The sequence below is a fragment of the Eretmochelys imbricata genome, chromosome 14, assembly GCF_965152235.1.
Source record: "Eretmochelys imbricata isolate rEreImb1 chromosome 14, rEreImb1.hap1, whole genome shotgun sequence".
Lineage (NCBI taxonomy): Eukaryota > Metazoa > Chordata > Testudines > Cheloniidae > Eretmochelys > Eretmochelys imbricata.
The window spans coordinates 55,160,083-55,227,757 of NC_135585.1; the positions used below are offsets into that span (position 1 = coordinate 55,160,083).

Genomic DNA, 67,675 nt, shown 5'->3' on the forward strand with positions numbered 1-67,675 from the left:
GTGGTCTCGAGATCCTGAGTCCTGCCACCCGTGCAGGGGACGGGACTGGGGACCTCTCGAGGTGCCTTCCAGGCCTACGATTCTCCGATTCTATCGTACAGGACAGGTCTTGACCATTCATGGTCCTCCCAGCCTCTAATCTCCACCCAACGATCCTAGACACCCAGTCCTGGCCATTCCTGGTGCTGGGCCGGTCTAAACTCCTCTCAATCCAAGCTGTAGGCAGATGACTCTTGGCTCATTGTCTCCTGGTGCTCCCAACCCACTCCTTGCTTTCTAAGGAAGCTAAATTTAGTCCTTGGCAAATACCCATCTTCTTGCCTTACCCAACCCAGTGAGTCACATCCTCTGAGAAATCCGGGCTGGTATTTTAAGAGGGCCCGGGCCACGGGTTGGGTGTGCTAGGGAAGGAGTGGGGCCAAGTGGTTAATGCACGGGAGTTCGGACTCAGGGGTTCTCTCCCCGGCTTGGAAGGGGAGTGGGGGCTGATGGGTCAGAGCCAGGACTCCTGGGTTCTCTCCCCAGCTCCAAGAGGGCAGTGGGGTCTAGTGGGTTAGAGCGGGGGGGCTGGGAGCCAGGACTCCTGGGTTCTATTGTACCTACCCAGCGGAAGGCCCTGGGTTATTTTGGGTCTTGAGGCTACATATTTCCTTCTGCTTTTGCTTTAGTGGCTGACGTGTCAAGAGAAGTTGTGTCCCCCAAACGCACCTGCCCCCATCACATCCGCCCCATCCCCCACCCCCAAACCACCCCCTTTTGTTCCCCCAGTAGAGGGTGTGGGAAGGGGGAGTTGGGGAAGGCAGAGCTGGGCTAGCAGGGGGCTGCTGATCGGGAGTGAGGGGCCCCAGGCACTGGGGAAGCCCGGAGTCGCTATGTGGCATCTCCCGGGGAACCCCCTCCCCGATCCCGGCCACCCCCACAGGCCTCTCCGGGCTCCCCCCGGCCTGAGCATCCAGAGATTTGTCTCATCTGCACCTCGGGAATCTCCAGCCAGGCCCTGCTAAACTGGGCGGGGGAAGGAGTTTGGGGGGGTTGAAATCAAGTGGGTGGGGCGCAGGGGGAGGGGATTGGGGGGAGCCGAGGGAGGGGAGCTGGGCGGGGGGGTCCATGTTTTTGGCCCTGGCCTCCCAGTGTCCTGCGGGAGGGGGGGTCTCTCATAGATGGCTCCCCCCCAAAAGAGGGGGAGGCAGGGAGGTGGGGAGGTGCCCCGGTGGGCGCGGGGCTTGTATGGGGTTAGGGCAGTGGCGGGAGGTGGGGGCATAGCTGTGGGGGGTGGGGCAGGCGTGCGAGGCTGGGGGGGCACACTGGCGGGGGGGGTCTTGATCTGCTCCCGCTGTGGTGGGGGCGGGGCGCTCTTGGACTCTGAGTTCGTCTCTGTCTATCCCGGGACACCACATCGCTGGGGGGTGGGCGGGTGAATCTTGACTGCGGCTCCGATTCCCACCCCCACCTTGGGGCACAAGGACTTGGGACGTCCCGCCGCCCACCCCGTCAGCCGGTGGGGCGGCCCCCACCCCCACCCATCCAGCTGGGTGTGCGCCCCCCCCGGGTGCCTGAAGCCAGGGGAAACCCCTCCAATAACAACCGTGTATCCCAGAGAGACCCTACAATAACAAACCGCCTCCCTAGACACCTCGCCACAACGAGCCAGCCTGAGCGGCCCCCGAGAGACCCTACAATAACAATCACATGACGGAAACAACAGCGGGAAGAAACTCAGCCTTGGGCAGGCCGGGCCAGGATTTCCCCAGTTCCGGCCACGTGGGTGTCTGTCTGTCTGTCCCAGCTCTCTGGTGCCCCTCGCTCCCGACTCGCAGCCCCCTGCTAGCCCAGCCCTGCCCCCCCACCCTGCCGGTGCCCCTCACTCCCGACCCGCAGCCCCCTGCCCGCTCAGCCCTGCCCCCCCAGCCCTGCCGGTGCCCCTCACTCCCAACCCGCAGCCCCCTGCCCGCTCAGCCCTGCCCCCCCACACCCTGCCGGTGCCCCTCACTCCCGACCCGCAGCCCCCTGCCCACCCAGCCCTGCCGGTGCCCCTCACTCCCGACCCGCAGCCCCCTGCCCGCCCAGCCCTGCCCCCCCCAGCCCTGCCGGTGCCCCTCACTCCCGACTCGCAGCCCCCTGCCCGCCCAGCCCTGCCCCCCCAAGCCCTGCCGGTGCCCCTCACTCCCGACCCGCAGCCCCCTGCCCACCCAGCCCTGCCGGTGCCCCTCACTCCCGACCCGCAGCCCCCTGCCCGCCCAGCCCTGCCCCCCCCAGCCCTGCCGGTGCCCCTCACTCCCAACCCGCAGCCCCCTGCCCGCTCAGCCCTGCCCCCCCACACCCTGCCGGTGCCCCTCACTCCCAACCCGCAGCCCCCTGCCCGCTCAGCCCTGCCCCCCCACACCCTGCCGGTGCCCCTCACTCCCGACCCGCAGCCCCCTGCCCACCCAGCCCTGCCGGTGCCCCTCACTCCCGACCCGCAGCCCCCTGCCCGCCCAGTCCTGCCCCCCCCAGCCCTGCCGGTGCCCCTCACTCCCGACCCGCAGCCCCCTGCCCGCCCAGCCCTGCCGCCCCCAGCCCTGCCGGTGCCCCTCACTCCCGACTCGCAGCCCCCTGCCCGCCCAGCCCTGCCCCCCCAAGCCCTGCCGGTGCCCCTCACTCCCGACCCGCAGCCCCCTGCCCACCCAGCCCTGCCGGTGCCTCTCACTCCCGACCCGCAGCCCCCTGCCCGCCCAGCCCTGCCCCCCCCAGCCCTGCCGGTGCCCCTCACTCCCGACCCGCAGCCCCCTGCCCGCCCAGCCCTGCCCCCCCCAGCCCTGCCGGTGCCCCTCACTCCCGACTCGCAGCCCCCTGCCCGCCCAGCCCTGCCCCCCCAAGCCCTGCCGGTGCCCCTCACTCCCGACCCGCAGCACCCTGCCCACCCAGCCCTGCCCCCCCCCAGCCCTGCCGGTGCCCCTCACTCCTGACCCGCAGCCCCTGCCAGCCCAGCCCTGCCCCCCCAGCTCTGCCGGTGCCCCTCACTCCTGACCCGCAGCCCCTGCCAGCCCAGCCCGGGGCTCCCCCACACCCACGCTTCCACCTCGGCACCAAAACTGAAACCCACAGTTTGGTAACATCGGCTTCTCCACACATATTTGCGGAAATCTCCAAGCTGAGCAATACAATGAGTAGTACAACCCCAGGGCAGGGATCTGAGTAGGGGAGGGGCCCAGGGCTGGGTGGGCAGGGGGCTGCGGGTCGGGAGTGAGGGGCACCGGCAGGGTGGGGGGGCCAGGGCCGGGCTGGCAGGGGGCTGCGGGTCGGGAGTGAGGGGCACCGGCAGGGCCGGGCTGGCAGGGGGCTGCGGGTCGGGAGTGAGGGGCACCGGCAGGGTGGGGGGGCAGGGCTGGCAGGGGGCTGCAGGTCGGGAGTGAGGGGCACCGGCAGGGCTGGGCTGGCAGGGGGCTGCGGGTCGGGAGTGAGGGGCACCGGCAGGGTGTGGGGGCAGGGCTGACAGGGGGCTTCGGGTCGGGAGTGAGGGGCACCGGCAGGGCTGGGCTGGCAGGGGGCTGCGGGTCGGGAGTGAGGGGCACCGGCAGAGCTGGGGGGGGGCAGGACTGGGCTGGCAGGGGGCTGCGGGTCGGGAGTGAGGGGCACCGGCAGGGTCGGGGGGGCAGGGCTGGGCGGGCAGGGGGCTGCGGGTCGGGAGTGAGGGGCACCGGCAGGGTGGGGGGGCAGGGCTGGGCTGGCAGGGGGCTGCGGGTCGGGAGTGAGGGGCACCGGCAGGGTGGGGGGGCAGGGCCGGGCTGGCAGGGGGCTGCGGGTCGGGAGTGAGGGGCACTGGCAGGGCTGGGCGGGCAGGGGGCTGCGGGTCGGGAGTGAGGGGCACCGGCAGGCTGGGGGGCAGGGCTGGGCTGGCAGGGGGCTGCAGGTCGGGAGTGAGGGGCACCGGCAGGGCTGGGGGGGCAGGGCTGGGCTGGCAGGGGGCTGCGGGTCGGGAGTGAGGGGCACCGGCAGGGTGTGGGGGCAGGGCTGACAGGGGGCTGCGGGTCGGGAGTGAGGGGCACCGGCAGGGCCGGGCTGGCAGGGGGCTGCGGGTCAGGAGTGAGGGGCACCGGCAGGGTTGGGGGGCAGGGCTGGGCTGGCAGGGGGCTGCGGGTCGGGAGTGAGGGGCACCGGCAGGGTGGAGGGGCAGGGCTGGGCTGGCAGGGGGCTGCGGGTCGGGAGTGAGGGGCACTGGCAGGGCTGGGCGGGCAGGGGGCTGCGGGTCAGGAGTGAGGGGCACCGGCAGGCTGGGGGGGCAGGGCTGGGCTGGCAGAGGGCTGCAGGTCGGGAGTGAGGGGCACCGGCAGGGTGGGGGGGCAGGGCTGGGCTGGCAGGGGGCTGCGGGTCGGGAGTGAGGGGCACCGGCAGGGCTGGGGGGGCAGGGCTGGCAGGGGGCTGCGGGTCGGGAGTGAGGGGCACCGGCAGGGTGGGGGGGGCAGGGCCGGGCTGGCAGGGGGCTGCGGGTCGGGAGTGAGGGGCACCGGCAGGGTGGGGGGGCAGGGCTGGGCGGGCAGGGGGCTGCGGGTCGGGAGTGAGGGGCACCGGCAGGGTGGAGGGGCAGGGCTGGGCTAGCGGGGGGCTGCGGGTCGGGAGTGAGGGGCACCGGCAGGGTGGGGGGGCAGGGCTGGGCTGGCAGGGGGCTGCGGGTCGGGAGTGAGGGGCACCGGCAGGGTGGGGGGGCAGGGCTGGCAGGGGGCTGCGGGTCGGGAGTGAGGGGCACCGGCAGGGTGGGGGGGCAGGGCTCTGCCAGCCGGTGCATTTCTCTCTTGGCAGAGGCCCCCCACCCCGGGCACTCCCGGCTTTCGGCCCCTGGAGGTTCCTCTCGGGGCTTCCCCCAGCTCATGGAAACTGCTCAGCAACTTATTCCCCCCCCGCCCCCCCGGGGCGCTCGCGGCACTGAAAGTGGGTCAGTTCCGCTTTCCTCCCGCTGCGCCACGGCGCTGGCTGCTCCCCCCGCCCGAGACCTGGGCACAGGGACCGCCCCCCCCAGCACCAGCCCCGCCTCCTGCCAGAGAACCCAGGAGTCCTGGCTCCCAGCCCCCCCCCCGCTCTAACCCACCAGCCCCCACTCCCCTCCCAGAGCCAGGGAGAGAACCCAGGAGTCCGGGCTCCCAGCCCCCCCCCGCTCTAACCCACCAGCCCCCGCTCCCCTCCCAGAGCCAGGGAGAGAACCCAGGAGTCCGGGCTCCCAGCCCCCCTGCTCTAACCCACCAGCCCCCACTCCCCTCCCAGAGCCAGGGAGAGAACCCAGGAGTCCGGGCTCCCAGCCCCCCCCCGCTCTAACCCACCAGCCCCCGCTCCCCTCCCAGAGCCAGGGAGAGAACCCAGGAGTCCTGGCTCCCAGCCCTCACTCCCCTCCCAGAGCCGGGAGAGAACCCAGGAGTCCTGGCTCCCGGCCCCCCTGCTCTAACCCACCAGCCCCCGCTCCCCTCCCAGAACCGGGAAAGAACCCAGGAGTCCTGGCTCCCAGCCCCCGCTGCTCTAACCCACCAGCCCCCACTCCCCTCCCAGAGCCAGGAAGAGAACCCAGGAGTCCTGGCCCCCAGCCCCCACCCGCTCTAACCCACCAGCCCCCGCTCCCCTCCCAGAGCTGGGGAGAGAACCCAGGAGTCCGGGCTCCCAGCCCCCCCTGCTCTAACCCACCAGCCCCCACTCCCCTCCCAGAGCCAGGGAGAGAACCCAGGAGTCCGGGCTCCCAGCCCCCCTGCTCTAACCCACCAGCCCCCACTCCTCTCCCAGAGCCAGGGAGAGAACCCAGGAGTCCTGGCTCCCAGCCCCCACCCTGCTCTAACCTGGCCTTGAAAGTGGGTCAGGGCCTGTGGGTTGCTGCTGGGAAGCCCAGAGGATGTGACCCCCAGCCTGGGTTCAGCCTTCGTCACTTTGGCCTCCTCACCCCCACCCATGTCCGGTGCGCTCTGGGCGGGGATTGGGGGCTGAATTCCCGGAGGGACCCAGCTCCCTGCCTGCGTCATGGCTCCTTGCACGCCGTGGGGCTGGAAACCTGGGGCTTCCCCCCGCACGCACGCCGCCCTGGGGCCGGGTGGGGGCCGGCGCCCCCTAGAGGGGACAGGCCCCTGCCCCATTCCCCGCCCCCCTGCCCCAGCCAGTCCCAGCTCCAGAGCAGGACCGGGGCCGGTGCCCCAAAGAAAAGTGGAATCACGTCTCCGGGCTGAGTCCGTCCCATTCCCCGCGGCGCCCTGCCCCCCCCCGGGCGGCGCTAGCCCCAGGGCGGGGGGTGCTAGCCACACGCCCCAGAATAGCAGCCACGGGTGGAAGCGAGGGCAGCATTTCTGTTCCACCCGCCCGGCTGCTGCGCTCAGGGAGTTTTCCTACCGGGGTGTGTGTGAAATAGAACCCAGGAGTCCTGACACACGTATACCCCCGCTGTAACCACTAGGCCTTGTTCCCCTCCCAGACCCGGGGGAACCCAGGAGTCCTGGCTCCCAGCTCTAACTACGAGGCCCCAGTCCCCTCCCAGAGCCGGGGAGAGAACCCAGGAGTCCTGGCTCCCAGCCCCCTGTTCAGACCCACCAGCCCCCACTCCCCTCCCAGAGCTGGGGAGAGAACCCAGGAGTCCTGGCTCCCAGCCCCCCGCCCCCTTTCACCCACTCCCAGGCTCGGTGTACCGCGTCACCCATTGTCACCGTGCTGTGGGGTTGTGTTGCTGGGTGGCGTGGTTGTGTTTTGCCGAGTCGCATTGTGGTCTCGGACCGCGGCGTGATCCCGCGCCGGAGACGGCAGGGTGTGCGGCGTGGGGTTGTGTTGGGCGGCTGTTGATTGTGGCTGTGAAGCGCGGTTGTGACAGTCTGTTGTGTCTTGTTGTGTTGGGCTGGGTTGCTAGTCGGCGTTGCCCTGTGGCGCTGTTTTGTCGTTGTGTTGCATTGTGTCGACGTACGGCGTGCGTGGGATCGATGTGTGACACCGTGTCGTGGTGTGTGGTGGGTGGCTGGGTTGGGTGGTTGCTCTTCGTTGTGTAAAGCACAGTTGTGTTGCACTCTTGTCTGTCCCGTCTCAGGGCAATGTCGCGTTGTGTGTTTTGCGTTGCGGGTGGCTGTGTGGGTTACTGCGAGGATTGATACACACTGCCCTCTTCCACTCGTTGTCATTGTGTTGCATTGTGTTGATATATGGTGTGCGTGGTATCGATGTGTGACACTGTGTCTTCTTGTGCGGTGGATGATTGTGTTGGGCGGCTGTCACTTGTTGGGAAGCAGGGGTGTGTTGCACCGTGTTTGTGCGTTTGTCGTGTTGCACCGGGCGGGGCTGTGCTGGGAGGCCGGCGCTGGTGGCTGGGAAGCAGGGGTGTGTTGCACCGTGTTTGTGCGTTTGTCGTGTTGCACCGGGCGGGGCTGTGTTGGGAGGCCGGCGCTGGTGGCTGGGAAGCAGGGGTGTGTTGCACCGTGTTTGTGCGTTTGTCGTGTTGCACCGGGCGGGGCTGTGCTGGGAGGCCGGCGCTGGTGGCTGGGAAGCAGGGGTGTGTTGCACCGTGTTTGTGCGTTTGTCGTGTTGCACCGGGCGGGGCTGTGCTGGGAGGCCGGCGCTGGTGGCTGGGAAGCAGGGGTGTGTTGCACCGTGTTTGTGCGTTTGTCGTGTTGCACCGGGCGGGGCTGTGCTGGGAGGCCGGCGCTGGTGGCTGGGAAGCAGGGGTGTGTTGCACCGTGTTTGTGCGTTTGTCGTGTTGCACCGGGCGGGGCTGTGCTGGGAGGCCGGCGCTGGTGGCTGGGAAGCAGGGGTGTGTTGCACCGTGTTTGTGTGTTTGTCGTGTTGCACCGGGCGGGGCTGTGCTGGGAGGCCGGCGCTGGTGGCTGGGAAGCAGGGGTGTGTTGCACCGTGTTTGTGCGTTTGTCGTGTTGCACCGGGCGGGGCTGTGCTGGGAGGCCGGCGCTGGTGGCTGGGAAGCAGGGGTGTGTTGCACCGTGTTTGTGCGTTTGTCGTGTTGCACCGGGCGGGGCTGTGCTGGGAGGCCGGCGCTGGTGGCTGGGAAGCAGGGGTGTGTTGCACCGTGGTTTGTCCCCGTCTCGGCGTTGCCGCCTTGCGAGGGCTGACAGGCATTGCCCTGCCCCACCAGCTGCGACCCTCTTGCGTTGACGTGGGGCCTTTTCTGCCGGGCGGCGTTGTGGGTCGGGCTGGTGCGTTCGTGCGGCATTGCGGGTCGTTGCAGCTCAGAGCCGGTCACGGTGCGGCGCACGGAATTCTGGGCCGGTGGTTCGCACGGGGGGTTCGCACGGGGGGTTCGCACGGGGTCCTTGCAATGCATTCTGGGGCATTTTGTCACAATGGGGTCACATGCTGGGATCGGCAGGTGGGGACGACCCAGCCGCAAAGCAGGAGAACCCCCCAAGGAGGGAACTCTTAAAACCCAGGACTCCTGGGTTCTCTCCCCAGCTCTGGGAGGGGAGTGGGGCCTCGTGGTTAGAGCAGGGGGGCCTGGGAGCCAGGACTCCTGGGTTCTCCCCGGCTCTGGGAGGGGAACAAGGCCTAGTGGTTACAGCGTGTGTCAGGACTCCTGGGTTCTATTTCACGCACACGCCGGTAGGAAAACTCCCTGAGCGCAGCAGCCGGGCGGGTGGAACAGAAACGCTGCCCTCGCTTCCACCCGCGGCCGCTGTTCCGGGGCGTGTGGCTAGCACCCCCCGCCCTGGGGCTAGCGTCGCCCGGGGGGGGCAGGGCGCCGGGGGGAATGGGGCGGACTCCGTCGGGAAACGTTCCTTCGGGATCCCGGCCCCAGGGCGGGGAGCGGCCAGGGCGGGGGGCAGAGAACGGGGCCTGTCCCCTCTCGGGGGCGCCGGCTCCCACCGGTCCCAGGGCGGGGACTGGCTGGCTCGGGGGGCAGGGAATGGGGCAGGGGCCTGTCCCCTCTCGGGGGGGCTGAGCTGTGGGGCCCGGCTGGCTCAGAGACCAGGCCCGTGTGTCAGCCGCTCCCTGCTGGCTTGTGGCCGGTTTATCTCCCCGGTGGTTTTTATTTTTCTCTCTAACCTGCCGGCTCCGAAACTGATGAACCGAGGCGTCTCTACCACTTCCTCTGCCATGCACGCGCCCCGAAATCCCCCAGCGCCTCGGGGCGCCCCGGCCCGGCTGCCTCCCGGCTCCCCCCCCGGACATGGTACCTAGAAGCAATCTCCACCTCACCTCCTCTTCACACCCCACGGCCGGGCGGGTGGGCAGGGGGGCCCCGGGGGCAGGGCTGCGGTTATGCACCTCCTGCTCCCGGATTCACTCAGGTTTCTGGGTAAGCGGGGAGGGGGAATTCACAATCCTAAAAGCTTCTCCGAATGGCCCTGTCGCCCTCCCCCCAAAATGAGCCGCTGTTTAGAGGTGAACGGCTGGCGGGGGTGGGTTATACGGGGACCCCTCGGCCGGCCCTGAGATGCAGCTGGCTCTGGGGTGGGGCACGTGGGCTGGTTATACAAGGACCCCTTGCTCAGTACTGAGATGCAGATGGCTCTGGGGTGGGCTGCGGGGGCTTGGTTATACGGGGACCCCTCGGCTGGCCCTGAGATGCAGCCGGCTCTGGGGTGGGGCACGGGGGCTGGTTTGCTGTGCAATATAAACAGCTGGGGACAGAAAGCGAAGTGGGAATCTTGGCTCCGGTATTTTAGGAAGGTAAAGATTTGGTCCAGCCCTGACTGCCCGGGGAGAGCCCCTTGGTGCCCCCGACCCCCGTCCTCCTCAGCACAGGCCCCTAGCACCCCGCTCGGTGCAGATCCCCCCAGCAGGGGGCAGCGCAGGGCTGAGCCCCACACCGGAGCAGGAAGCAGAGGCAGAGCGAGATTCAGCCCACTTGGCTGCTCGATTCCTCCATTCTCCCACACCCCGGGACCGGGGGGGGGCTCAGAAACTGGGTCAGGGCCGGGGCGGGGGAGACTTTGCCCCAGCGCCTGGTGACTCAAAGGGAGCCGAGTTCAGGTGAAAACCCCTTTCGCTGCAGTGACATAACTCACGGCTTTCTGTTTCCAGGCAGGTGAACCCAGGCATCCGGGCCTGCTCTAACCATGAAGCCGCATTCCCCTGCCAGAGCTGGGGAGGGATCCCAGGAGCCCTGGCTCCCAGCCCCCCTGCTCTAACCAAGAGGCCCCGTGTGGGGCTGTGGGTCAGGAGTGAGGGGCACCCGCAGAGCTCAGGGGGACCCCAGGGCTGGGCTAGCAGGGGGCTGCGGGTCAGCAGTGAGGGGCACCGGCAGGGCTGTGGGGCAGGGCTGGGCTGGGCTAGCAGGGGCTGCGGGTCAGGAGTGAGGGGCACCGGCAGAGCTGGGGGGCAAGGCTGGGCTGGGCTGGCAGGGGCTGCGGGTCGGGAGTGAGGGGCACCGGCAGAGATGGCGGTGGGGAGCCCAGGACTGGGCTAGCAGGGGCTGCGGGTCAGGAGTGAGGGGCACCGGCAGAGCTGGGGGGCAAGGCTGGGCTGGGCTGGCAGGGGCTGCGGGTCGGGAGTGAGGGGCACCGGCAGAGATGGCGGTGGGGAGCCCAGGACTGGGCTAGCAGGGGGCTGCAGGTCGGGATTGAGGGGCACCGGCAGGGCTGTGGGGGCAGGGCTGGGCCGGCAGGGGCTGCGGGTCGGGAGTGAGGGGCACCGGCAGGGCTGGGGGTGCAGGGCTGGGCTAGCAGGGGGCTGCAGGTCGGGAGTGAGGGGCACCGGCAGGGCTGGGGGGCAGGGCTGGGCTGAGCTAGCAGGGGGCTGCGGGTTGGGAGTGAGGGGCACCGGCAGAGTGGGGGGAGCCCAGGTCTGGGCTAGCAGGGGCTGCGGGTCGGGAGTGAGGGGCACCGGCAGGGCTGGGGGGCAGGGCTGGGCTGAGCTAGCAGGGGGCTGCGGGTCGGGAGTGAGGGGCACCGGCAGAGTGGGGGGAGCCCAGGTCTGGGCTAGCAGGGGGCTGCGGGTCGGGAGTGAGGGGCACCGGCAGGGCTGAGGGGGCAGGGCCGGGCTAGCAGGGGCTGCGGGTCGGGAGTGAGGGGCACCGGCAGAGCTTGGGGGGCTCAGGGCTGGGCTGGCAGGGGCTGCGGGTCGGGAGTGAGGGGCACCGGCAGGGCTGTGGGGGCAGGGCTGGGCCGGCAGGGGCTGCGGGTCGGGAGTGAGGGGCACCGGCAGGGCTGGGGGTGCAGGGCTGGGCTAGCAGGGGGCTGCAGGTCGGGAGTGAGGGGCACCGGCAGGGCTGGGGGGCAGGGCTGGGCTGAGCTAGCAGGGGGCTGCGGGTTGGGAGTGAGGGGCACCGGCAGAGTGGGGGGAGCCCAGGTCTGGGCTAGCAGGGGCTGCGGGTCGGGAGTGAGGGGCACCGGCAGGGCTGGGGGGCAGGGCTGGGCTGAGCTAGCAGGGGGCTGCGGGTCGGGAGTGAGGGGCACCGGCAGAGTGGGGGGAGCCCAGGTCTGGGCTAGCAGGGGGCTGCGGGTCGGGAGTGAGGGGCACCGGCAGGGCTGAGGGGGCAGGGCCGGGCTAGCAGGGGCTGCGGGTCGGGAGTGAGGGGCACCGGCAGAGCTTGGGGGGCTCAGGGCTGGGCTGGCAGGGGCTGCGGGTCGGGAGTGAGGGGCACCGGCAGGGCTGGGGGGCAGGGCTGGGCTGGGCTGGCAGGGGCTGCGGGTCGGGAGTGAGGGGCACCGGCAGGGCTGGGGGGGCTCAGGGCTGGGCTGGCAGGGCTGCAGGTCGGGAGTGAGGGGCACCGGCAGGGCTGGGCTGGCAGGGGCTGCAGGTCGGGAGTGAGGGGCACCGGCAGGGCTGGGGGGCAGGGCTGGGCTGGGCTGGCTGGGGCTGCAGGTCGGGAGTGAGGGGCACCGGCAGGGCTGGGCTGGCAGGGGCTGCAGGTCGGGAGTGAGGGGCACCGGCAGGGCTGGGGGGGCTCAGGGCTGGGCTGGCAGGGCTGCAGGTCGGGAGTGAGGGGCACCGGCAGGGCTGGGGGGCAGGGCTGGGCTGGGCTGGCAGGGGCTGCAGGTCGGGAGTGAGGGGCACCGGCAGGGCTGGGGGGCAGGGCTGGGCTGGCAGGGGCTGCAGGTCGGGAGTGAGGGGCACCGGCAGGGCTGGGGGGGCTCAGGGCTGGGCTGGCAGGGCTGCAGGTCGGGAGTGAGGGGCACCGGCAGGGCTGGGGGGCAGGGCTGGGCTGGGCTGGCTGGGGCTGCAGGTCGGGAGTGAGGGGCACCGGCAGGGCTGGGCTGGCAGGGGCTGCAGGTCGGGAGTGAGGGGCACCGGCAGGGCTGGGGGGGCTCAGGGCTGGGCTGGCAGGGCTGCAGGTCGGGAGTGAGGGGCACCGGCAGGGCTGGGGGGCAGGGCTGGGCTGGGCTGGCAGGGGCTGCAGGTCGGGAGTGAGGGGCACCGGCAGGGCTGGGGGGCAGGGCTGGGCTGGCAGGGGCTGCAGGTCGGGAGTGAGGGGCACCGGCAGGGCTGGGGGGGCTCAGGGCTGGGCTGGCAGGGCTGCAGGTCGGGAGTGAGGGGCACCGGCAGGGCTGGGGGGGCTCAGGGCTGGGCTGGCAGGGGCTGCGGGTCGGGAGTGAGGGGCACCGGCAGGGCTGGGGGGCAGGGCTGGGCTGGGCTGGCAGGGGCTGCGGGTCGGGAGTGAGGGGCACCGGCAGGGCTGGGGGGGCTCAGGGCTGGGCTGGCAGGGCTGCAGGTCGGGAGTGAGGGGCACCGGCAGGGCTGGGCTGGCAGGGGCTGCAGGTCGGGAGTGAGGGGCACCGGCAGGGCTGGGGGGCAGGGCTGGGCTGGGCTGGCTGGGGCTGCAGGTCGGGAGTGAGGGGCACCGGCAGGGCTGGGCTGGCAGGGGCTGCAGGTCGGGAGTGAGGGGCACCGGCAGGGCTGGGGGGGCTCAGGGCTGGGCTGGCAGGGCTGCAGGTCGGGAGTGAGGGGCACCGGCAGGGCTGGGGGGCAGGGCTGGGCTGGGCTGGCAGGGGCTGCAGGTCGGGAGTGAGGGGCACCGGCAGGGCTGGGGGGCAGGGCTGGGCTGGCAGGGGCTGCAGGTCGGGAGTGAGGGGCACCGGCAGGGCTGGGGGGGCTCAGGGCTGGGCTGGCAGGGCTGCAGGTCGGGAGTGAGGGGCACCGGCAGGGCTGGGGGGCAGGGCTGGGCTGGGCTGGCTGGGGCTGCAGGTCGGGAGTGAGGGGGCACCGGCAGGGCTGGGCTGGCAGGGGCTGCAGGTCGGGAGTGAGGGGCACCGGCAGGGCTGGGGGGGCTCAGGGCTGGGCTGGCAGGGCTGCAGGTCGGGAGTGAGGGGCACCGGCAGGGCTGGGGGGCAGGGCTGGGCTGGGCTGGCAGGGGCTGCAGGTCGGGAGTGAGGGGCACCGGCAGGGCTGGGGGGCAGGGCTGGGCTGGCAGGGGCTGCAGGTCGGGAGTGAGGGGCACCGGCAGGGCTGGGGGGGCTCAGGGCTGGGCTGGCAGGGCTGCAGGTCGGGAGTGAGGGGCACCGGCAGGGCTGGGGGGCAGGGCTGGGCTGGGCTGGCAGGGGCTGCAGGTCGGGAGTGAGGGGCACCGGCAGGGCTGGGCTGGCAGGGGCTGCAGGTCGGGAGTGAGGGGCACCGGCAGGGCTGGGGGGCAGGGCTGGGCTGGCAGGGGCTGCAGGTCGGGAGTGAGGGGCACCGGCAGGGCTGGGGGGCAGGGCTGGGCTGGGCTGGCTGGGGCTGCAGGTCGGGAGTGAGGGGCACCGGCAGAGTTATACGCTGGCGCCATCTGCTGGCTCATGGCCCCATTGTCCCGAATCGCGCGACTGCTCCCTGGCGCCCCCTGGTGGCTCTGAGCAGAAAGGATCCCCACAAACCATCCATCTGACCCATGGCCCCCCACCGTCCCCAGCAGCTGGGCAGGGGCCGGATGTGCCCAAGAGCTGCCGGGGTCTGGAGTCCAGCATCCCCCCAGCGCCTGACCCTGGACTCAGAGCTGGACGCCAGGCCAGACAGGCGGGTCCGTGGGTGGCTGGGTCTTGGCTGTACAGCTCCGAGCGCAGGGACAGGGGCTCCAAGCCCGTCTCCGTCAGCCCCATCATGCTGGCTCTGCATCTCGTTGCTTGGCCCCGGGCAAGGTCACCTGCATTCACTCCCCCCACCCCGTCCTGCCCCCCTACCCCAGGTCACCAGCCCAATGCCCCCCTTGTCCCGGCTTGCTCCTCCCCCGCCTCTGCTAGCCCAGCCCTGGGCTCCCCCCATCCCTACTGGTGCCCCTCACTCCCAACCCGCAGCCCCCTGCCAGCCCAGCCCTCGGCTCCCCTACACACCGTTCTCCATCTGTCCGGCCGGGGCAGGTGAGGCTCTGGGTGGGTTTCCCTGGCCCAGGGGTGGCTGGTCTGCACCAGAGACGAGTCTCACATTGGGTCCAGAGACCGCAATGTATTTCTGTAGCAACGCCAGCTAATTAACACGCCCCGCAATGGGGTCTAATTAGCGCCAGCACTAATCACATTTTATTCATGAAAGACAATAATTAATCCTATAAAACAGGGATTGAATTCTCATTTTTCAATGGGATTTCCAATGTATAGTGGGGCTCAGCATGGGGGTTTCCCCTGGCAGTCAGGGCTGGCCCCATTGCCCCAGAGCAGCGCTAAGGGGCTGTGCTGTAGGGGGCAGGGTGGGGGCAGCAGGGGCCCCTCCCCTTGTTATGCTTATAAGAAGTACATGGGATTTTTTCAGGGGAAAAGGCAAAACCCTGCGTTTATTGAATATACAACAGTTAGCATATGCATTCAATCACACACCACACACACGCTGTCCCGCCAGTCGATGTTATAGTTACCAGTCCAGCGTCTGGATCAATCGAGTGGCCAGCTCGGTTGATCATGGGTAGGGAGGAGCCGGGTTCCGTCGGTCGAGACACGATGCTCTGGGGAAGGCTTGGCAGGATGAACCCAACGTTTCATGGCCAGGCCCCCCTGTTTATATAGTGATTTTTTTTTAATGGGACCAATGAGTTTTGCACCGTGATGTTGTAACCAATTGTCATTTGACGAGTGCTTGTTTTCTTAAATTGTCCTTCTCATCCTTTATCTTGTTCTTTCATCAAGTCTCTCGGGGAGTTACCCCAGGCTGGTTTTGATCCCAGCTCTCTTGTCCCCATTGGTAGGTGCCTGTCTCGTCTTTAGAGTCGTTAATTTGCTCTTCTTTGATGTTTCAATAGGGGCGAGTTACAGCCTCCTGGAGCCCTTGCGTCTGTCTCCGGTTCCTACCTAGAGCATCTGGTTCAGCGATGGCCTTCCCACGGATCTCTTAACCCACATTCCTCATTCACACACGACACAGAATTGATTTACACAGAGCAATTCTGAACAGGAACATCAAGTTGCAATGCAGAAGAAAAACAATCCCGGCATTCTTTTACTTATTTTAAAATGCTAAGCCAGGGGTCGGCAACCTTTCAGAAGTGGTTATTCACTCTCATTTAAGGTTTCGCATGCCAGTAGTACATTTTAGTGGTTTTAGAAGGTCTCTTTCTATAAGTCTATAATATATAACTAAACTAGTGTTGTATGTAAAGTAAATAAGATTAAAATGTTTAAGAAGCTTCATTTAAAATTAAATTACAATGCAGAGCCCCCCGGACCGGTGGCCAGGACCCGGGCAGCGTGAGTGCCACGGAAAATCCGCGTGCCATAGGTTGCCTACCCCCGTGCTAAACCTACAACAAAGTGGTGACCCTCAAATGTCTGTAACTGCCTTGAAATCAGCTCAGATACAGAATTATACAAAACACAAACATAAATTCCTGCTACTGCATATCCCCCTTTTGACCCTTCAAGAACAATTCTTGAGTGGGTGATATTTTATACAACTCTTTCAGAGCCATAGACTGAGAGGCCATTGGAGGTTGTGGCTGTAATTTAAGAAACATTCTTTTTGTCCAACAGCATGTACACCTCGTTCCGAGCCGGCAGACACAGGACACTATTAACACAACTAGTAACGGGCGACCCATAATAGGCAATGTGCCCTGAGAGGCCTGTAAAAACGTCGTACCAGGGACAGGCCGTCAGACCTTTTTCAGACCTAGCAGTTTTTAGCGTGTCTCCATGGGCATGTAATATTGGAACGACCCGCATCCCTATATCCCTCTGTGTCCGTTGTAGAGACTAGTCACCTTGGTTTGGGACAACAGGCGATCAGTTAGATCATGCCAATCGAGACCCAGAGCAATTAACCGGGGTGGCGGTTATCGTGCTCCGTGCTTCTTCCATCTTTGGGAAGCAGTACATGTGATCGCTAGTATACGATACACGGGCATTCCGGCTGCAGGCGTCCGCTGGGGCTTGGCTGATACGTGCATCCTCCCAAAATACTGGTTTCCGGCTTGTAACACGTACGCATTGTTCATTGTACAAAACGCGATACATTTTTTAGTTTATTTTACACACATGATTCCAAGAAGGTATTTTTTCTACACGGTTTTGTGGTGCCAGGTAGGGACAAGCACCCTCATTTCTGAGGGTTTGACTCCGTACACCCAAGGGAGAGGGTTTTTTTTACGCCCACTGACCCATAACCCAGGGTAGCCAAAAGGATCCCATGGTCAATTTTGGGAGCGGGCTCACTTTTAATATTTTTGGTTTTATAGACTGTTGGTGAGCAATTTTAACAATTATTTTATCTAATAACAAATTAGTCTTAACCATGCTCGAAACCTATTGCATCCATTTATAGTTGTAGGTGTTAAACAAGGACGTTTTTGTTGTTTTAAAAGATGCCTTAATACCCAAACATTCCCAGATACCACCCCAAACAGTTCGTGTTCCAGTGATGCTAAACTAAGAATTTGCACCTCAGTGCATCCCATGGCCACGGCAGTTTTGTTTCCTAAGTACCTGCCTGCTTGCGAATGAGACTATTTTGCAGTTGTGGCGAGAAACGTAACTTATTTTTAATTACCTCCAGGTGTATAGTATTTATAATCCTTGCTTTAAAACCAATTGCTCCTCATATGGTGCCTGCTACATGAGGATGTTTCCCTGTTAACAGACTGGCATTTTTTGACTTCCGCCCTTTCGCAACATTGTTTTTTGTAAATACAGTTAAAATGCTTATTAATTTGTTTTTGCCTAATGCGGTAGGTTGTTTTTTTGTAACACAATATACAACAATGCTAGCAACAAGACAAACACCACAAGACAAAACACCAAACACAATTTTTGTCGCAACAGCAGATCCCTGGTATGCTGGGTTACTTTTACCAGCTTTTTCTGATTTTTTGAAAGACAAAAAGAACATGTTTCTACCCCTTTTGGGGTGGCAGATTTTTGCTTAAAATATTCCTTTCTTTTACAAATACCCTTGCTGACTGCAGGCAAATCAGAGGAATTACCCCCATACTTTTCTGTGTTTTTGAGGCCAGGTTTCAAGGGCTCCCACCTTTTAAGGATTTAGGGGAAATTATCCCACTGTTCAGTTATTAAATTCATGAGGTGGTGTACCTCGGGTTTTTTTGTTATACAGCAGACCAAGTTTGTAATGTTGTTTATTTGTTTTTAAAGTTTATTCACAGATAATAGCTGAGAAGCATCATTACCATAGGACCTTAAAGGGTTTTTGTTTGTTTTTAATTATACACTTTACATTGTTACCGGGGTATTTATTAACATTAAATTTATCTTAATATTTAAGAGTAACAATAACATTAGCATTACATTTATTACAGGTATCTTGTTATACCATGAATTATACCCTTGGGGTTTTGGTGAATTAAAAGGTAGGGGTGTCATGCCTATAAGCAGACCCCTTTTGTACCTGTCTTCAGATTTCAGCAGTGCGTACTGCATTTTTCTACTTAGGGTTAACCTGTTCCTTTTTTAGTTTTAGGTTTGCCTTTCTTTTCCACCTTCCTCTGGAGGGTCATAATTTGAGCCTTTTGGTTTCAGGTAGTTTGTTTGCTGACCAGGTCTGTCCTTTATCTGCAGCTCCTTTGTGCTGCCATTTATGGGCAGTTCTTTTCTTTCTTTACTAGTTAGGTAATTTGCATTAACACAGACGCTTTCTGGCTTGCTTTTGGATCCAAAGCCGTCAACAGTTCAGAGACTCTGTCTTAAAAGGGACACAATTAACATCCACCAGAGTTCTGATTACTTTTCACTTTCAACTCCTGCTTCCAAAACACACAGCAATCTGAAAAAGAAAACGACCTCTGGTGGCTCCTTTTGGAGCCCTAATAGGATTGTAATTAAGTAGCATGTTTTATTTGCATTTCTTCTACCCCTTTTACAATATACACTGCACACATCCTGGGAAAATGCACCTTCCTTCCATAGTTTAACTTCAATAACATTATATTAGCCAGATCAATTTTTACATAAGTTGTAACGGTTTCTTTTGTGCTCAGAGTTTTTATGTACCGTTATCACAGAGACAGTCTGACTACCCAGAGCCACCTTACGGCTCCGTGTTTCTAATGTTGCTTCTTTGTGCACCTCACGCCTGCTGTTGCTCCAGAGGGGCACTGTCTTTTTTAATTCCGTATTTTTTTACTCCAGCTCTGATCTGCTATTTTGTTACCAAAAACCAAATCCAGAATCTTTCCCCATTCTCCTGGTTTGACTGCCCGGCTGCAGCCACGACTTTGGTCTTTAAAAAGATATTGAACTTTATAAAGCATTGAGGTACCATAAGTGGTTAAATGCTAAATACCCAAGGGAAACAACACTAGTGACCTGTGTCTGGCAAACAGTGTTGGTCAGTTTTGCAACTTTGAATGAAAGATTCAAATGGATTTTTAGGGGTATTATTTAAAAACAAAACCAAACCAATTCATCTTAAACCTGCAAACCAGGAGTGTTGATTTAGGTCCTTAAAACCTCACATATTTACACAATATATTTACACACACTTTTTTTTTAACATCCCTTACACTGCTTTAATTTTTACACTGCTGTACATAGATTACATTTGGGGGAGGTAAAGTGCCAATAGAAACCCCTTATGTTCTTTTAGCAAATTTGACTAAATTGCTCATAGTCAAATGATTTCGATCAGATTGTCTCTTTGCCTGGCTTCTTTACAGACTTTCCTTTGGGAAAGGACTCATTTTCCCTTCAGAATGGCTGCAAAGAAAGCAAGAATTCTCTTCCTATAACACTTTTCCTTTTTAACATTTTAACAACCTTCAACTGCTTAATTCCCTCCAGCCTCTGCAGAGTTAACTTCTCACTCTCTTTCCTTCAGTCACTTGCTTGTCTCCCAGAATGACACCTCCATCAACTCAGATTTCACCATTCCCAGTATTGTCCCAGGGATCTGAAACTACTTACTGCTTCCCAAACTCCTGCCGCTACACCCCTCAGGGCTCCTAACCTGTTTTCCAATCTCTTTATCTGTTGCCTGCCTGCTTGTCTGGGCCCGACCTACCTTCCTCGCTGAACCGTCCCTTCCCATAGTCACAGGCTTTGTCCCAAGGAGGGTGGGCTCCTCAACCCTCCTGCTCCCTTTTCTTAAACATTTTTCTTAAATGAAATCACAACAATACCCCACTCTCCTACATCCTTCAGAGTGAGGACTTACAGAAATCTACTCCCTATTTGCCGATGCTTGTGCTGGGACTTACACAACACAAAAAGTCTATACCCACTAAAAACTCTGCCTGACAGAGCAGGAGGGGGAGCACAAAGCCCCCTACCTTTTGGGCTCGATCCTGCTACGACCGAGGGTATATTCACCTGTACAATTTTTCCCCGACAGACAGGTAGGAGCAAGGACTCTGATCCTCCCGCTTATGGCCCGGCACCTCTACGCCTGGGGGTGTATATATCTAGACAGTTTGTATATATCTTATCTGTATCGTTTCCCCCGACAGACGGGTCGGAGCGAGGACTCGAGTCCTCCCCCTATTGCCCGGCACTTCTACGGCCGGGGCTGTGCACACCTGAATGAGCGATCGCTTGATACGGATGGCAGCGCGTGTCTGCGTGTTATGCTTATGAGAAGCACAGGGGACCTTTTTCAGGGGAAAAGGCAACACGCCGCGTTTACTGAAGATACAACAATTTGCGTATGTATTCAATCACACGCACACGCACGCTGTCCCAACCTTTCAGGGCCAGGCCCCCTGTTTAAATAGTGATTTTTTTTTAATGGGACCAATGAGTTTTGCACCGTGATGTTGTAACCAATTGTCGTTTGACGAGTGCTTGTTTTCTTAAATTGTCCTTCTCATCCTTTATCTTGTTCTCTCATCAAGTCTCTCGGGGAGTTACCCCAGGCTGGTTTTGATCCCAGCTTTCTTGTCCCCATTGATAGGTGCCTGTCTCGTCTTTAGAGTCATCAATCTGCCCTCCTCTGATGTTTCAATAGGGGCACGGTGCAGCCTCCTGGCGCCCTTGCGTCTGTCTCCGGTTTTCCCCTCGTACATCTGGTTCAGCGATGGCCTTCCCACGGATCTCTGAACCCACATTCCTCATTCACACACGACACAGAATTGGTTTACACAGAGCATTTTGAACAGGTACATCAAGTTGCTTCCCCTTCCCCTGCCAGGATGCTGCCCCCTTTGCTGCTCCTCCCCTGGGCATGGGGGGTCCTGGCTGGTAAGTGGGGACTCCCCCGCCATTTTTGCTACAGGGATGCGTGGGGATGGTGTAATACTAGAGCCAGGGTGGGGAAGTACCACACTGGGCTAGTGACCCTTGCTGGGGCAGTAGGACAGGGGAGGCAGGTTAGGGATCAGCAGGGAGACCCCCTAGAGCAGGATTGTTTACGGGACAGAGACTCATTAATCTCTCTCCCCACCCGCTTTGTCCTCCACTTGTTTCCTGCCCCCTGCCCCAGGCTCTCCTCCTCTCCCGCGAGCGTCTGTCACCCTCCGGCTGCTCCAAATCGACATCTTCCACAACGCCAGCTCCACGGACATGGTGGGGACGGCCCTGCTGGGCGACCTGGAGACCCACTCCCTGGACTGCAGCCCCTGCCAGATCCGCTTCCTGCAGCCCTGGGCCCAGCAGGGCCTGACCCCGAAGCAGTGACAGGACCTGGAGCTGCTGATCCACGATTACCTGTTCAGCTTCATCCTTACAGTGAACACAGTAGCTCAGCACCAGGGAATGGGCTGTGAGCATGGAGCGGGCTGAGGGGATCCCTCCCCTGACCCACCCGAGGTGCTGAGAACGGACACGCTCACCACAGTCACTGAGTGTGTCCTTGGGGGCAAGACAGCCAGTCCCTGGCCCTTTGGCTGATTGGAGTCGGCGGCCCCCAGAGGGGAAACTCCCGTGCCCCATTCTCCACCCAGGCCTGGGGCCAGATTGTGGTCTGAACTTCCGAGAGGGAAAGGCCCCGCGTCCCACTCCCTGAGCCGAGGCTCCGGGTCTTTCCTGACAGGTACCTGACCCTTTGAAAGCAGGCCATTTGGGCAGGGGTCTGTATCTCAGGAACCCCGTGACCAAGGGACCCCAAATTTGCATCACAAACTCTGCCGATGTAACGCAGCGATTTTCAAGCCAATCTGATTATGCACGTGAAAAATGAGCTTTACACAGAAACCACAACTTACCCTGAACTCCAGCCAGGGCCGCCCCACAATCCCACTGCCGTCGTGTGGCCCAACATCCTCATGGCACCTGACATTATGCCTTTACTCCCCCTGTCTCTCTACTTCTGCCCCCTCCTGGGACCTCCGGACGCCCCTCCTCATCCCCCCGCCCATCCTGTTCCAGACCCCCTCGTTACCCAGGGCTCCCTCGGCTGCGAGCTGCACCCCAACGGCACCTCAAGGGGATTCGATGATGCTGGAGTGAACGGCGAGGACTTCGTCAGCTTCGACGCAGACGCAGGCAGCTGGCTTACCTGGCGGGGGGACAAGCTGGCGCTCTACGCCCGGGACCTTCTCAACCGGGATAAGGGCCCAGCCAGCAAGATTCAGTTTCTCCTGAGAACATGGGTCAGTGAGCTCAAGAGCTTTGTCCAGCATGGGAAAGGGTCTCTGGAGAGGCAAGGGGAGGCTGGACACCACTCCCTGCCATGCAGCCACCTCTGGGGTAGGGTGTGTTTGCTGTTTATACAGGGATCCCGCACCCAGTGCTCCTATGCAGCCATCTCTGGGGTTGGGAACGGGGGCGGCTTCTACAAAGATCCCTCAGCTTGGACTGAGATGCAGCCCCCTCTGGGGTGGGGCAGGGGACTGTTTATCCAGGGACCCCTTGCCTGGTGTACAAATGCAGCTATAGCTGGGGTGGAGCACAGTAGCCGTTCATAGCCGCACTGCACAGCCATTTAGGACAGGAAGTGAAGGGGGATTCCCTCACCACTGGTAACTGCAGGGGCAGAATTGGGGCCTGGCCAGGACAGCGGGGCCAACGCCTGACCCCGGGGGATGGAGCTGGGCTTGGCGAGTGAGTCCCTGAGGCTCAGACTGAATCGTCCCCTCTCCCCTGCCCCGTCTCTCTCCCCCTGTCTCAGAGCGGCCGGTCGCCGTGGTGTTTGCCCGAGCGCCTCCCCCAGCCGGGACCCCCGCGCCGTTACTGCTGGTTTGCCGGGTCACCGGTTTCTACCCCCGGCCTGTCCGCGTGGCCTGGCTGCAGGACGGGGAGGAGGTGGGGCCGGGCGGGGCGGCTGAGCTCCAGCGGGATCCTGCCCAACGCGGACCTGACCTACCAGCTGCGCAGCTCCCTGGCCGTGGAGCCGGGCGACGGGCACAGCTACGCCTGCCGGGTGGAGCACAGCAGCCTGGGGGGCCAGAGCCTGCCGATCCCCTGGGGTAGGGGCACATCCCCAGGGGGTGGGGGTGCGGTCGTGGTCTCTGGGGGCTTTTCCTGCACGTGCTGAGTGGGATGGGGGTGGGTCCAGGCAGCGGGATTGGGGCGCAGGGAAGCAGAGCAGGTGGGTGGGGGGATGGATCATGGGGAGCAGGATGGAGGAGCTGAGGGGAACGGGACAGGACCGGGATGGGGGAGCAGAACTTGAGGAGGTGGGAAGGTGGGGGGAGGAAGGGGTGGGACTACGGAGGAGGCAGAGGGAACAGGGTGGGGGGCTGAGGGCAGTGGGTCAGGGGTCGGGGGAGCAGGGTGAATTGCGGGGCAGGCAGAGGGAACAGGGCCCATACTCCTGTCCCAGTTCCCATCACGCCCCCCCCCCCCCGTTTTGCAGGGCACAGCAGGGGCTGGGGCCCCGGCCTGGCCGTGGGCATCGCCCTGGGGGTTGTGGCCGTGGCCGTGGCTCTGTGGAGGAGCAGACGCAGGTGAGTCCTCTCCCTCTCGGGGTTGGGGGTGGGACCGTTACACCCCCTAACCCATCCCCTCTGCTCTCTCCTCCCAGGGGCTACCAGGGCGTTAGACCAGGGGAGTCCAGGGCCTCAGGGGGCGGCACCGGCCCGGGCGTGGGGATCGGCCCCTCTCCTGGGGACATGGACCTCGGGGCTGGATCTGTGCCCAGCTCCAGAGCTGCGGGCCCCCCGAGGGCCGGTCTGGATCAAAGCGCTGGGAGATCGGGGCCCTGGGTGGGGGGTGGGATTCTGCTCCCTCTGGGACGTTCAGGGGGCGTTGGACACTTGGGGGCGCCGTGGGATCGCTGGGATCCGGGTCTCTTGTAAGGTGTCATTACAGAGCTTATAACCGGCTGAGCGGGGGCCTCCCGTTGGTATGACGCTGTCAGTCTCGTATCGGAAACTAGGAATATGAAGCATAACGCTGAGGCCTGTTGTCGCGATGCAAAGCGTGGGCCATTAATGGGGGCTTGGAAGCTTGAGTCAGACGTGACTCTCAGCCAGCCGGGAAAACAGAAGGTTTATTAGACGACAGGAACACGGTCTAACACAGAGCTTGTAGGTGCAGAGAACCGGACCCCTCAGCCGGGTCCATTTTGGGGGGCAGGGAGCCAGACAACCCCGTCTGCCCTTCACTCCATGTCCCCAGCCAGCCCCCAACTGAAACTCTCCCCAGCCCCCCCTCCCCCCCTCCTCTGGGCTTTGTCCCTTTCCGGGCCAGGAGGGCACCGAATTCCTTTGTTCTCCAACCCTTTAGCTCTCACCTTGCAGGGGGGAAGGGCCCAGGACATCAGTGGCCAGGAAACAGGGTGTCGGCCATTCTCTGTGTCCAGACCCCTGCACACACCTGCCCTCTAGGGCTCTGCAATGATCATACACCCTTACCCTATCCCCTAGATACTTAAGAACTGCCAAGGGGAAACTGAGGCACCCCCACACTATTCAGAGGAAACATTAAGAACAGTCCCACTTCCAACCGAGCAATCAGCTGTGCCTTGGTGAGCTCTCCTCTCTCTGCACAGCTCTACAATGTCCTTCTTAAGGAAATGGTTACAGGCCATCTTCACGCTGTTCCCACATGGTCACAGACTCACAGGCCGGTGCTCTCCCTGCTCCCCACGATCCCTGGGAGGAACCTCTTCAGTGCGACAGCCCTTCTCAGGGGTCCGCTCTCTCTCGGGGTTGAGCCGTAGGCTCCTGCAACTCTGGGAGCCACCAGCCCGCCCGTCTCTCACTAATCCCCCTGTGTTTTCCTGCTCCCTCGTCACTTACTGCAGGATGCTCTGTCCATGGGGTGCAGTTTATCCCACCGCTAGCACCAGATGTCACAGGGTCCCCGGCCGATGCTCTGAGAAATGCTTCCTACGAAGCCAGGCAGGACTCTGGGGGAGCCTCCTCTCGCAGAGCAGACTGTCGCCAGGGCAAGAAGCTCACCCAGCTTCCACCTTCCTGGGTCCGACCTCGGAGCATTCAGCCTCCTCTGCCCCTCCGTGCGCTTCCCCCAGCGAGTCCGCCCACCTGGGACTCCTGCCCCCCAACTCCACAGTCAGACGTGACTTTCAGCCAGCCGGGAAAACAAGGTTTATTAGTCGACAGGAACACAGCGTAGGACAGAGTTTGTTAGCACAGAAATCAGCGACTTTCAGCCAAGACGCCCTGGACTCCCCCCTCTTCCAGTCCCCCCACATAGACTTCCAGCAACCTGACCTCCGATGCCCCCCTTTGCTCCTCCTTCTCTTTGTCTCCCTTCCCAGGCAAAAGGTGTCACCTGGTCGCTCCCCCCTCCTGGGTCCTAGGTCACACAGGTGCAGACATCTGGGCAGCCTCTCCTGCCCCCGGGTCCCAGCAACTCACACACCCGATTCCCACCTCCGAAGTACTGGTGCAGCACACAGGGAAACTGAGGCACACACAGTATTCGTCTGGGACAGTAAGACTCACACGCAGCATAACAAGATGAATAAAATCCCACTTCATCACAACTCTGTATAAAGCTTATACAGGGTAAACTCATGAATTGTCCACCCTCTATAACACTGATAGAGAGAGATGCCCAGCAGTTTGTTCCCCAGGGATTAATACTTATTCTGGGTTAATTTATAAGCAAAAGTGATTTTATTCAGTGTAAAATGTAGGATTCAAGTGGTTCCGGTAATAACAGACAGAACAAAGTCAGTCACTCAACAAAATAAAGCAAAAACACGCCAGTCTCAGCCTAAAACATTAAGAAACTGAATGCAGGCTCGTTCACCTGCACATCCACCAATGTGATATACGCCAGCCTGTGCCAGCAAGGCCCCTCTGCCATGTACATTGGGCAAACCGGACAGTCTCTACACAAAAGAATAAATGGCCACAAATCAGACATCAAGAATAATAACCGGTCAAAAACCAGTCGGAGAACACTTCAATCTCTCTGGTCACTCGATTACAGACCTAAAAGTGGCTATTCTTCAAAAAAAAACTTCAAAAACAGACTCCAACGAGAGACTGCTGAATTGGAATTAATTGGCAAACTGGGTACAATTAACTTAGGCTTGAAAAGAGACTAGGAGTGGATGGGTCATTACACAAAGTAAAACCATTTCCCCTTGTTTATTCTCCGCCCCCCCCCCCACCCCCACCGCCCAATTCCTCACAAGTTCTTGTCAACTGCTGGAAATGGCCCACCTTGATTATCACAACAAAAGATTTTTTTCTCTCCTGCTGGTAATAGCTCACCTTAAGTGATCACTCTGGTTACCCTGTGTATGGTAACACCCATTGTTTCATGTTCTCTCTGTATATAAATCTCCCCACTGTATTTTCCACTGAATGCATCCGATGAAGTGAGCTGTAGCTTACGAAAGGTTATGCTCAAATACATTGGTTAGTCTCTAAGGTGCCACAAGTCCTCCTTTTCTTTCCTCCATTATCGGGGACCCCCCCTCCTGCTCCACCTTGCCCCACCCCCTCCAGTATAACTCAGTTGGCAGCCACCCCTTCCTGGGGTTCCCGCACAAGCTCCCCGGGATCCGTGCCCCCGTCCGGCTGGCCGGCCCCTTCCCCACACTCCTCCCCCAGCCCCTTCAGTTCGGCCACGGTGGCGTAGTCCGTCTGGTGGGAACCGGGGGTCTCCGGCTGCTGCTCCCCGACCCGGGCTAAACCCAAATTCTGCAGAGAGGCGTAATGCACGTCGGGCGGCTCCAGCTCAGCGCTGCCCTGGAGGGGGAAACGGGCAACACAAGGGGTTAATAATGAGCAATGCCCCTCACTCAAGACCTGCAGCCCCTACTAGCCCAGCTCTGGGCTCCCCCCACCCCCCGCACAGGTCAGCCGGTGCCTCCCAGTCCTGTCTCTTACCTTCCAAGCCTCCAGCTTCTTTGCTGTAACAGAAAGAGAACAGTGTAAATCTCCACTCCGCTCCCAGAGCCGGGGAGAGAACCCAGGAGTCCTGGTTCACAGCCCCCCTGCTCTAACCGCCAGACCCCACTCCTCTCCCAGGGCTGGGGAGAGAGCCCAGTCCCCCCTGCTCTAACCGCCAGACCCCACTCCTCTCCCAGATCCAGGGAGAGAGCCCAGTCCCCCCCACTCTAACCCACCAGCCCCCACTCCCCTCCCAGAGCCGGGGAGAGAACCCAGGAGTCCTGGCTCCCAGCTCTCCCACTCTAACCACCAGACCCCACTCCCCTCCCAGAGCTGGGGATCGAGCCCAGCCCCCCCTGCTCTAACCCACCAGCCCCCACTCCCCTCCCAGATCCAGGGAGAGAACCCAGGAGTCCTGGCTCCCAGCTCCCCCTGCTCTAACCACCAGACACCACTCCCCTCCCAGAGCCGGGAGAGAACCCAGGAGTCCGGGCTCCCAGCCCGCCTGCTCTAACCCACTAGCCCCCACGTACCTCGTCTCCGGGCCCGGCAGAGGCAGACGGACAGCACCAGGATCACAACCAGCATGACAAACCCCGCGCCTGCCATGGCGGCGACTCCCCAGACTGGGATGCAGCAGTCTTTACCTACCAGACAGGTGGTCAATGCTGGGCGCCCCCCAGGCTCCTGTCCCCCCGGCTGCCCACCGGACCTGCGCTGGGGGCCAGGGCCTGGCGAGGGCGCTGTAAAATCTGCACTGCCGCCCCCCCCGGGAGGGGCTGGCAGGATGAGCAGCCAAAGCCGCTGTGAGAAACTGAGACGACCCGGGGGCCCACCAGGTCGGGGGGTCGTCCCTCGCGGGGAGCATGGCTCACGGATTGAGCGGGAGACAATAAAGTGGCATGGAGCCCTGCTGTACGGCGGGGATCCCCCGAGTCCCTTGAGCTTTGCTGCGGGCAGGAACAAGTGGGCAAAAAACCCAGCCCAAAACCCAAAATCCCTCATCTGGTTACCAAGAGTAGCTAGCATGACGTTACAGCGAAGTCATAAAAAAGGCCTAACATGAATATACCCCAGCAGCTGCTGAATGAACGTAGGCCGCAGCAGCTGCTGAATGAACGTAGGCCCCAGCAGCTGCTGAATGAACGTAGGCCCCAGCAGCTGCTGAATGAACGTAGGCCCCAGCAGCTTCTGAATGAACGTAGACCCCAGCAGCTGCTGAATGAACATAGACCCCAGCAGCTGCTGAATGAACGTAGACCCCAGCAGCTGCTGAATGAACGTAGACCCCAGCAGCTGCTGAATGAACGTAGGCCCCAGCAGCTGCTGAATGAACGTAGGCCCCAGCAGCTGCTGAATGAACGTAGGCCCCAGCAGCTGCTGAATGAACGTAGACCCCAGCAGCTGCTGAATGAACGTAGGCCCCAGCAGCTGCTGAATGAACGTAGGCCCCAGCAGCTGCTGAATGAACATAGGCCCCAGCAGCTGCTGAATGAACATAGACCCCAGCAGCTGCTGAATGAACATAGACCCCAGCAGCTGCTGAATGAACATAGGCCCCAGCAGCTGCTGAATGAACATAGGCCCCAGCAGCTGCTGAATTCTGTTTATACACATAATATATTCACTGACTTTTTCAGTTTCTCTTTCCGGAGCGCGGGCGACTCTGTCTCTCTTGCGGGGTGGAAGATTGTTTGCGGGTCGGAACGGGCTAAAAGGGCACGAGCCAGGCCAGGAGCGGGCGGGGGTGGGCCTTGCGGGGCGGGGGCGTGATTAGAAAACGAGCCCCGCGCCGGGCGCTGAGGAAGCGGGTGGGGAAGAGGCCCCCGTCCGTCCGGGGTGGATTGACGGGAGCATCGTACGGGGGAGGTCGCTAACCCGCCCTGCTCGGGGGTCCCAGGTCCCGTTCTGGGGGGCCGGGCTCCGGGAAACACGGGGACAAACTTCGAGGCCAGAGGAGAGCCACAAAACGGAGCCCGGTTTAGAAAACCTGGAGAGGTTAAAAACCACGTGGGCCTGACGAGCAGGTTGCGGGGGCAGCTGGGAGGGTCTTCCCCGACATGTGAGGGGCTTTACCAAGGCCGGGGATCCATTCTGCGTGTCCACAGAAAGCAGGAGGGATGTGACAAGGGTCACCAAGGGCGACTGTGGCTGGATATTAGGACAAACTTTCCAGGTCTCGGGGACATTCAGCTCGGGAATCGGCGTCCACGGGCGGGTCGCGGGATCCCCGTCCTGGAGGTTTAAAACCAGGCTGGCCAAACCCCTGTCAAGGAGGGTCTGGGTTGGCTGGGCCCTGTGAGGACCGCCCATGATGCCTCCAGCCCTGGAGGACGTTTCGACCGGCCCTGGTCTGAGTATTCCTGAGCATCGGGGTCTCCCCCCCCCGAAATGAAGAATTTGGGCATCACTGACGCAGGCTCAGTGATATTTAGCTGTGGCTGAATGGGCATTTTTCTCTCACACATGCAGATGTCCCCGTTTGGGTGAGAAATGAAGTGGCTCCTTCTCTCCCAGAGGCAAGGATGGAGTCCCATTTCCAAACCCAGACCCCCCTTCCCCCCGGGCCGTCCTGTCGGGGGGTCCCCGGGCTGGGATCACACCGTAGCTGACTGGGTGGGTTACGCAGGGAGATACGTATCGGACTTCCTAGACGGGCATGAACAGCAACTTCCGTTTCCAACTCTTGAACATGTGACTTTAAGGCCAGAGAAGGGACACAGATCACAGACTGGAAGCACAGGGAGAGAACCCAGGAGTCCTGGCTCCCAGCCCCCTGCTCTAACCCACCAGCCCCCACTCCCCTCCCAGAGCTGGGGAAAGAACCCAGGAGTCCTGGCTCCCAGCCCCCCATGCTCTAGATCACTCGGCTCCATGCACACCCCCCACCCCGTGGGAGGCTCTGCCCCTTGGGGCCACGTCCCGGGGGTCTCACACCTGGCACAGGGCATGGGCGAGGGACCCACAATTCAGCCATTTCAAACCAGTGGGGACCAGAGGATGTGGATGGGGGGTGGATGGGTAGATGGGTGTGTAGGGGATGGATAACACGAGGGGCATGGGGGTGGATGGAGGGAGGGGTAGATGGAGGGAGGGGTAGATGGATGGGGGAGGGGTGGATAGTTGGAGGGAGAAGGTGATGCATGGGGGAGGGAGGTGCAGGGGGATGGAGGTGGGTGGAGATGGAGGGAGGTGGGGATGCATGGATGGAGGAAGGGGTGGGTGGGTGGGGGGGTGGATGGGGGAAGGGGTAGATGGAGGGAGGCAGGGAGGTATAGATGGATGGGGGAGGGAGAGGTGGTGGGGGAGGGAGGGAGGGAGGGGTGGGGATGGAGGGAGGAAGGGGTAAATAGGTGGAGGGAGGTGGAGGAAGGGAGGGGATGGATGGAGGGAGGAGAGGGTGGAGGGAGGGAGGGGTAGATGGATGGAGGGAGGGAGGGGTAGATGGATGAAGGGGTAGATGGATGGAGGGAGGGGTAGCTGGTTGGGGGAGGGAGGGGATGGGGATGGAGGGAGGAAGGGGCAGATAGATGGAGGGAGGGGTACATGGAGGAAGGGAGGAGATGGATGGAGGGAGGGGTAGGTGGAGGGAGGGAGGGGTAGATGGAGGAAGGGGTGGATGGAGGGACGGGTAGATGGAGGGAAGGAGGGGTGGGGGATGGAGGGAGGGAGGGGTAGATGAATGCGGAAGGGGTAGATGGATGGAGGGAGGGGTAGCTGGTTGGGGGAGGGAGGGGATGGGGATGGAGGGAGGAAGGGGCAGATAGATGGAGGGAGGGGTACATGGAGGAAGGGAGGGGATGGATGGAGGGAGGGGTAGCTTGAGGGAGGAAGGGGTAGATGGAGGAAGGGGTGGATGGAGGGAGGGGTAGATGGATGGATGGAGGGAGGGGTAGATGGAGGGAGGGAGGGGTGGGGAGGGAGGGAGGGAGGGGTAGAGGGATGAGGGAAGGGGTAGCTGGTTGGGGAGGGAGGAGGTGGGGATGGAGGGAGGAAGAGGCAGATAGATGGAGGGGGTGGAGGGAGGGAGGGGTAGATGGAGGGATGGAGGGAGGGGTAGATGGAGGGAGGGAGGGGTGTGGAGGGAGGGAGGGAGGGAGGGGTAGAGGGATGAGGGAAGGGGTAGCTGGTTGGGGAGGGAGGAGGTGCGGATGGAGGGAGGAAGGGGCAGATAGATGGAGGGGGTGGAGGGAGGGAGGGGTAGATGGAGGGATGGAGGGAGGGGTAGATGGAGGGAGGGAGGGGTGGGGATGGAGGGAGAGAGGGGTGGATGGATGAGGGAAGGGGTAGCTGGTTGGGGAGGGAGGAGGTGCGGATGGAGGGAGGAAGGGGCAGATAGATGGAGGAAGGGGTAGCTGGATGGAGGGGGGAGGGGATGGACGGGCGGGTGGATGGAGACGAAGGGAGGGACGGGGGGTGGCTGAACGGAGGGGGGGGATAGACGGGGGAGGGGGATGGAGGTACCCTGGGTGGGCAGCAGGGCGGGATGGACAGTTGGTTTGAATCTCTCTCCACCCTCCTCCCCCCGCCATCGATCTCTCCCTCCCCCCCACCCCCACCCCCACCCCTCGGTGGTCTCCAGCCCCACCGTCCCCCTCTGCTCCCTTCCCACCCCCAGCCAGGTCCCTCCCCCAGCCCCACGGCGCAGGGGGGCACTGACCATTCCCTCCCATCCCCGCGGACAGCCTCAGGCCCGGCGAGCAGCTCCCCCAGCAGCGTCCGTCCGTCCGTCCGTCCGTCCCGCAAGGGCTGTGTGTCCTGTGGGTGGTGGGGGAACTTCTGCTTCCAGCTCCCCGGCCCCGGAAACCCCCAAGTGTTAAAACCAGAAGCTAGAGAGGCAGCTGTATCCGCCCGCGAGGGCTGCAGGGGGGCTGGGAGCCTGGACATCTGGGTCCTCTCCCCAGCGCTGGGAGGGGAGTGGGGCTGGTGGGTTAGAGCAGGGGGGCTGGGAGCCAGGACTCCTGGGTTCTCTCCCTGGCTCTGGGAGGGGAGTGGGGGCTGGTGCGTTACAGCAGGGGGGCTAGGAGCCAGGACGCCTGGGTTCTCTGCCCAGGAGACCCCAAGTGGAGGGGAAGTGGGAGGGGCAGCTTTGGGGCCCCCAAGGGAGAGCCTGGCAGAGGCTAAATTTCCACTGCTGAGGTGTGAAATCTACCCACAGCCCCAGAGGCCTTGTTCCCTGCCCAGAGGCCTGGCCAGCCTTGGGGGCAGGGAATGGGGCTCGGGGTTCGTCCCCTCGAGGGGGAGCCGGGCTCCGGGGGATTGAGCAAGCTAGTGTAGTGGGGATGCAGAGTGCCAGGACTCCTGGGTTCTCTCCCTGGCTCTGGGAGGGGAGTGGGGCTGGTGCGTTACAGCAGGGGGGCTAGGAGCCAGGACGCCTGGGTTCTCTGCCCAGGAGACCCCAAGTGGAGGGGAAGTGGGAGGGGCAGCTTTGGGGCCCCCAAGGGAGAGCCTGGCAGAGGCTAAATTTCCACTGCTGAGGTGTGAAATCTACCCACAGCCCCAGAGGCCTTGTTCCCTGCCCAGAGGCCTGGCCAGCCTTGGGGGCAGGGAATGGGGCTCGGGGTTCGTCCCCTCGAGGGGGAGCCGGGCTCCGGGGGATTGAGCAAGCTAGTGTAGTGGGGATGCAGAGTGCCAGGACTCCTGGGTTCTCTCCCTGGCTCTGGGAGGGGAGTGGGGGTTGGTGCGTTACAGCAGGGGGGCTAGGAGCCAGGACGCCTGGGTTCTCTGCCCAGGAGACCCCAAGTGGAGGGGAAGTGGGAGGGGCAGCTTTGGGGCCCCCAAGGGAGAGCCTGGCAGAGGCTAAATTTCCACTGCTGAGGTGTGAAATCTACCCACAGCCCCAGAGGCCTTGTTCCCTGCCCAGAGGCCTGGCCAGCCTTGGGGGCAGGGAATGGGGCTCGGGGTTCGTCCCCTCGAGGGGGAGCCGGGCTCCGGGGGATTGAGCAAGCTAGTGTAGTGGGGATGCAGAGTGCCAGGACTCCTGGGTTCTCTCCCAGCTCTGGGAGGGAAGCGGGGACTAGTGGTTAGAGTGGGGGGAGGGAAAGGGGAGTGCCAGGACTCCTGGGTTCCGTTTGCAGCAGAAGGTTGACCCAAAGTCCCCATCCGCCAGCCTCATGAGTGGGATCCATCCTTCCTTGAGAATCTGCCGGTTGTGAAATACGCGCGTCTCCTTCCTTCTGCAAAACAACCCCGCAACTTCCTGGCTCCCAGCCCCCCCCGATCTAACCACTAGGCCTCACTTCCCTCCCAGAGCCGGGGAGAGAACCCAGGAGTCCTGGCTCCCAGCCCCCCCTGCTCTAACCCACCAGACCCCACTCCCCTCCCAGAGCCAGGGAGAGAACCCAGGAGTCCTGGTTCCCAGCCCCCTTCCACTTCCTCTCACACCTGTGTGTGTTTGTGGGTCCCTTTCACACGTTCCAGGGCCCCCATCTGAGTGAACCTTCTGCAGCTCTACCAGGTATTATTGTAGGCCCTACAAATCCCATTTAAGGGACCCAGGGGCCGTAGCGGCGCCGCGGGAAATGAAGATTTCCATTCCAGCACATTCGGCATTTATTCGGCTCCTCGCCGAGCAGCCGGGCGCAGAGAAACGCAGCGAGTCGAGATGGTGGAGCGAGGAGGTGGCCGGCGTCCAGCTCCGGGTGGCGTCAGGGCCCCAAAATATCATGAGACTGGCCTAAAAAACCAGGGCCTGGGGAAATCACCAAGGAAAGTCGCGAATCCAGCGGATGGGCCGGGGGAAATCGCGACCCAGGACGGCCCGGTGACATTGCGCCCCGTATGATGGTATGAAAATATGCTAATGAGTGTGACCAGGATGTAACTGGAATATACTTCAGGCAAAGGGTCTCTTGTAAGGTGTCATTACAGAGCTTATAACTGGCTGAGCGTGGGCCTCCCGTTGGTATGACGCTGTCACCCTCGTATCGGAAACTAGGAATATGAAACATAACGCTGAGGCCTGTTGTCGCGATGCAAAGCGTGGGCCATTAATGGGGGCTTGGAAGCCTGATGGCTCCCACTGACGAGGACAATTGGTGGTAAATGGCTCTGTTTACTTCCAAGCCCTCCTGGGTCCCTGGCTGCCAGCCAGTGGGTCATGAAGTCTCCCAGGACACAGGACAATGTCACCTGGTACTGGAATCCATCTTGAACTTGGGGTTTTGCCATTTAGAAGGAGGGGTGGGGGCCCAGAGAGACAAAGGATTCCTGCCTTGGGACAAAGCTATAAAAGGGGGTGGAACAGGACACAGGGGGGCTGCAATCTTGAGAACGCCCCTAGTTACCACCTGAGCTGGATCAAGGGCTGTACCGGGGAAAGGATGGGCCCAGGCTAGGGGGGAGTCTGGTCTGGAAAAGAAGCTCATTGGAACCCCTCTGAGGGTGAGATTCACCTGTAATCAGCTTCTTCACGTATCAGGCTTAGACTGGCGCCTTTTGTTTTATTTTGCTTGGTGACTTACTTCGTTCTGGCTGTTCTTACTTGGAACCACTTACATCCGACCTTTTATACTTAATAAAATCACTTTTGTTCATTAATTAACCCAGAGTAAGTGATTAATCCCTGGGGGGAGCAAACCGCTGGGCATATCTCTCTATCGGTGTTATGGAGGGCGGACAATTTATGTGTTTACCCTGTATAAGCTTAATACAGAGTAAAAGGGATTTATGTGGGGTTTGGACCCCATTGGGAGCTGGGGGTCTGGGAGCTGGAGGCAGGAGCACTTCTCAAGCTGTTTTCAGTTAAGTTTGCAGCTTCCGGGGGACGTGGCCCAGACCCTGGGTCTGGGTTGCACCAGGCTGGCGCATCTGGCTCAACAAGGCAGGGGTCTGGAGTCCCAAGCTGGCAGGGAAAACGGGCTCAGAGGTAAATTCAGCGCGTCAGGTAACGGTCCCAAGGGGGCCTCTGTGACCCCACCCATCACAGGCCCCACGATTCTCTGGAAAAAGAACAAATCGGGGCTGGAGGCAGGACGAGACTGGCTGGAAATGAACGCGAGTGGGGCGGGCGGGGGAAAGCGAGATGCCCACAACTCCAAATGTTCCATTTCAACCAGCCGTTGGGTTTCTCTCAGCGTTTTGGGGTCGCAATTTCCAGCTGTTCTCCCCGGCCGGGACGGGGGAAAAAGAGACAAGCTTTTAACCCAGAGCCCAGATCCCCGGGACTCCTGGAGCAGGGCATGAAGAAAAGTTGTAATTGTTGGTTACGTGTACAGGGGAGTGCTGGGGAGGGGAATGGGGGCTGGTGATTGGAGTGGGGGAGGCTGGGAGCCAGGACTCCTGGGTTCTCTCCCTGGTTCTGCAAGGGCACTACGGGCTAGTGGTTAGAGCAGGAGACGCGAACAGTCACATTCACAGCTGGGCTTTGGCCTGAAGCTCCCTGACTCGTCTCTGTCTCCTCCGGGACACTAGGACGAGAACAAGGAGAGAGAAAAGTGAAGGGCTCAAACAAATGGGGTGGAAAACGGCTTTTCCCCAACCTGGCAACCAGTAAAGTATCTGATACCATCAGCAGAGCTGTGGGGGGATGGGCAGGGCTGGGCTAGCAGGGGCTGCAGGTCGGGAGTGAGGGGCACCGGCAGAGCGAGGGGGAGCCTGGGGCTGCGGGTCGGGAGTGAGGGGCACCGGCAGGGCGAGGGGGAGCCTGGGGGCTGCGGGTCGGGAGTGAGGGGCACCGGCAGGGCGAGGGGGAGCCTGGGGGCTGTGGGTCGGGAGCGAGGGGCACCAGCAGAGTGGGGGGGGAGCCTGGGGGCTGTGGGTCGGGAGTGGGGGCTGCAGGTCGGGAGCGAGGGGCTCCGGCAGAGCGGGGGGATCTGGTCGCTCACGTTTCGTCTGGTAGAACAGGCTGGTGCCCATGGCACCGGCAGCGAGGCCGAAGATGCAGATCAGGCCACGCAGGAAAAGCCACAAGAGGACAAATCGGTCGGGTTTCACGTCCATGGGCACTGAACGGGCTAGAAGGGAGGAGAAAAGGATTGTAGGAAATTAATACTATGTGGGTTGAGGAGAGAGCCCAGGAGTCCTGGCTCCCAGCACCCGCTGCTCTAACCACCAGACCCCACTCCCTTCCCAGAGCTGGGGAGAGAACCCAGGAGTCCTGGCCTGCCCTGGACTCACCCGGTTTCAGCACCTGGAGCCACGTCCCGTTCCCCGCCCCCGCTCCCACGGTGGGGATCTTCACCAGGCAGCGGTAGGTCCCGGCATCGTAGGGTCTCAGGTCCCGCAGCTCCACGTCGGCTCTCCTCTCCCGCAGGAAGCTCCGGTCCCGGGCCCGGCTCACCCGGCCCCTGAACTCCTGGGTCTCGTTGCTCAGCTCCAGCCGGGCGCCCGCCACCTCCTTCACCCAGGTGTAGCTGCCCAGCCTGGGCTCCCGGGTGCTGTTGTAGGCGCAGGGCAGGGTGACGGAGCTGCCCTCGGTGCCCTGCACGGAGCTGGGCTGGGAGACCCACAGGCCCTGCGCCCGGCAGCCTGGCAAAGAGACGGGACTGAGGGACATCACCCATGGAGTCGGGCACGGGGCCTGCCCCTCTTGGGGGGCGCCCGCTCCCCCTGGCCCCAGGGCAGGGACTGGCTGGCTCAGGGGGCGGGGAATGGGACCCAGGCCGTATGTCGGCCAGACCGGGTCAGCCCGATGGCCCGTCCAGCCCAGCGGCCCATTTGTGGCAGGCTCGGCAACCAACAGAAGAGGGTGATTATCAAGGGCCCCAGCCCCAGCCGGCCAGTCCCAGCCTCTGGCTCCAAACCGGCCTCAAACCTGAGTCAAAACCAGCCTGTGAAATTGTGATTCTCCTGCTAGACAAACCGTCATGTAATTCGTACTGTACGTCGGCTGGCTTCAGTAGCTGGGTCCACCCGAGCCCCCCACCCACCATCTCTCTATCCCCATGCACACCCTACCCGTCATCCATCTATCTCTCCATCCATCCATCCATCCACATACACCCCCACCATCCATCCATCCATCCGTCTATCCCACATCCCCCTCTATCTATCTATCTATCTATCTATCTATCCATTCACATACACCCCCTCCATCCATCCATCCATCCGTCTATCCCCATCCACCCCATCTATCTATCTATCTATCTATCTATCCACATACACCCCCTCCAGCCAGCCAGCCATCTATCTATGTATCCACAGACACCCCCCCCCCATCTACCTATCCCCATCCACTCAACCCATCTATCTATCTATCTATCCCCAGACACCCCCCCCATCTATCCCCAGATACCCCTTCTATCTACCTACCTATCCCCAGACACCCCCCCATCACCCTTTCCAACACTCAACATACTTCTGGCTGACGCAGAGATCAGAAAACACGAGCCGTTTTCTCTCATCCCCTCACCGAACAATTCCCCATTCCCTTATTTAATATTTTCTTTGTTTTCTACGCTTCAATTCTCATTTCCTTTCCATTGTGTCCTTGGCCTTTGTACTTTTCCACACAAAGCAAATGTCCCCAAAGAGCGCCAGAGACCGTGAGACCCAGAACCCGGTTCGGTTTGGTGTCAGTGATCGGATTGTAACACAGTTACACTGGAAATAAATCCCAATCGTCGGCTGGCGCTAAGAGTTATGTATGGGGTGATAATTTAGTGCCTCTGATTCTGAAATCGATTGGGATTAACAGCTGGGATGAAATTTTAAACCTCTTGCAAGAATGCATGGGGTTGTACTCTGAGATGCATTCATGCAATTAACTGGCATATGTTTTTAAAGAAAACAGTATTTTCCTAGGATTAAATATTAAAGGAATTTCAATAATCGAATGGGGTTATTGATCTAATTTGCATAATTTCCTTGGATTAAATGATAAACTTCTGGGGTTAATTTTGAAAGGACCCATGGATTATCTTTAAGAAAACTCTCTTTTCCGAGCATTACCTTGTGGAAGAACTGGAGTAATCTGATGGGATTAACCGAGATATTCCCGGGAATTAATCTCTGATCTTCTGGGCTTAATTTTGAAACACATCTCAACAATTCACTGCAGTTATTTTTAAGGACATTGAAAGAGTTGCCCTGGGATTATTCTTTAATTCAAATTCAATAGTTCGCAGGATTAACGATTACCTTGCAATCACTTTGAGGCTGAAATAAATTGGTATCGTTCACTTGAATTCGGTTTTAAATCCACTGCAGACATTTCCAGGGAGTGACAGATACGTTCTCGCAGTGTCCTCGGGTTAACGTATTGAATCACAATCGTTGGGCTGAGATTAATGTTCACGGACTTTGCAACTAAATCGCTGGGATTCTATTTTTTAAGAAACTGCAATCATTTTTCTGTGATTTTTTTTAAACTGCGACAATTGTTTTGGGATTAGGGTTAAAGAAATCGCAATAATTCTGCAGAGAATCTCAGTTTCATTGCAATACTTGGCTAGTAATTACAAAGAACTGCATTCATTTAACAGGAACCAGACTGTCATCATTTCGTTTAATTAACTATTAAATAATCATTTAATACCATTAACTCTGAAATAAATTGCAACACGCTGCTGACTTTACTCTTAAAGAGACTGAAACAATTCAGCGGGACAAACCCTTAAATAGCTTGCAATGTTTCACCAGGAGTATTACAGACTGGGATTATATTTTAAAGGAACCGCAAAAAGACAGTGGACTTGACTTTTAAATACACTGCAGTAATTTTTAAGGAATACCCAACACATTGTCTTTAGTAGCAGCGGTTAAACTGTAAAGAGTTTATTAGGGTTACTTGAATGTTGAATGAATTTGCTGGAATCATGTTTTAAATTGCAAGAGTTGGCTGGGATTAATATTTAAATATTGCAAGATAGTTAATGGTTAAAGATGGAAGAATGAGCCAGGATTAGCTCCTCAACGTCCTCAATTAATTAGAATCAATTTCTATCATTTCCTCGGATTAATTCTTGGCCGGCGGGGTAAGAATTTGCGAAGGGTGAACAAATGAAGTGCCTCAGTTTGCTCGGATCTGCTGGAAGAAATTGCAATCCTTTAGGGTTGATTTAAATACTTTGCCGGAGTGGCCTAGTAAGAAAGAAATCGCCACCTTTGGATGAGCCCTGTCGTAAGTAAAGCTCAGGAATTAAATGACATGAATTTTGAAATAATTTTCCCAGTTTCGTTCAGAACTTGCAACAGGTTTGAGGGCCTAGCTGTAATCATTAACTGGGATCAATTGTTAATTGTATCATTATTTCCTGGTCTGAGCGGTGAAAATATGACGGTTCCGGACGGCATTAGACGAAAGTAGGTGTGAGATTGACGGAGCCGCTCGCCGAGGAACGGGGCACGTTCATTATTGAATCAGAGGCGGAATTGTTCACCTCACGCCTGGATCGGTCAGGTTAGTTTAGAGCAGCCGTTCTCAACCAGGGGTCCGGGGCCCCCGGGGGGGCTGAGAGCGGGTTTCAGGGCGGCCGCCAAGCAAGGCCAGCCCAGGGCAGAGCACCTGAGCAAATGAAACCAAAGCCTGAGCCATGTGGGGCCCCGGGCAATTGCCCGGCTCGCTACCCCCTAAGGCCGGCCCGGGCCGCCCCCCGCTCGGGTTCACGCTCACCGGCGAGTGGTGCGTTCATCCCGGCACAGCGAGTTAACGGCCCCCGGGCAACGCTGGGTCCCTCCGGCCTGCCGGGTCGGCCCCGTCGCTTGGCACCAGGTGGAGCGGGTGCTCACGAGCCGGATTTAGCTGGGGACGGGCGTGGGGGGTGGCACTGGCTGGGGATAGGTAGGGCGGGGGCAGGGCACTGGATAGGTGGGGATGGATGGGTCGATGCAGCATCTATCTATGTAGCCTTCTGTGCCCACTGATACCCAGCTGGCTATGCCCAGATGTGCCCGGCTGGCTGGTACCTCCACGTGCCCCGTTCTATCTGTCTGGGCTGCGGGTTCACATCCCCCCATCACGGCCTCCCCCTGCACCGGCCCGGATCCCGGCATCGCGCCCCTCCCTGCTCACCTGCAATCAGGGCCAGCGTCCAGAGCAGGGGGCCCGGGGTCATGGCTGCCTGGGTGTGAGGGCAGAGGAACGCGGGTGCAGAGCTGGAGCGACTCGCACCAGGGCGGGGGGGGGTCAGGAAATGAGCTGGGGCGAGATTCACGCCTCCGAGCAGCACCTGTGTAAATCGGCCGGTTCCTGCCGTGCTTTGGGCTTCCGGCCCAAGGGCCAAGGGAGGGGGAGGAGCAGGGCCCGGACTCCTGGGTTCCATCCCTAGCTCTGGCAGGAGAGTGGGGGCTTGTGGTTAGAGCAGGGGTGCTGGGTGCTAGGACTCCTGGGTTCACTCCCAGGGTTTGGGAGGGAAGTGGCGTCTGTTGAGTTAGAGCAGGGGGACTCAGAGCCAGGACTCCTGGGTTCTCTCCCCGACTCTGGGAGCGGAGTGGGGCCTAGTGGTTAGAGCAGGACAGGCTGGGAGCCAGGACTCCTGGGTTCTCTCCCCAGCTCTGGGAGGGGAGTGAGGCCTAGTGGTTAGAGCGGGGGCGGGTGCCAGGAGCCAGGCGTACTGAACACCATTAATTTAGGTCAACAGCTTCTTACATCACCGGGACTTTATTCAGCACCAGGGGCTCGCAGACCCACCAGCCCGCGCCGTGCGCTTTGCACCCGCCTCCATCACTTCGTGAGACTCTCCCATGGCTGCAATCGGCCCCGATCGCGGCCCCGGCCGAGCCCCCCGGGCCAGTGACCGCCTGTTCCACAAGGAACCCACCCTTGATTTAAACCTCACCCCAGGCGGGAGCCTCCCCACGGCCCCGGGGCGACCACCCCCCTGGGTCGTTCCCCTCCGGCCACAAGCGGATGCCTTGTTCCCAGGCTGTCTCTGCCCAGCTCCAGCTCCCGGCCAGGCTGGGGTTCGACGTGAGTGGTTCAGCCCCACGCGGCCGCCCGAGCGCTCAGCCGACCACACACCCAGCCCGGGACCTGTTTCCTGCCCCGCCGCTGGCTGAGGGGGGCTGGAGGCTGGGCTGCGCAAGCGGCTCTCGGGAGGCCGGGGGGGTGGAAAAACTGGGTCACTGGCTCTCACGCCCCGCGGGAGGAAACAGACACCGGCCGCGTCTTCGACTGCCTGAGAAACCACCGGGGCGGCTGTTAACCCACATGCTCCAAGGCAGAGCGCGAGTGCCGGGAACTAGGGGTCAGGAAGGGACAGTGAGTCCAGCGCTGGCCACTGGGTGGATGTCTTGGGTCCTTGTCAGAACCCGCGGGTCAGGAGTGAGGGGCACCGGCAGAGCTGGGGGGCAGGGCTGGGCTGGCAGGGGGCTGCGGGTCGGGAGTGAGGGGCACCGGCAGAGCTGGGGGGGGCAGGGCTGGGCTGGCAGGGGGCTGCGGGTCGGGAGTGAGGGGCACCAGCAGGGCTGTGGGGGGCAGGGCTGGGCTGGCAGGGGGCTGCAGGTCAGGAGTGAGGGGCACCGGCAGGGCTGGGGGGGCCCAGGGCTGGGCTAGCAGGGGGCTGCGGGTCGGGAGTGAGGGGCACCGGCAGGGCTGGGGGGGGCCCAGGGCCGGGCTAGCAGGGGGCTGCAGGTCGGGAGTGAGGGGCACCAGCTCCCTCCCAGCTCTGCCCCGGCTCCTGGAGCAGTTCAGTCCCAGCTCGGGGCGGCTCCACCCCAGACTCAGCATCACAGGGCCGGAGTCGGTGGGGTGGGGGCGGCGGGGGGGGGACACATGGGGGGGCTCCGGCCAGGGGGGATGGAGGCAGCCTAGGGGGGAGCACAGACCCGGGAGCCCCAGAGTGCTGGGGGGGCCGAGGGGGGGGGGTTGCGAGGGGGGTGATACAGCAGGGCGAGGCCGCCCCCTGGTGGCGGATGGTGGAACTGCAGCCCCCTGGTGGGAGGATGGAGAAAGGCAGCGGGGCGGCTTTAGGGGGGTGTCCCTGCCGGGTGTGACTGTGTCCCGCTACTGGGGGGGGGGTCCCTGCTGCCCCCTGCGGGCTGTGCTGTGGGGGGGAGTGGGGGGGGGTACATGGGGGGGGTGGGGCTGGGGGCATGTGGAGGGGGGCAGGTATGGGGTGTGTGTGTGGGGTGGAGGGCGTGTGTGGAGCTGGGGGTGCACATGTGGGGTGGAGGACGTTTAGGGGGTATGTGTGGGGCAGGGACAGGGGGGTATGTGTGGGGCAGGGGCGTTTGTGGGGTGGGTGTGTGTGGAGGGGGCAGGTATGGGGTGTCGGGGGGTACGTGTGTGGGGCGGGGGGTGTCGGGGGGGTATGTATGGGTCGGGGGGTGTGTGGGTCTCCGTCCCCCCCCGGCTCAGCCCCCCTAGCCCTGGAGGCTGCCCCCGATGGCGGCGTACGTGACGATTTCGCCCGCGGGTGCCGGGCGCCAACCCAGCTTCACCCTCAGCTCGGCGTAGCTCAGCTCTGGGGCCGGGGCCTAGGGCAAGACGGACCCGTCAGCCCCCCCCTCCAGACCCGTCAGACCCCCCCACAGACCCCTCCACCCCCCCCGGACCCGTCAGCCCCCCCCAGACCCGTCAGACCCCCCCACAGACCTCTCCACCCCCCCGGACCCATCAGACCCCCCCCACAGACCCGTCTAATCCCCCCACAGACCCCTCAACCCCCCCCGGACCCGTCAGACCCCCCACAGACCCCCTCAGCCCCACCCGGACCCATCAGCCCCCCCACAGACCCGTCAGACCTCACAGACCCCCTCAGCCCCCCCTCCCGGACCCATCAGCCCCCCCGGACCCGTCAGACCCCACCACAGACCTGTCAGACCCCCCACACAGACCCCTCAACCCCCCTCACAGACCCATCAGACCCCCCACAGACCCCTCAACCCACCCCAGACCCAGACCCCAGACCCATCAGACCCCCCCAGACCCGTCAGATCCCCCACTCGGCCCCATCAGCCCCCCACACAGCCCCGTCAGCGCCCCCAGACCTGTCAGACCCCCCCATACAGACCTGTCAGCCCCCCACTACAGACCCCTCAACCTCCCCTCACAGACCCGTCAGCCCCCCCCACAGAGACCTGTCAGCCCCCACACACAGACCCGTCAGCCCCCCACAGCCATCCCCAGCCAGGATTGTCCCCTCAGCTCTTCCCCAGGGTGATCCGCCCCCCACAGCCCTGCCACCCTCCACAGACAGCACCCCCAGCCGGGATCAGCCCCCACATCCCGAGCCACCCCCTAGCCCAGGCTTGTCGTCCCCCACCCCTGCACCTCCGGCAGGGGAGCCTCCGACTCACAGATCCACCCCCCCCCGGATACTGGGCTGCCTGTCCCTGCAGACACCCCTCCATCCATCCCCTCCATCCCTCCCACATCCCATCCCTCCCTCCCTCCAGCCTCCCTCCATCCCCACCCCCCTTCCATCCATCCCTGGGTCTCACTCTGGACTCGGCCCTTGGGGTCCCCCTGCTGCTCACCCCCTTCGCTGCGTTCACTAGGACCTTCGCCCCAAACCCCCCCATGGGGCAGGACCCTGCACCGGGCGTGGGGGAAGGGACCCCGTTCTGTGGGGCCCAGTGGGGTCTCACCTGCACTGGGGCTTCCGTCTGGGGTCCTACTTCTCTCCGGTCTGGGGGGGACATCATTAATGTAATTAATTAACCAGCAGGAGCTATGAATCGCTAGTCAGCAGCCCAGAATCACAGCTCAGCCAGTAGCCAATTAGAACAATCAGTAGCCAATTATAAAGTTCGTTGGCCTAATCAACTCTCAGGAAGAGCCAATAATCAGTTCTTGGCATCAGCATAAATCAGCCGCCAACAACCAGTGACCAGCAGCTACCCAGCGCAGCCAACGCTAGCCAGTAGCCATTCGGCAAGAATCAGTAGCCGGCCAGTAATCGATAATCACTAACACAGCCGGCAGTCTGTGGTCATTAATAGGAGAATGGTGACTGGCAGCCGACAGGGAGACAACAGGGATCAGTAGCCAGGAATTGATAATTAGTGGCCAATAGACAACTATGGGTAGAAGCCAATAAGCAGAAGCCATCAGCCAGTCGTCAATAACCTTTAGACAATAATCAGTAGCCGTTAGTCAATTGCTGGTAGCCAGTAATCTAGTAAGAATCAAGAATCTTTAGCCAGGAACCAGGAGCCAAAACTTAATAATCGGTAGCCAGTGCTCAGCAGATAATAATAAATATTCAGTAGCCAGCAATCAATAATCAGTAGCCAATAATTGATAACCAGGAGCCAATTATCAATCAGTAGCTAGTAATCAATAGCCAATCAGTAGTAATAATTAATAGTGAATAATCAATAACCAGGAGCCAATTGCCAATCAGAAACCCATAATCAGTAACCAATAATCAATAATAAGTAGTCAATAGCAAATCAGTAACTAATAATAGCAAATAATCAATAACCAGGAGCCAATTATCCATCAGTAGCTCATAAGGTCCCTAGTCAGTGGTCAGGGTCAAAGTCAAGGTCCCCGGCTAGGGGTAGGGATGGAGTTTGGGGTCAGGGTTGGGGTCTCTGGTTGGGGGTGGGGTCAGGATCAGGGTCTCTGGTGCGGGGGGTTAGCAGTAGGGTCTGTGGTCGAGGCTTGGGTTTCGGGTCAGGGCTGGGGCTGAGGGTCGGGGGTCTCCGGTTGGGGGCAGCCCCTCCTCAATCTCCCTGTGACACCCTGGCACCTCACTATTCACCACTGTCGTGTAATTAGGATACGTGTTGTACAAAGCGCGCCGTGCGAGGTGTCCTTGTAACAGTCTTGATCTGCTCGACCGGCCGATCTCGTTGGATTGTAAGCGCGACCGTCGGGTGTGACGTTAGGAAGTTTGCTGGTGTGTGTGTGTTACTGAAACACGTCGCAAGCCTGAGAACACCCACAAGCAGCCTTTCGGGTGCGACTGTGAAAAGGCCAGTCAAGGCTAACGGCTCATTGAGAAACCTCTGGGAAACGCTGACGAAAGGGCAGCTGGGAGGCTTTGCAGCTTGTCACAGCAGCTCAGTGCGAGAGGGAGCCCAGGCCGGCGGGTTGGGGGGCTCAGTGGTGCCCCAGTTGCAGGGGGTGCCTGGGGGGGGACTCGTCCCACTCACCTCGTCTCCTCTTGTGGCAGATCAAAATCAGGGCGGCGACTCCGCCAGCAACCCCCACCGCTGTGCCCAAGCCCAAGCTGAGCATGCTCAGTGTTAGGGGGGCCAGTGGGGGGGGGCCTGGCGGGCGGTTGGGGAGAGAAGAAAAGAGGGAATGAGACCAAGCGGCCGGAGAAGGCGGGGAAGCTGGCGCTGACTCCTTCCCTGCGCCTCTCTGCACCCCTCCTTTCTTCTCTCCATTCGTTCCTTTCTCCCTCCCTTCATCCCCTCGCCCTTCCCTTGGTCTCACTTTTCATCCCCTCGTTCACTTTTTCACTCGTTCTTTCATTTGTTCATTACTCAGCCCCTCCTTCTGGCCCGTCTTTCGCGCGCTCCCCAGCCGCGCTTCTGCCTTCGCATCTTTCCCCCTCCCTCCGTCCTTTGCGGTCCACGACGCGCCCCCACGGCCTGTGCTCTGCCCCGACTCCGCCATCAGCCTCGCACTCAAAACCAGCCACTAAGAACAACCCACAAATAACACTAACAGCCCTTTTTCCCCCTTTTCAATCCAGAACCACCCCCCCGCGATCTAGCCACCAGACCCCACTCCCCATCCAGAGCCTGGAGAGAACCCAGGAGTCCTGGCTTCCAGACCCCCCTGCTCTAACCACCAGACCCCACTCCCTTCCCAGAGCTGGGGAGAGAACCCAGGAGTCCTGGCCTGCCCTGGACTCACCCGGTTTCAGCACCTGGAGCCATGTCCCATTCCCCGCCCCCGCTCCCACGGTGGGGATCTTCACCAGGCAGCGGTAGGTCCCGGTGTCGTAGGGTCTCAGGTCCCGCAGCTCCACGTTGGCTCTCCTCTCCCGCAGGAAGCTCCGGTCCCGGGCCCGGCTCACCCGGCCCCTGAACTCCTGGGTCTCGTTGCTCAGCTCCAGCCGGGTGCCCGCCACCTCCTTCACCCAGGTGTAGCTGCCCAGCCTGGGCTTCTGGGTGCTGTTGTAGGTGCAGGGCAGGGTGACGGAGCTGCCCTCGGTGCCCTGCACGGAGCTGGGCTGGGAGACCCACAGGCCCTGTGCCCAGGAACCTGAGGGATCAAAGGCCAAGGGTCAGCAGGACAGAAGACCACATTCCTGTCCCAGAGCTGGGGAGAGAACCCAGGAGTCCTGGCTCCCAGCCCCCCTGCTCTAACCCCCAGACCCACTCCTCTCGCAGAGCTAGGGAGAGAACCCAGGAGTCCTGGCTCCCAACCCACCCCTGCTCTAACCACCAGACCCCACTGCCCTCCCAGAGCCAGGGAGAGAACCCAGGAGTCCTGGCTCCCAACCCACCCCCGCTCTAACCACTATACCACACTCCCCTCCCAGGGCTGGGGAGAGAGCGCCGAGCGTTTGTCCAGGCCTCCCTTGCCCACGGCCAGTGGACAACACTCAGCCATCGTGCCTGGTCTCCTCCCAGCACCCGACTGCACCTAACGACCGCCGGATTGTCTCTGGCCAACGCGTCTTCCAGGAAGGCCTCCAGGTTGGAGTTGGACAATCCACCGCTTCCCTTGGTGGGTCTTTCCAATGGTCCATCCCCCTCACTCTTAAAGACTGGAGCCTTATTTCTAATGGGACTGTGTCTGGCCTTCATTTCCACCTTTGGGCCTTGGGCTGCCCTTCTCCGGTAGGAGAAAGAGCCCTTCGGGGCCGCGTATCATCGCCCTGAGAAGGTCCCTTCTCCATCTTCTGCCGGGTGCGCTGAACGGATGGAGCTTCTTACGTCTCCCACTCTCAGGTCTGTTTCTCCCACCCTCCAACCACTTGTGTGGCTGCCCTCTCTAAGGCCTCCACATCCGAGTCTTGTAGGACAATCCCCAACCTTGAGCTGCAGGGTCCGAGAGCTGCCCAATCCACCACGGCCGTAGGTAAGTTGCTCCGACGGTTAATTACCCCTCAACTGTTCGAAAGTTGAGCCGCGTTCCCCGTCTGAGTTTGTCTGGTGGAGCTCATTCAGCTGCAGTCTGCTGGACGGAGGAGTCCTCGAGTATCAGAAATCTTCTCCCTCCGTCGTCGCCTTTCCTTGGATAAATCCACGTTTAACTCCCGGCTTTGGCCCTTCCGTCATTTACACGTATTCTCCAGATGAAGCGCCCAAGACATTCCAGTGATGTTGTTGCCAATTCTGGCTATTTTATCCCAATATCTGGTGTTTTGCTTCAACTCCTGGCTCTTGGTGTTGGGTGGATATGTAATATGTTTACCAAAAAAACCCCAAAACCGGTTTCTAGCCCTTTGGGTTGTGGAGAAAACCCAGCAAACGCGATTGCGAAAGGGAAAGGCCTGTTTTTTCCCCAACGGAAAATCTTCGACATGAACAGAAAGGCTTTGGCGTGGGCCTCTTTCAGGTTTGCAGCATTCGCAACACGTGTTGGGTTCCTGGCTGAAACCCCTCAAAACTGGGATGAGGATTTAATGTAACGGAAAAGCCTTTTCCCACCGAAAAACTTTTGGACGGAAGTTTTTTATCCACCCTCGCGGCTTGATAATCAAGAGGCAAAGAAAGACAACTCCCAGCGGGATTACTTTTCACAACCGTGATTTTTTTCAAAGCCCGTCTCATGACTCACGGCAGAGCCGGACGTGTGCTTGGACATTGGAATTGGCCACTTAAGAAAACAGGGTGATCAACCAGCTCCGTGGGAGGTATATTCGCTTGCTCACGGCGCCTGCATCCTCTTCAATGTAAGAGCACAACTTGTCCCACAGAATCCAGTGAGCAGCAGCGCCAACCCCAGCCAGGATTTAACCTCCCCCCAAAATCATGAGATTTGCCTAAAATTCCCAAGATTTAGAAAAAAAGACAAAATCTTTGGCTACATCTTTGGCTACCTTTTGCGGGGTCGGAATTCACGGTTTTGAATGTTTCTCCACAATGCAAAATGCTAGGAACTTACTGGGGTTTTTTTAAAAGAAAAACTGACCTTTCCCCGTAGAACTGCAGAAGCCGAGAACACCGAATATCGTCAAAATAAAGCCGTGTCCTGGCAATTTGAGACTAAAGATGGTGATTTCTCTGCGGCCGTGAAATTCTCTGCCGGGGAGAATTGTTTGTTTCTGGCAAGTTGTTTCCATTTCTCATTCAATGACTGTCCTCGTTCAAACGCCAAGAAAACGTGGATTAGATAAAGGTTAAATAATCCAGATTAGATTAAGATTAAGTCAAATAATCCCCATTCAGACCATCACGCAGCCAGGATTCTGCAAACGCGGGCCCAAGGGGTTAACGTTGGACTTGGTACGTCTTTCTCGTGCACATTTTAGGGGAATCATTTGGGGGTTTTTCTCAACTTCTGTTGCTTTTTATTCCCCCCCCCCCAAAAAAAAATCTGGTTTCCAAAATGAAACACGTTGCTCAGAAAAAGGTATTCTCCAGGGACATTTTTCAGCGGACACTGTCGGGGGGTTTTAAAAACTGGGAGGGGGGAATCTTGGGTTTTCATCAAACCCTGTTACAGAATTATTTGGGGTTTTCTGGGCTTTGGAAAGGGGCGAACGATTGGCTGGAAAGGAGATAATACGTAAGCGGCTTTCGGTGATTTTCACTGCTTGGTTGTGTGGGTTGGTTCATCTTTTCCCTGGATGTCTTGAGGAAACATTCTGGGGGTTTTCCACCCAAACGTCAACACCCGAATGCTCCGAGGAGCTCGGCAGCGTCTCCCGGTCACCAAGAGAAGTCGGTCCCGGAACAGCTCTTACCTCACCCGGCGTGTCAGACTTTGAAAAAGTCAAATTTGATTTGGGGAGAGCAAAAAACCCCCCAAAATTGAGATGAAAACCAGAAAAATGGAAGGGTTTTTGTATCTTTCCGCCTGGATCCACGTTTCAGTGCAGCCGTGGCTGGCGGCCGCCTCGGGACCCGCTTGGGGTGTCAAGGGGGGGTAGAGCGCCCGGGGGGGATCACATCGGATCAGGGAGGGCGAATTCCCTCCGGATGGGGCTGTGGCGAGAACATAGCCGGGATGATGCCGCCGGGCCTGGGGTCCAGGTTCAAACGGGCTACGGGGGCGGTTGGCTGGGGCACGGCTGGACCCCCCGGGTGGAGGGGGGTCGGGGGAGGGATGGACAGAATGTGGAAGGGGGGGCATGAAGCAATAACCCAGGAGGGGATCAGGGGACTTCCCCGCACCCAGGGGGGCGCCGAGGTGGGACCCCCATTCCGGGGGGAGGCCGATCTGCGGGAAGGGACGATTGTGCCCCTGGGTCCATCCCCGGCTGCAGGACCCCTGGGGTGGGGGGCAGGAGGGGCAGGGTCCACCTTACCGGAGCAGCTGAGCAGGCAAAGGCAAAGCCGGGGCAGAGCCATGGGTCCGGGTGGCTGCAGGGGTCACGGAGTGAGACCCCAAACCCGTGGGGCAACAGGATCCAGGCAGCCCCCACCGGACGTGAGTCACAGAAACCAGAGCGAGCGGGGCCCAGACAGCGACGCCTACGCTGGGCCGGAAACCTCCCTCCCCGGCCCCCCGCCAGGCCCCTCTGCCCCTGGCCCTGCCAGTGCCCCTCACTCCCGACCCACAGCCCCTTTCCTGCCCAGCCCAGCCCTGCCCCCCAGCCCTGCCGGTGCCCCTCACTCCCGACCCACAGCCCCCTGCTTGCCTAGCCCTGCCCCCCCCCAGCCCTGCCGGTGCCCCTCATTCCCGACCCACAGCCCCCTGCCAGCCCAGCCCTGCCCCCCCCAGCCCTGCCAGTGCCCCTCACTCCCGACCCGCAGCCCCCTGCTAGCCCAGCCCTGCCCCCCCCAGCCCTGCCGGTGCCCCTCACTCCCGACCCACAGCCCCCTGCCAGCCCAGCCCTGCCCCCCCCAGCCCTGCCAGTGCCCCTCACTCCCGACCCACAGCCCCCTGCTTGCCTAGCCCTGCCCCCCCCCAGCCCTGCCGGTGCCCCTCATTCCCGACCCGCAGCCCCCTGTCAGCCCAGCCCTGCCCCCCAGCCCTGCCGGTGCCCCTCACTCCCGACCCCCAGCCCCCCGGGCTCTGCACCTGAGCTGTCTCTGTGGTTCACACACTCGCCGAGGTATCGAGCGTCTGGCACCAGACAGGGCCGGGGTCAGCAGCCCGGCGCAGAGATGCTGGGGGGGGGGACGCAGGGCCTCTCGCTGTGTTGCAGGTCGGGGCCGGGGGCCGACAGGGCCCCTGTGGGCTCCAGGCTGACGTACAAACCCACTGGGCTGAGCACGGGCGGCCGCGAGGCATTTCCTCTGCAACCCCAACCCCCGGCTCCCAGCTGCCCAGGTCTGCAGCCTCGGCCGGCACCCAGGGGCTGCGGGGTCGGGAGTGAGGGGCACCGGCAGGGCTGGGGGGGCAGGGCTGGGCTGGCAGGGGGCTGCTGGTCAGGAGTGAGGGGCACCGGCAGGGCTGGGGGGCAGGGCTGGGCTGAGCTAGCAGGGGGCTGCGGGTCGGGAGTGAGGGGCACCGGCAGGGCTGGGGGGGGCCCAGGGCTGGGCTGGCAGGGGGCTGCTGGTCAGGAGTGTGAGGGGCACCGGCAGGGCTGGGGGGCAGGGCTGGGCTGAGCTAGCAGGGGGCTGCAGGTCGGGAGTGAGGGGCACCGGCAGAGCTGGGGGGGGCCCAGGGCTGGGCTGGCAGGGGGCTGCGGGTCAGGAGTGAGGGGCACCGGGAGATGGGGGGGGGTCTCCCCGCATTAGACTCATTTCTGGGCCCCAGGACTTTGTTCCACTTGAACCGAGTTGCTCCAGGAAGCCTCAAAAATCAAAATATTTCAACGGGGCAAAAGTCAGAAATCACACGCTTGGGTCAGGGAGGGGCATCGGGCTCAAACCCCAGGCCCTGTGTCCCATCCCCACCGACCCACCAGGACTCCTGGGTTCTTTCTCCTGCTCTGGGAGGGGAGTGGTGTCTAGTGGTTAGAGCTGGGTGTGGGGGGAGGCGAGTCAGGGCGCCTCGTGCCTCAGTTTACCCCTTTTGGCGTGATTTCTGGGTGCCTGGCAGGAGGCAGGGGGCTTTGCCAGGAGGAAGTGGAGGTGTCCTGGCTTCCAGCTCCCACTCCCCCCAGCACTGGGGACAGAACCCAGGAGTCCTGGCTCCCAGCACGCCCTGCACTGACCCCACTTGACCCCAGTCCCCTCCCAGAGCTGGGGACAGAACCCAGGAGTCCTGGCTCCCAGCACCCCCCCCCCTCCAGACTTTGTCTCTTGCAGCCGATGGGAGACCATCCAGGGAATCGATGGTGGAGATTTTCCACCTGGACGACAGCAGCTCCCACTTCCACTGCGAGGAGATCGCCAAAGGTAGGGGGTGCCGGGGGTGGGGGGCTGGGGGGATCGGCGGGCACTGGGGTACAGGGCTGGGGGGATTTGGGGGGTGCTGGGGGGGTTCCGGGGGGCTCTTCACTTCAGCGAGCTGGGCAGGGGCTGGGGGGGCCAGGCGTAAAGGCTGCAGGAACCGGGTGGGGGCTTCAGGAGGGGGGTACAGGCTGCGGGGGGGACTCGGGGGGCTCAGGGGGGCACCAGGCTGCAGGATCCAGTGGGAGACTCGGGGGGGTACAGGCTGCAGGCAGGAGGATGGGTGGGGCCCAGCGCGGGCAGGGCCTCGTGTGTGACTATCAGTGGGTAACGGGCCCGGTGCCCCTCACTCCCGACCCACAGCCCCCTGGGCTCCCCTCCACCACTCTGCCGGTGCCCCTCACTCCCAACCCGCAGCCCCCTGCTAGCCCAGCCCTGCCCCCCCGCCCCCAGCCCTGCCGGTGCCCCTCACTCCCGACCCGCAGCCCCTGCTTATCCATCCAGTCTCTGTGGCCCAGCGCAGCTGGTCGTGCTGGTCAGCGATGAGAACGGAAACACAGACGCCTTCCCCGTGGCCTATTGGACACCCGGCCCCACCGCCTCACGGTAACCCCCCAACCCCCACGGGCCTAGCCATGAGCGGGGTTGGGGACCGGACGCCTGGGTTCTCTCCCCAGCTCTGGGAGGGGAGTGGGGTCTAGGGTGAGAGCCGGGGGTCTCAGAGCCCGGACTCCTGGGTTTTCATCCTTATTGCGACTCTCTTTCTCCCCACAGGTGAGGGGGGGTCCTGTGCTCACCCCATGGCTCAGCAGGGGAAGGGAACGGCCAGTTCCCGCCGAGCGACCCAAATGGTCCCCTGTAAACAGCGCCGACGCGGCAAAGGGTCTCTGGGGGCTTTAAGCTTTCAATAAACGCAGACGCCCTGGAGGTAGAAATGTCTCGCTGAACATTTCATCACCACGGAGCCGCGACGGGCTGGGTGGGGACCCCTCGCCCGGCGCTGGGACGCAGCCCCTCTGCGGGGGGGCGCCAGGGGGCAGGTTATAGGGGGATCCCTTGCTAAGCACCTAGCCACAGCCCCGCTCTGGGGTGGAACAGAGGCTGGTTACCCGGGGACCCCTTGCCCGGCGCTCAGATGCAGCTGGCTCTGGGGTGGGGGGGCTGGGGAACCACCAAACAGAACAAAATGTCTGGGACAAGACTGGGGTCTCTGGGCTGGCACCGGCTGGCAGGAGAGAGCGCCCCCTGCTGCCCCCATGCCGCCCTGGCCCCCCCAGCTTGGTGACACCCCCCGGAGTCAACGGTTCCTTGAGGCGGTAGAAGGGGAAGTGGCCAGTCTTTATAAAGGCCAGGCCCCAGCTGCGGAAGGGGGAAGTGGTCTCAAGGCGTCGGCCCAGACTCCGGGGTCCAGCGTGGGAGGCAGAGACCGGAGCAGCCATGAGCTCCCAGCAGAATCTACAAGGTACCGTCCCAGTCTCCTGCTCCAAACTCCCCCGGACGCCTGGGTCCCGTTCCCCATCCCATCCCAATCACCCCCACATTCCACCCTGGACGCCTGGGTCCCATTTCCCATGCTGACCTCCCTCCCTTCACCTCCTCGGACTCCTGGGTCCCCTTCTCCTGCTCCAAACTCCCCAGACGCCTGGGTCCCATTTCCCTTCCTGACCTCCCTCCCCCCACCTCCTCGGACTCCTGGGTCCCCTTCTCCTGCTCCAAACTCCCCAGACGCCTGGGTCCCATTTCCCTTCCTGACCTCCCTCCCCCCACCTCCTCAGACTCCTGGGTCCCCTTCTCCTGCTCCCCGCCTCCCCGGACGCCTGGGTCCCATTCACTATCCTCCCCATTCTCTACAGGATGGGAGCATCGCAGGGTCCCCTGGGAATGAGCACACTCCCGGACGCCTGGGTCCCATTCCCTCTCTGCACTGGGGCTGGGAGCACTGCGGGGTCCCCCAGATACGTGGGCAGGTGGGGGGAGGGGTGTTTCTCTCCGCTCACATCCCCCGGACTCAGGATCGTTCTGTCAGTTCCTCCTGCCGGGTGGGGAAAGGCAGCAAAAGCAAAACTATCTCAGAGTAACCCCAGAAAGGGGAAACAAGCCAGGCCTGAGAAAGAGGAAACCCAGAGCCTGAAAGGGGGGCTGCGGGTGGGGAGTGAGGGGCACCGGCAGAGCGGGGGGATCCAGGGGGCTGCGGGTCGGGAGTGAGGGGCACCGGCAGAGCGGGGGGATCCAGGGGGGCTGCGGGTCGGGAGTGAGGGGCACCGGCAGGGCTGGGGGAACCAGGGGGCTGCGGGTCGGGAGTGAGGGGCACCATTAACCCTTTGTTCCCCCCACGCCAGGGGGGAAGGCCTTCGGGGAGCTGAAGGCCCAGCAGGAGAAGGTTCTGGACTCTCTCAATAAGGTAGACGCTCCCCCCCGGGGGTCTGTGGGGGGGGCCCCAGGGACGGGGGAGGGGAATGGGCCCCCCCAGCCCATGTGTGTCAGACCCTGGATCACCCCCCCGCTTGCCGGACCCAGGGGGTGGAGCTACGCCGTGGCAGCTTGTGATGTCATCATGGGGAGGGCAGTGATGTCGGGGGGGCGGGGATGTTCCGAGGCTCCGGGGTCACTCACTGTGGGCTGTGATGTCATGTCCTGAGCCCGGCAGCGGCTGGGATGTTGCCCCCCCAAGTCATGGTGTCGCCCCCAGTGCGCGATGATGTCACGCTCGGCACCCTGTAATGTCCTACACGGAGGGCTGTGATGTCATCAGACTGTGAGGACTTCTTGTGACATCACACGCCAGTCACTATGAGGTGTCAGGGTTGTGAGGTCATAAGCCAGGGATGATGTCAGCGGGGTCTGATGTCACACACAGATTCCTGTTATGTCACACTCAGACTGCTATGATGTCAGAGGGGGTGCGAGGTCACCTGCGGAAAGTGGTGATGTCATGTGCAGGGCACTGATACCACCCACTGAGGTCCTCTGACCCCCCCCAGGCCACTACCCACCACCACGGGGCTGCCCTCCCAGCCCCGCCGCCAACCCAGCCCCCTCTCTCAGCCCCCAGCGCTGCCCCCAACCCAGCCCCCCCGTCCCCAACCCAGCCCCCTCTCTCAGCCCCCAGCCCTGCCCCCAACCCAGCCCCCCCCGTCCCCAACCCAGCCCCCTCTCTCAGCCCCCAGCCCTGCCCCCAACCCAGCCCCCCCCGTCCCCAACCCAGCCCCCTCTCTCTGCCCCCAGGAATTCCTGGACGACCCCAAATACAGCACAGACGAAGACCTGCCGGAGAAGCTGGAGGCCTTCAAGAGTGAGCGACACCCGAGGGACGGATGGGGGCTCATTTGGGGTGGGGCCCAACTCGCCTGAGGGCTGAGGGGGAGACCAGGGGTCCTAGGCCCCCTGGGGATGGGGGGCAGCTGGTACCTGGGGGCTGGTGCTGGGGGCCTCTGTCTAATCCTCTTGTCCGTCCGTCCGTCCTGCAGAGAAATACATGGAGTTCGACCTCAATGGGAACGGGGACATCGGTGAGTTCCCGCGTGCGAGCGTGGGCGTGCGAGCGTGGGCGTGCGAGCGTGGGCGTGCCCCCGCTGGCCCCCCTGACCTCTGCTCCCCCCAGACATCATGGCTCTGAAGCGGATGCTGGAAAAGCTGGGGGGCGGCCAAGACCCACCTGGAGCTGAAGAAAATGATCACGGAGGTGACGGGCGGCCTGGGCGAGACCATCGGGTACCGGGACTTCGTCCACATGATGCTGGGCAAGCGCTCGGCCATCTTCAAACTGTGAGCACCCCTCCCTCCCGACCCCCAGCCCCTCCGCCCCCCGGCCCGGCCGGCGCCCCTCCCTCCCGACCCCCGGCCCCTCCGCCCCCCGGCCCGGCCGGCGCCCCTCCCTCCCACCCCCCCGGCCCCTCCGCCCCCCCGGCCCGGCCGGCGCCCCTCCCTCCCGACCCCCCGGCCCCTCCGCCCCCAGGCCCGGCCGGCGCCCCTCCCTCCCGACCCCCAGCCCCTCCGCCCCCCCGGCCCGGCCGGCGCCCCTCCCTCCCGCCCCCCCGGCCCCTCCGCCCCCCGGCCCGGCCGGCGCCCCTCCCTCCCCGACCCCCCGGCCCCTCCGCCCCCTGGCCCGGCCGGCGCCCCTCCCTCCCGACCCCCCGGCCCCTCCGCCCCCCAGCCCGGCCGGCACCCCTCCCTCCCGACCCCCGGCCCCTCCGCCCCCTGGCCCGGCCGGCGCCCCTCCCTCCCGCCCCCCGGCCCCTCCGCCCCCCGGCCCGGCCGGCGCCCCTCCCTCCCGACCCGCAGCACCTGGGTCGCCCCCCATCCCCCAAGTTCACCCCCCGCTGTCAATCACCCCGTCTCCGTCCCCCCCGCAGGATCCTGATGTACGAAGACAAAGCCAAGGAGAAAGAGGAGAAGCCGGCCGGACCCCCCGCCAAGAGGGCCATCGCTGACCTCCCCTAGCTGCCCCCAGCGCACCCCTCCGGGGGCTGTCGTGGGGCCCCGGGCAGGGAGCGTCTCCGCCCCTGCTCTGGGGTTCCCATGGTTCATGTCGCTGCTAGAAACCAAGCCACTAACAATGTCTGCAGGGGGCCTGGGGGGCAGCACCCAGGCTGGGGGGGCAGGGTGGGGGGAGGCTGGTTTCACAGGGGGGTCCTGGGGGGCAGAGCTGAGCCCCCCTCAGTTCACCTCAACATGACCCCTGGGCTGAGGGTCGTGACCTCTCCCCTCCCCCCCGCCCTCTTTGGCCCTAGCTCTCAGATCCTGCAAAGGATTCTGGGATTGTTAGACCATGTCACACCCCCCCGCACCCGCACGACATATGCTAAGCCTGCAAAGGATTCTGGGATTGCCCCTCCCCCTACGCCAGACTCACGCCAGCCCCACAAAGGATTCTGGGCCAGCCAAGGCAGGGGAGGTTAAAGGTCGAGAGCCCCTTGGCACTCATGGGGTCGGCGTGAGGGGTGAAAGGTCGGAGGTCACAGAGGGTGACCCATAGGTGCGGCATTGTCAATAAAGGCCTCTTAATAACCCTGCTGTTGCCTGGTGGTTTCTATGGGGGGGGGATGTGATGTCAGCCCCAGCCAATCAGGAGCCTCCAGGCAGGCGCGATGGGGATAGAAGTTTCTGATTGGCCAGGAAGTGGGTAGGTTGGGCTTTTCTGCCCAGGTGGAATGATCCATTAGCAGCGGAGGGAGGGAAAGTGGGGGTGACTCCCAGTGGAATGGCCCATTCTAGCTGGGGGGAGGTGGGATGGAATGTGCCATTGCAGAAGGGCGGGAGGTGTCTCCTGATGGAAAGGTCCATTATAGAATCGTAGGATGAGAAGGGACCTCACGAGGTCCCTAGTCCCGTCCCCTGCACTCGTGGCAGGACTCAGTATTATCTAGACCAGGGGACGGCAAACCGGCACCACGTCCCTGCGGCCCCAGAGGGGGTGGGGGGGTGGGGGCAGAGGGCTCCGTGCGCTGCCCTCGCCTGCAGACACCGCCCCCCGCAGCTACCATTGGCTGGGGACAGGAACCTGCAGCCAATGGGAGCTTGAGGGGTGGTACCCACAGGCAAGGGCAGCGCTGCCGGACATGCTGGCCACTTCCAGGAGCGGCACGGGGCCAGGGCAGGCAGGGAGCCTGCCTTAGCCCCACAGTGCGCCACTGCCTCCCGGAGCCGCTCGAGGTAAGCTGTGCTGGGCCGGAGCCTGCACCCCAAACCCCTCCTGCACCCCAACCCTCTGCCACACACCCTCCTGCACCCCGCACCCATGCCCTGAGTCCCCTCCCGCACCCTTCCTGCACCCCAACACCCTGCCCTGAGCCCCTTCCTGCACCCCACCCCTGCACCCCAACCCACTGCTCCAGCCCTACATTCATGGCCCTGCATGCACTTTCCCTACCCAGATGTGGCCCTCGGCTCAAAAGTTTGCCCACCCCTGATCTAGACCACCTCTGACAGGGGTTTGTCCAACCTGCTCTTAAAAATCCCCAGTGACGGAGATTCCACCACCCCTTGGGCAATTTATTCCAGGGCTTCACCACCCGGACAGCCAGGGAGCGTTTCCCAACGTCCAACCGAAACCGCCCTGGCTGCAGTTTAAGCCCAGTGCTTCTTGGCCTGTCCTCAGAGGTTAACGAGAACAATTTACCTCCCTCCTCCTCCTAACAACCTTTACCTACTTGGAAACCGTTCTCATCTCATCTCCTCGCCAGACTAAACAAACCCAGGTTCTCAATCTTCCCTCCTAGCTCAAGTTTTCTAGACCTTTCATCATTTTGTTGCTCTTCTCTGGACTCTCTCCAATCTGTCCACGTCCTTCCTGAAATGTGGCGCCCAGAACCCGACACAAAACTCCAGCGGAGGCCTGATCAGCGCGGAGCAGAGCAGGAGAATTACTTCTCGTGTCTCGCTTACAACACTCCTGCTACTCCAGCCCAGAAGGATGTTTGCTCTTTTTGCGACAGCGTTACACTGTTGACCCATATTTGGCTCTTGCTCCACTCTGACCCCCAGGTCCCTTTCCGCAGGACTCCTTCCTAGACCGTCATTTCCTATTGTGCGTGTGCAACTGATTGATCCTTCCTAAGGGGAGGACTTTGCATTTGTCCTTATTGAATTTCGTCCTATTTACTTCAGACCGTTCCTCCAGTTTGTCCAGATCATTTTGAATTTTAATCCTACCCTCCAAAGCACTCGCAACCCTTCCCAGCTTGGTATCTTCTGCAAATTTTATCAGTGTCCTCTGTATGCCGTTATCTAAATCATCGATGAAGATACTGAACAGAACCAGGCCCAGAACTGATCCCTGCAGGACCCCACTCGTTCTGCCCTTCCAGCCTGACTGTGAACCACTGATAACGACTCTCTGGGGACGATTTTCCAACCAGTTTTGCACCCACCTTATGGTAGCTCCATCCAGGTTGTATTTCCCTAGTTTGTTTATGAGAAGGTCATGTGAGACAGGATCAAAAGCTTTATACTAAAGTCCAGTTATACCACATCTACCACTTCCCCCTGTCCGCAAGGCTTGTCACCCTGTCAAAGAAAGCTGTCCGGTTGGTTTGACAACCTTTGTTCTTGACAAACCCAGGCTGACTGTTACTTATCACCTCATTATCTTCTAGGTGTTTGCAAACTGATTGCTTAATGATTTGCTCCATTATCTTTCCGGGTACAGACATTAAACTGACTGGTCTGTAATTCCCCGGGTTGTCCTTATTTTCCTTTTTAGAGATGGGCACTAGATTTGCCCTTTCCCAGTCTTTTGGAATCTCTCCCGTCTTCTGGGACTTTTCAAAGGGAATCGCTAACGGCTCCGATATCTCCTCAGTCAGCTCCTGGAGTATTCTGGGATGTATTTCATCGGGCCCTGGTGACTTGAAGACCTCTAACTTGTCCAAGTAATTTTTCACTTGTTCTTTCCCTATTTTAGACTCCGATCCTTCCTCCTTTTCACTGGCATTCACTACGTTAGACTTCCCATCGCCACCAACTTTCTTGGTGAAAACCGAAACACAGCAGTCGTTAAGCATCTCTGCCACTTCCACATTTTCTGTTATTGTCTTTCCCCCCTCATTGAGTAACAGGCCTACCCTGCCCTGGGTCTTCCTCTTGCTTCTAATGTATTTGTAGAATGTTTTCTTGTTTCCTTTTATGTCCCTAATTAGTTTGATCTCGTTTTGTGCCTTGGCCTTTCTAATTTTGTCCCTACAGACTTGTGTTATTTGTTTATATTCCTCCTTTGTAATTTGACTTAATTTCACTTTTTGTAGGACCCTTTTTGAGTTTTAGATCACTGAAGATCTGGTGAAGCCAGGGTGGTCTCTGGTCATCCTTCCTGTCTTTCCTACGCAGGGGGATAGTTTCCTCTTGTGCCCTTAATAATGTCTCTTTGAAAAACTGCCAACCGTCTTCAATTGTTTTCCCCTTTAGACTTGCTTCCCAGGGGATCTGACCTACCAACTCCCTGAGTTTGCTGAAGTCTGCCTTCTGGAAATCCATTGTCTGTATTGTGCTGTTCTCCCGCCTACCATTCCCTAGAATCGTGAACTGGACCATTCGCGATCACTTTCACCCCAGCTGCCTGCCAGGTTCCAGGGGTATAGACCATCCCATTAGAGAAAGGATGGGGGTGGCGTGAATTATAGGGGGTATTGGAATGTTCCATTATAGCAGGGATGGGGGTGTTGGAATGGTCCATTATAGGTGGAACATTTCATTTTGGAGAGGATGGGGGTGTCTCCTGGTGGAAGGGTCTATGATAGCAGGGGGTTGGGGTAAAAAGGCTCTTTATCTCTGGGGGGGGCTAGTTCCTGATGGGATAACCCATTCTAGTTGATGAGGGAGAGTGGCACAGTCCATTTAATGGGGAGGTGGTGTCTCCTGGTGGAAGGGCCCATTAGAGCAACCCGGGGAGGGTGCCACAGCGAGGAACTGCCTATTATAGCAGGTGGAAGTGGAACATCCCATTATTATATGGAGCAGGGAGTCTCCCAGTGGAATGGTCCATTGTATTTGTAAGTAAATGTGGTTGGAACTTCTCACTGTAATGGGGAGATGGCTCCAGGTGGAATGGTTCATTATAGCCAGTGAGATTGGAACATCCCATTATAATAACAAGGGGGCGTGTCATGGTGGATCTACAATACATCCACCCCGCTCAGCCTTCCCCTCCCTGGATTCTCCACCCTGCACCCTGGTTCAATGGAATATGCCCTAATAAACCTCCTCCTTTTCCAGAAGACCCTCCTCTTGGGAATAAATTATGCAAATGTCACTGCCCCTCTCTGAAATGTACCTATTTGCATAAATTATGCAAACAAAGATTTACATAATTTGCCTGAGGGAGCCTCCCCCATAATTACATAAATTATGCAGATAGGAAAAACTGTTAATGGCCCCCTCTGATTTTTCAAAACCCCCATGCTAATTACAGGCCCGCCGCCACCGGCATTGCGTTCTAGTCAGTCCCCCTCCTCCTGCTGAAGAAATGGTTCAAATGAACTGATTTTATTATGCTAGAAGCCTCGCCCCTTATGCAGATGAGGACATTAAACTACCTCAGTGGCATTACATCACAAGCCAGGATTTATGCCTATTAGAAGGCTCTCCAGGTATTAGCCCAGAAGTCTCTTATCTTTTGCATACACTATGCTAATGGCCAAAGATCTCCCTATGCCACTAGTTCATTACATCTCTGTTTATGCAAAGGAACAGACCCTCTGAATAATCCAGTTTTAGCATATTTTGCACTTTATGTAAATGAAGATAACCTCTAAATAACCCTGGTTAATTACAATTACACTATTAGCCTAGGCTACCTTGTATAAGTTAAGCAAATGAACAGAAGCCCTTAAGCACACGTCGTTTTACGTTATCAATGGCCACTCTCTTATTGCATAAATTATACAAATATAAAAGAGCTTAATTTGAAACCAGGAACCTCCTTTGCTTCGCAGATATTATGCAAATGAGAGACAAACCCACGACACTTCTGCTGGACCACAAACCTCTCCTCTTTTGCATAAATTGTGCAAAACACAAAGCATCCGCCCCCTCCAAAAGCTCCGCCCTTTTGAATAAATTATGCAAATCACAAAAATACCCCCTAAAGGCCACTCACTATTCCATCCTGCAAGATTTCCCACCTCTTCTCATAAATTATGCAAATTATCAGTCCTGCGCAAACGCTCTGCCCCTGGGAAGCCCCGCCCCGTCCTGATTGACCTTTCTCCGCCCCTCCCAGCCTCTAGCCCCGCCCTTACGCAGCGTGGGGGCGTGGCCTCCCCTGCGCCGCCGGGGTCTGGGACCCGGATGGCCGTTTAGTCGGTGCCTAGACGCCGAGGCTCCCACATCGGGCCCTGGAAAAAAATAATAAAACAAGGGGGGGGGGACCCGCCGTAATCCGCATCCATCCTCCGCCTGGCGACCCCATCCGCTCTCGGGAAGCCCGTATCTGGATAGAGCGGACCGAGCCCGATCCGAAGAGGTGGGTATCGACCCGGTTCCGACCCGCTGGGCTCGGCGCTCAGCCCCTATAAAGGAGGCGGGGGAGGAGACGGATCGGCTTGAGCCGGTAGAACGTTCAGGCCTCCGCCATCTTGTTCCCAGCCCTCTCCTTCTCCGTAACCCCCCATCTTCATCCACATCCATCCGCCCCTCGGGGGCCCCCATCCTCCCCCCTGGACCCCCTCATTCCCGCCCAAATCGCTCCCCCTGCCACCTCTAGGGGGCATTTGCCCCTTGGGGGGGCGTCTGGGGTCACTAACCCCCCCAATTCAGAGCCTCAGAGCGGAGGGTTCAAGTGACTGTTGGGGGGGTAGCCCCCACATTCCCCAAAACTTGTCCCCCATGGGCTCAGTGAGGGGTCACCATGAGGGGTACGCAGTGGTGGGGGGGCTGGATCCCTCTTGGACCCCCATTTGGCCCTAGAATTTCAAAGCCACTGAAGCTACCCCACAACTTTAAAGGGGGCTGAGGGGTTAATGGGGTTTTTGGGGTGAGGGGTTTCGGGGGGGGCTGGGCAGGTGGGGAGAGACAGGGTGAAGGCTGCTGTCACCCTCCCCCCCCCCCCCCATCGCTGTCAGTTTTGCCCCCAAGATTCAACCCACTGGACAAATCCGGCCTGCTGTTTGTGGGGTCCTGACACACTTTTAGGAGCGGTCTTGGGGTACCAGAGAAATCTGGGGTCCATGTTGATGCGTGGGCAAGGGGTGAATCTCATTGTTCTTTCTTTATTTCCCTGGCACCCTAAAAAAAAAATCAACCCCACCAAACATTTCAACCCTCATTTTGGGTGGGCTTTTAATGCTACTATTGGGGTGAGTGTGAAATTTGGGGTGCACATCCCTGCCAGAGCAGGGCTGCATCTGATTGAACCCGCTGCTTTGGTTTTTTCCCAGTGGTACCCTAACAAAAAAAATCGAAACCACTGTAAAACCCTCATCTGTATTTCTGGGGTGGAATATGTTCCTCTGTTGGGGTATTGTTGAAATTTGGGGGGGTAAATCAGCGCTAATTAAATCCCTTTTCATTCTTTCTGTAGCACCCTAAAATATTTGTTACTGACAAAACCTAGCCCACTTTTGTGGGGGGTACTAAGAAATGATGATGGAAATAATGGGCGGTCATTGAAATGTGGGATGTATGCTGGTGGTAGAACAGGGGTGCCATTTAATGTCTCTCTTTCCCTCCTATTTAAAGCGGCACCCTGAATTCATCTGAAAAACCCCATCCATGCTACTGAGATGGTACTGTAATTTGGGGTGCATGCCTACTGGTCTCGTGTAAACCTCCTTTTCAACCACACCTGAGAAAAATCTTAAACCGCTGTAAAAAACAAAAGCACCCCCCTCCCCCAATTTTTGGGGTAATAGACAACTTTCCTCATTGTGGGGTACTGGTTTAGGGCACAGCCGGGGGGGGGTGGATCGAAATGACCCCCAATCCTTTCTCGGCCGCACCCTCGTATTTTTTAATTGGTGGGGGGGAAACCCAGTCCCCCATTTTCAGGCTGCTGGAAATCGGGGTGTTGCTGAAATCTGGGATAGGGGAAGGTGATTGTGAAGCAGGAGGTAGCTTTTCCTAATATTCCCCACCCTAAAAATAGTCCATTGCAATAGAAGGCATAAATATGGGGTGCTTGTAGTAGAATAGGGGGTGAATTAGCCCGTACGTTGATACCACCCTAAAAAAAGACCATTGGCAATTTAAATGATTTCATGGTGGTGTAGAGATTTGGGGGTGTATTTTGATGGTGTTGTGTAGCATTACCCCTCTTTCCTCTGTCCTGACACACCTGTTAGTCCCTCCTTTAAAATGATATTGGGGTGATTCACATTTGGGGTGTGTGACGGGATGAAGGAAGGTCTGTGTATTCCCCCCCCTCCCCGCGAAATAAGCCCCAATAAGAAAAAAAAAAAATCCACATGGGTGTTTATTTGGGGTGGGGGGGTGCTGCCATTTTGGGGTGGTCCATTTGAACTCTACCCTATATTTCAGCACTGCCCTACACCTGCCAGCTGAAGGCATCAATCACAGATTCATTATCAGTCTGTGATTAGGGTGGGAATCAGTGGGTCTCTGTTGGTTTGGGGGACTGAATTCTTCTTTTCTTTCTCACCCCGTAATTATCCTTGTCTCATAAAGACTGTTTAGGGCTATTATAATTGAATTTGAGGAGGTATGTACGTGGTGGAATGGAAATTTTACCCCACCCTTTCTTAATGCCAACTCAGGCTTCAGCAGCTAAATTATTTATATTCAGTCATTATCTGATGGTTTTTTTATTATTATTTTTTAAATTAAATTAAAGTGAAATTTGGGGTGTGGAGCGGATGCGGTCTTGTTTTTTTTAATCTAGGAAAGAAGTAAAATAAGAGATCTGTGTGAATTACTAATAAATATCCATTTAGATGTACAAACTCATTACATTTTGGGGTTGTAGAGTTGGTAATTGGTCCCGTATTTAAATAAAAATGAGAGACTAGAATAAAGAATGCATATCGTGCTGTGTATACTGTAGGACTAATAACATAGATTGAATTGAAATTACTGACCGTTATGTGGGCATTTAAAAGATGGGAGAGCGAAGGGGGAAGAATGGGGTTGGTATCCCTCGTTATTTTATTTTTGTTAATGTGGGTGTGCATAGTTGGTGCAAATTATTACCGTATTGTGTGTCATCTGTCTCCTGAAGATCTGGGGAGCTGGGACAGAACCGAAGAATAAGCAGGCTTAGTTAGGGTTACAAGAAAATGAGGAATGGGGCGGAAAGGAATCAGCTAAAGTAATGGGTGGGGTCTTCTGATTTGCATGGTCAGGACAATGTCGACATTGGTGGGGTGTCTTTGACATCTAATGATGAATTTAGTAGTCAATCCGTATCTGTGTGTCATGGCGACTCTCGGATTAAGGCTGGGGGTCTCTTACCTGGAATTTATGATACAAAAACGTTCATTAATTCAGTAACTGTAAAGATTTTAAGACACCTCCCCAGGGGTATGCCAGTGGCACCCTACTAAAGACAATGCTAAATTAATAAACCATTCTAAATGAACAGACATTATAATGAATTAACGTCCAGCTAGAGCCGTATTTGGGTACTGAAATCAGGGACCACTCTGATTATGCTGATGAATGCCAAATCTGAATGGTTTATTAATTCCATCTGCAGCGATATTCAGGATAACCTGCTCTCTGTACACTTATTGTTACCCAATGCACCAGTACGTTTTGCTGTGTTGTGAATGGATCCCCTTTTTGTGGGGGTGATGCTAAAATTATACCTAGGGGAATCTTTATTTTCGTCTCCCTTCAGTACTCCTGATGGAGCATCTGTAATGTAGCCAAATTTATACGTTTCGTGGTGGGGAACTAAATGTATACCATCGCCACAAAGAGACCAGAGGAAGAATTCAGGTTTATGTGTAATGTCTTTTTATCAGGATGGCGCTAAAAGTAGGGCCAGGAGAGATTGTTAAACCTTCCCTTTAATTACTAGGTAAATAATCCACAAATATTAGCACGCATCGTATCTCTTAGAGAGGCCCCAAAATTACACTTACTCTAAAGCTTCATATACTGTTTGAGGGGCAGCCGATGTTACATGTGACTGTAATGGGCCTTTTAAAAAGAAAATCCGTAATTTGAATGATCAAAATTTGTGCAAAGAACTGGACACCTGAATAGCGAGGGTTTGCCTGATCCCAAATCAAGATTAAAATACAATATCAATTGTCACTTTCCCAGTGAGTTCGACTGGATGCTGCCCTGTTCCTGGATACTTCAGATGTAAGAGGAATTGGTGCTTAAAGAAACCCCAACCTCTCTGCTTCCTTCTCTGACAGCTTCCTTCTGTCTGCCAATCAAATATCTGTAAAATAAAGATTCTTCCCTCCCACCCCCTAAAAAAGTGTTTTGCCCCTTGGTGTCTAAGTAACTTGCAGTCATTTGTGGGAGATAATTGTCATGGTGTTACAATCTTAACACAGGATTTCAAAGATGGGCACTTAATGCGATATGTGTTTATCCAGTGCTGTATCATTCACCCTTTGCTTATATATAAATCATGTTAATGTTTTGTATTTTTCTGCATCTAGTGGATACAGCTGTGAATTGGACCAGTTATTAATATTGTCTTGTTTACTCCTCACTTTGTGATGTGATTGTCCTGTTTATTTAACAATATTTGTATTTCATGGTGGTGTTACGTACCAGGTACACTTAATCCTGCCTGGATGGGCTAGATTATCTCTTCCAGGCCTACATTTCTGTCATTCTATGGTGGTTGTATCCCCTGTTCATTTGTTAACAATATATATTGTGCGTGTATATTGTTAACTTTCTGTTTAACAATATAGTTTTGTATTTAACAGTATATTTATTCTGGGTGCATTTTAATCTTTGTTCCTAAAAATATCCTGTATTCTCTTCCTTTCTTAGCAATATTTCTTAACAGTATCTCGTATTTCTTAGCCATATTGGTGTGACATTGTTAACACAAGGTACTGCCACCCAATAAGAGGCATGCATGGTATCCTTAACAGTGTTTTCATTACGTGTTTACTCCATGACTGGATTGTTTCTCCTTTAAATCTTAATAATCTTAATGGCTCTGGATGTCTTGCTAACAAGTAGAGAGATGTGAACAATCTACATCCACAATAAGAAATCCTCACAATAAGAAATCATTTTGAATTAAAATGTCTGCAAATACAGAGTACTGCTTTTGAGACAAAAAAGCTGTTTATAAGGTTTGCGCCCCATCCCGCAATAATGACCCTTAGCTTTTACCTAGCACTTTCCATGTAGAGCTTTCAATGTTTTACTAAGAAGGGTCAATATCCTTCTCCCGAGTTTACAGATGTGGAAACTGAGTCACAGGGGAAGTGACTTGCCCCAAGGTCACCCAAGAGGCCGGGATGGAGCTAGTTCAAGGCAGGTGTCCTGAGTCCCTGTCCAGTGCATTATCTGCTAGGCCACCGGCTTTCTGTAAAGAAAATGCAGGATGGTATTTACGACTACAGAGCACTGTACATAACCCACCGGAGAAATTAATTAATATTGGTGGCCATTGGAAACACAGAGGCTCGTACCAGTGTCTTTGCGCTGTGTGGGTTATTTATACTTGGCTGTATTGGTGAACAATCTTTGTATTTATTAAGATTCTGGATTTTTTTCCTCTCCTGTTCTTGACCAGTTGTTTTTTGTTGATTCCTTCCATTCCTCCTCATTTAACAGCGTTTGATTATTCTGGGTAGATTGTAAGAGGACTGTGTAGTTTTCATGTGGATTTGTTTGTGCCCTTCCTTTGTTAATAGTAATTTTGTTAGCGATAATTGTGGATGGCTTGTAAACTGAATGCTTTGGATACACCTCTCCATTAGCAGGATTTTTTTTTGCTAGCCATATTTGTTACTCTCTGCAGATTGGACAGTTCTTGTATGGATTTATTTACACCCCTCTTCATTCTTAGGCTATTTTATGAGTTGTTCTTGGAGTGGATTGTGTTTACACTTTTATTTTCTTTGTCACGCATTCCTGTTCTCCTGCTTGCTTCCCCGCCTTCTGAAAATCCAGCCAGGAATTAATTCAGGGTAGAGCAGTGGCCTGTTGGACAGGGGGTCAAACTAGAGGATGACAGTTATCTCTTCTGGTCTTAATCTGTGAAAATAAACCCAGCCATCAGTATCAAGACCTCCGTGAGGTGTGGCTGTAAAATTACCACCTGTCAGTCTGCGGCAGTGAAGCCATGCGTTTTAAGGGACCATTAGATCATCTGGTCTGAGTTTTCTTGTGTCAGCCTGGCAGGTTGGAAATCCCAAACGACAATAGCCGCCCCATGGCCTGTGATTTCCGAATCTGATCTCTCTGCGCCATGGATTGATCTTTAATTCTGTCCTCACCAAACCTCCCCCTAAATCGGTCTGCGCTTGGGGAGGAAGGGAGAGACATCTCTGGTTCTTTCCCCACCGCCCCTCTCTTTCCCCCTCATGGCTGCTAAAAAGCAGCCAATCTCATTTTCCCCTTTCCCAGACCCTGCCAAGGGAGCGCTTGCAGCCTCGCTGGGCTCTGGAGAATTCCTCCCACCTGCAGCCTTTCCGCCCAGCTGTGTCTTCCAGCTCTGGGCTGGGGGGTATTGGCTCAGCCAGGAAGTGTGGGGAAATGGGGCACAGTGATTTCAGAGAGCGAGCGCACAGATTAAGCTTTCGATTGGAAACTGCTGCAAATACCTTGACGAGACACCTGCTTTACAGGGATGTGTTTTACAGCCAGGACTCTGGGTTTTGTCCCCAGCTCTGGGAGAGGAGTGGGGTCTGGTGGGTTAGAGCTGGGGGGCTGAGATTTCATATGGCTGACTCCAGGTAGCTTTATGCTGGATTTCCCCATCGCCAGACACTTGGGGTGAGTTGCACCTTCCGAAATCCCAGACAGCCCCATCCCGTGTCCTCACCCGACCCCAGTACTGAGCTATACCACAGCTGTCAGGGAGACCCTGGGATCCCAACGTCTCAGCTGAGGTGAGCTCAGGCTCAGAGGGTGAGTCAAGGACGTGTCCTTAAAGGGGCAGGCATAGGTATGGAGGATGGAGTGAAACTAACCCCAGGGGTTAGAAACGCTTCCCTTCCCTACCCCGGGTCTTACCAGGAAGGAAAACACCAATTGCCTCAGGGCCATGTAACTTGTTTCTTTGGGATTCCACAAATGGCCTGATCAGTTTCATCTTCCCTTGTTTGTTTGGGACTACAGAAATAGCTCCCTCATTCCTGGTTCCCTGTTATGTGGCTTTGAGGAAGTACCTGCGTCACTTTCACAGTCTCTTGTTGTTTGGGACTATGTTCAGAGCCAGATCTATTTCACCCCCATTGTCTTTATGTTGCAAGGGGAAAGTTTGAAATCCAAAGCAGACCAGCCCCTGTCACTTTGAAGTTTGAAATTCCAGCAAAACCTTTCCCAGGGATGCTGGGTTGGCTGACTTATTCTTATAAC

At 59.3% G+C, this 67,675-nt stretch overlaps 5 protein-coding genes and 1 pseudogene across 5 annotated transcripts in view; 3 read left to right on the forward strand and 3 right to left on the reverse strand.

The window, feature by feature from the left end:
* The first annotated feature begins 20,413 nt into the window (after positions 1 to 20,413).
* Positions 20,414 to 23,553, forward strand: LOC144274188 (antigen-presenting glycoprotein CD1d-like; annotated as a pseudogene).
* A 2,542-nt stretch (positions 23,554 to 26,095) lies between these two features.
* Positions 26,096 to 31,199, reverse strand: LST1 (leukocyte specific transcript 1). The gene is made up of 4 exons (XM_077832821.1): positions 31,137 to 31,199; positions 27,010 to 27,123; positions 26,474 to 26,496; positions 26,096 to 26,332 (listed from the first exon to the last, which is right to left on the reverse strand). The coding sequence occupies exons 1-4, from the start codon at positions 31,147 to 31,149 to the stop codon at positions 26,096 to 26,098; spliced, it is 387 nt and encodes a 128-aa protein (XP_077688947.1). The 5' UTR covers positions 31,150 to 31,199.
* Positions 31,200 to 34,755: 3,556 nt separating this feature from the next.
* Positions 34,756 to 39,471, reverse strand: LOC144274388 (natural cytotoxicity triggering receptor 3-like). The gene is made up of 4 exons (XM_077833180.1): positions 39,429 to 39,471; positions 35,594 to 35,944; positions 35,302 to 35,430; positions 34,756 to 34,884 (listed from the first exon to the last, which is right to left on the reverse strand). Exons 1-4 carry the CDS (start codon positions 39,469 to 39,471, stop codon positions 34,829 to 34,831), a joined length of 579 nt encoding a protein of 192 aa, XP_077689306.1. The 3' UTR covers positions 34,756 to 34,828.
* A 2,248-nt stretch (positions 39,472 to 41,719) lies between these two features.
* Positions 41,720 to 45,875, reverse strand: LOC144274190 (natural cytotoxicity triggering receptor 3-like). Its single transcript, XM_077832822.1, has 4 exons — positions 45,848 to 45,875; positions 45,174 to 45,524; positions 42,947 to 42,987; positions 41,720 to 41,833 (listed from the first exon to the last, which is right to left on the reverse strand). Exons 1-4 carry the CDS (start codon positions 45,873 to 45,875, stop codon positions 41,720 to 41,722), a joined length of 534 nt encoding a protein of 177 aa, XP_077688948.1.
* Positions 45,876 to 52,096: 6,221 nt separating this feature from the next.
* AIF1 (allograft inflammatory factor 1) lies at positions 52,097 to 55,303 on the forward strand. Its single transcript, XM_077833670.1, is given in 7 exon segments — positions 52,097 to 52,178; positions 53,056 to 53,117; positions 53,942 to 54,008; positions 54,184 to 54,225; positions 54,318 to 54,352; positions 54,354 to 54,481; positions 55,069 to 55,303. Coding segments are annotated over 7 exon segments (447 nt in total). The 5' UTR covers positions 52,097 to 52,153; the 3' UTR covers positions 55,157 to 55,303.
* A 5,197-nt stretch (positions 55,304 to 60,500) lies between these two features.
* The window catches only part of PRRC2A (proline rich coiled-coil 2A), a gene marked incomplete at its 3' end in the record, with an annotated part of 24,322 nt that continues 17,147 nt past the window's right edge, over positions 60,501 to 67,675 (forward strand). Inside the window, 1 exon segment of the mRNA XM_077833427.1 lies at positions 60,501 to 60,674.

What these genes read in the sequence shown, in the direction of transcription:
- LOC144274388 (XM_077833180.1), bottom strand. Translation starts at nt 39,471, where the DNA reads ATGACCCCGGGCCCCCTGCTCTGGACGCTGGCCCTGATTGCAG. An exon ending in GACGCTGGCCCTGATTGCAG is followed by an intron (nt 35,945 to 39,428) that starts GTGAGCAGGGAG and finishes TCTCTTTGCCAG; the next exon opens with GCTGCCGGGCGCAGGGCCTG. An exon ending in GCTCCAGGTGCTGAAACCGG is followed by an intron (nt 35,431 to 35,593) that starts GTGAGTCCAGGG and finishes CCTCCCTTCTAG; the next exon opens with CCCGTTCAGTGCCCATGGAC.
- LST1 (XM_077832821.1), bottom strand. An exon ending in CTGCCGGGCCCGGAGACGAG is followed by an intron (nt 26,497 to 27,009) that starts GTACGTGGGGGC and finishes TTTCTGTTACAG; the next exon opens with CAAAGAAGCTGGAGGCTTGG. An exon ending in AGAAGCTGGAGGCTTGGAAG is followed by an intron (nt 26,333 to 26,473) that starts GTAAGAGACAGG and finishes TTCCCCCTCCAG; the next exon opens with GGCAGCGCTGAGCTGGAGCC.
- LOC144274190 (XM_077832822.1), bottom strand. Translation starts at nt 45,875, where the DNA reads ATGGCTGAGTGTTGTCCACTGGCCGTGG. An exon ending in GCTCCAGGTGCTGAAACCGG is followed by an intron (nt 42,988 to 45,173) that starts GTGAGTCCAGGG and finishes TGTCCCCCCCAG; the next exon opens with ACCGGAGAGAAGTAGGACCC. An exon ending in AGACGGAAGCCCCAGTGCAG is followed by an intron (nt 41,834 to 42,946) that starts GTGAGACCCCAC and finishes GTCTTGCCCTAG; the next exon opens with GCCCCGGCCCCAGAGCTGAG.